Source organism: Gossypium arboreum, chromosome 3, assembly GCF_025698485.1.
Source record: "Gossypium arboreum isolate Shixiya-1 chromosome 3, ASM2569848v2, whole genome shotgun sequence".
Taxonomy (NCBI): domain Eukaryota; kingdom Viridiplantae; phylum Streptophyta; class Magnoliopsida; order Malvales; family Malvaceae; genus Gossypium; species Gossypium arboreum.
In genome coordinates, this window is record NC_069072.1 from 60,526,500 (window position 1) to 60,598,588 (window position 72,089).

The 72,089-nt window shown below is 38.0% G+C and overlaps 2 non-coding genes across 2 annotated transcripts; both read right to left on the minus strand.

Annotated features, from left to right (window-relative positions):
* Positions 1-11,270: 11,270 nt before the first annotated feature.
* On the minus strand, positions 11,271-11,377 carry LOC128290960 (small nucleolar RNA R71). Its single transcript, XR_008280739.1, has one exon. It is a non-coding gene; the product is annotated as a small nucleolar RNA R71 (small nucleolar RNA).
* A 28,054-nt stretch (positions 11,378-39,431) lies between these two features.
* On the minus strand, positions 39,432-39,537 carry LOC128291367 (small nucleolar RNA R71). The gene has a single exon (XR_008281142.1). It is a non-coding gene; the product is annotated as a small nucleolar RNA R71 (small nucleolar RNA).
* Positions 39,538-72,089: the final 32,552 nt, after the last annotated feature.

Genomic DNA, 72,089 nt, shown 5'->3' on the forward strand with positions numbered 1-72,089 from the left:
ATGATCATATGAACAGTATACCAAGAGATATTAAAGTTCTCGTGAGACAGGCCCAGAACAGTTTCTGGGTCCCCTGTCGCGACTTTGAAAATTTACCATAAATTATCTAGAATGAATTAGAAGTCATGCCTTATATGTGCAGATTCCTTTTTGAGTCTAGTTTCATTAGAAACAAACAGCATCAGTATTTAAACCCTGTACAGAGAGATATTCAAGTTGTAACACGCAAAGGTCAGTGTAGTCGACCCCTGTAACATGGGTGACTTTAACTAATAAACTGTACCAATTGGTCCGACCAAAAATTCTAGAAATAAATCCATGGATGGATATATGAGTCTAAATTCAGGGAAAATTTACGGAATCAGTTTCCGAGTTGTGAAACTCGAGATTTGCTTTTTAAGGTGACAGCGATGCAGTTTTCCAGCTTGCCTGGGAATGTCAAATTGGTCGGTGCCATAAGTGGTTTTGGCTTATTAACCCCTCGTGTCCGACACCGGCAACGGTCTCGAGTTCGGGGTGTTACAATTTTATTGGTATCAGAGCTACGGTTTAGTCGATCCTAGGACTACCGTGATATGTTTGGGGTCTAGCTATACATGCCATTAAGTGATAAATTGATAGTGTGGTGATTTCTGACAATCTGAATTTGTGTTTGTTTATAGTAATGGATCCCGATCCCAACCGAGCAATAGCTGATGATGTAGAGAGTGCGGCGCCTGCTCCCGCGCAAGGGACAGCGCCGGCGGACTCTCAACTTCTGGCTAGCAATCCGAATGATGAGGCTAGGCAAGCCTTTTATAGTGTGATGAATGATTGGTTCAACCAATACATTCGAACTAACACGACTGCTCCACAACCTCCATTCCGACTAATGCAACCCCGCACCTACAATACCTCGAGAATCGACCAAATAAGGTCAAGTAAGCCCCAATCGGCAGGATTCGAAAACATGGGGCCACTGAATTTAAAGCTACGGATAATGACGATGCCGAGCAAGCTGAATTTTGGTTGGACAACATTATCCGGGTGCTCGATGAGCTATCATGTACACCCGATGAATGGTTAAAGTGTACTATCTCCTTGCTACGCGATTCCGCCTACTATTGGTGGAGTACTCGACTTCTATGGTGTCTAGAGAGCAAGTAACTTGGGAGTTCTTCCAAACCTGAATTCAAAGAAGTATATCGAGATTTATGGACCAAAACGGAAGGAATTCCTTGATCTTAAGCAAGGTTCCATGTCGATTACCGACACTGAACGAAAATTTGTGAGGCTTAGCCAGACTGCTGCTGAATGCATTTCTTCGAAGTCGTGATGTGTAAATGCTTGAAGATGGACTGAACGATGATATAAGTCGTATGTTGGCATTTTGGAAATCAGAGTTTGTGGCTCTTGTTGAGCGGCGTGCAAAGCCGAGGAGCTCAAGATGGAGAAAAGAAAAGTGAAGTGGGAGCAAGGGAGTTTCAGAAGAGGTCTTGGGAAGCCCTTCCCACGATCATCAAAGAAATTTAGAGATGGCTTAGGCGGTCTAGAGACATTTCGGCCTTTTCTAGACGAGACCGCGATCGACCCCCCCTATGGGCACGCGAGTCACTTCGATCGCCAGTGTTGGCAATGATCGTCGAGACAGAACGGAGTGCCAATATTGTGGCAAGTGGCATTCTAGGAGTTGTAGATTCCGTGACCGCTCCTGTTACAAGTGCGGATCAGTCGATCATTTCATTAAGGATTGCCCGAGTTTATCTCGAACAAAACGTAAATCAAAGTGGGAACCGGGTGCTACCACAACTCGAGGTAGGCCACCTAGAAATATGGGCAATGCTAGTGGCGGTCGAGAGGATCTAGAGATGCTACCATCGATCCGAGGCTCGTGCTCTGCTAAGACTTATGCCATACGCAAGACGTGAGTATGCTTCCTCGCCGGATGTTATTCTGGTACTCTTACTCTCCTTTACACTAATGTGATTGCTTTGATTGACCCGGTCCTACTCATTCTTATATATACGAAACCTTAGCATCCAGTAAGACTTTGCCCATTGAGTCTACTGAGTTTGTAATTCGGGAGTTAAACCCCTTGGGTCATTACGTGCTTGTCAACACAGTGTGTAAGAAAAGTCCCCTAGTATTTCGAGGTTCTTGTTTTCCGGCGGACTTGATGCTTTTGCCATTTGACAAATTCGACGTTATTCTTGGTTTGGATTGGTTGACCATGCACGATGCGGTTGTAAATTGCAAAAGCAAGACTATTGATCTGAGGTGCGCAAATAACGAGATAATTTGGGATGAGTCTACGGACTTAAAGGGGTTGCCAGCTGTAATATCAGCAATTTTGGCCCAGAAATACGTAAGAAAGGGGTGCGAAGCATACCTTGCGTATGTTCTAGATGACAAGGAGTTAGAAAAGAAACCCGAATCGTGTCGGTGGTTTGTGAATACCGGATGTTTTCCACAAGAATTGCCGGGTTTACCACCTATTCGGGAAATAGAGTTTGGCATTGAATTGGTACCGGTACCACTCCAATTCGATAGCTCCGTATCGTATGGCACCAACGGAATTAAAGGAGTTGAAAGCTCAGTTGCAAGAATTGGTGAATAGAGGTTTTGCTCGCCTGAGTTTTTCACCTTGGGGTGCACCAGTGTTGTTTGTGAAAAAGAAGGGTGGAACCATAAGGCTATGCATCGACTATCGTCAGCTTAATAAAGCGACGATAAAGAACAAATATCCGTTATCAGCGAAGCGATGATTTGTTCGATCAAGCGAAGGAGCCTCGGTGTTCTCGAAAATGGATTTGATGAATCGGATCTTGGACCATATTTGGATTGGTTCGTAGTCGTGTTCATTGATGACATCGTGGTCTATTCAAGAAAGGAGGCCGAACATCTTTGAACACCGAGGTTAGTCTTGCGAATCTTATGGGATAAGCAATTATATGCTAAGTTCAGCAAGTGTGAGTTCGGTTAGAGAGGTTAGCTTCTTGGGACATGTGGTATCTCGACGGGTATTCGAGTCGACCGAACAAAATTTCGCCATACTTAATAGGAAGCCTCAGAAATATTTCGAGGTTCGAGCTTTTTGGGGCTTGCCGGTTATTACCGACGATTTGTAAAAGGTTTCTCAACGATAGCCACGCCAATGACGGCTACTCCAAAAGGATGTTAAGTTCGAATGGACGGAGAAATGTCGAAAAGTTTCGATCAATGAAAACTTATTTGGTGAAGCCCCAATTCTAGTGCAACCCGAATCGGCAAAGAGTTTGTCATCTATAGTGACGCCTCCCTACTTGGGTTAGGTTGCGTATTGATGCAAGAAGGTCGAGTTGTGGCCTATCGTCGAGGCAATTAAAGCCACATGAGAAAAATTATCGACCCATGGTCTCGAATTGGTCGCCATCGTATTCGCCTTAAAGATATGGCGACATTACTTATTTGGTGAGAAGTGCCATGTGTATTCGGATCATAAAAGTCTCAAATATTTGATGACTCAAAGAGACTTAAATCTGCGATAAAGACGTTGGCTCGAGTCATTAAAGGATTATGAGTGGTCTTTGACTATCACTCGGAAAAGCGAATGTGGTTGCGGATGCCTTGAGTCGTAAATCATTATTAGCTTTACGAGCGATGAACGTGAACTTGTCCGTTCGATCGACAATGTGTTAGTAGCTGAATTGAAAGCCAAACCATTATTGATCGTCAAATTTGTGAAGCTCGGAAAGTCGATGATGAGCTGGTTGCAAAAGCGGGTGAGTGTGTTCGAACAAGGAATCGGAGTTTCAAATCGATGATGACGATTGTTTGAGGTTGAGAAATCGTCATGTGTTCCAAAGAATTGAACATATTTCGATAATTCGAAAGAAGCCCATTGTAGCCGAATGGCAATCCACCCGGAAGTCTGAAATGTACAATGATTTGAAAGCGTCGGTTTTGGTGGCATGGTATGAAACGAGACATCTCCGACGTCGTTCGAGGTGTTTAATATGTCAACAAGTGAAAGCGGAACATCAAGTGCCTTGAGATTACTTGACCGATCACGATACCCAGTGGAAATGGGATCGAGTCACAATGGACTTTATATCCGAACTGCCATTGTCAGTGAGTAAGAAAGATGCGATCTGGGTCGTTGTAGATAGATTGACTAAGTCGGCTCACTTTGTCCCCTTACGTACGGATTTTTCAATGGACAAACTAGCCGAATTGTACATTTCTCGGATTGTGAGATTACACGGGGTGCCTATTTCCATCGTGTCGGATAGAGATCCGAGATTTACCTCGCGATTTTGGAAGAAGTTGCGAGAGGCTCTGGGTACGAAGTTGCATTTCAGCACCGCCTTTCACCCCCAAACCGATGGTCAATCCGAGCGGATGATTCAGATACTTGAGGATATGTTAAGATGTTGCATCCTCGAGTTCAGTGGTTCATGGGAGCGGTATTTGCCTTTGATTGAATTCGCCACAACAATAGTTTTCAATCAAGTATTAAGATGGCACCTTACGAGGCCTTGTGCGGGCGTAAATGCCGTACACCATTGTGTTGGACGGAGCTCGGTGAAAGCAAAATTTTCGGGTGGACTTGATTAAAGATCTGAAGTAGAAAGTGATAGTGATCCGTGAAAATCTGAAGATAGCCTCCGATCGTCGAAAGTCGACGCGGATCTGAGCGTAAAGACATCGAGCATCGGTGGGAGATAAAGTGTTTCTCAAGGTTTCGCCTTGGAAAAAGATACTCGATTCACCGTAAGGGCAAGTTGAGCTGAGGTTCATTGGGCCATATGAGATATCCGAAGCGAGTCGGGTCGCTTGCATATCGTTTGATTTTGCCCCGAACTTGAAAAGATTCACGATGTCTTTCATGTTTCGATGCTTGACGCTATAGATCTGATCCGTCAGACGTAATTAGTCCATCGAGCTTGAAATTCAATCCGATGTGAGTTAAGAAGAAGAACCGATTCAGTATCCTAGCTCGTGAAGTGAAGGAGTTGCGAAACAAAAGGGTTCCGTTAGTAAAAGTGTTATGGCTCAAACACGGGATGGAAGAAGCTACTTGGGAACCCAAGAGCCCTATGAAAGAGCGTTACCCAAACCTATTTACGGTAAGATTTTGGGACGAAAATTTCTTAAGTGGGGAGAGTTGTGACAGCCCAAAATTGACCCTAGTCGGGATGTGGTTTCGGGACCACAAAATCGAGGCATAAAATAATTTAAAATTTATTTTGATGCCTATGATATGTGTTAATTTGTGTGTGGCATTTTGATGATTCGATTTAGTGTTATAAAGGTGAATTTCACTAGAAAGGACCTAGTAGTAAACTTTGAAAGTATGATGGGGAAATGTGTGATGACTAGTTAATCATGCATGCAAAAATAAAGGATTTGCATGTCAAATTTCCCAAAAGAAAGCTTAGTGGCCGGCCATGACAAGGGTTATGGGCAAAGAAAACATGTTGAAACATGTTTTGTTAATGGATGATGAGGAAATGATTTAATAATTAAGTTGTGGGAAGAGAAGAGAAAAAAATGTGTGTGAGTGTGGCATTCCCCCCCCCCCATTGTTGTGTATGTGAAAGAAAAACAAGAAAAAAATTTGTTCATCCTTGTTCTTTCCTTCTTGGCTGAAAATACTAAGGGCGAAGATAGGAGTTTTGCTTCATGCTTGGCTTGGAAGAGAACTAGAAGGAGATTTGGTCATACTTGCATCAAGATTAAGGTATGTTTGAGGTTGTGTCATGAGATTCATGCTTGTTTTGGTTGCTAACTTGATGTGCATGTTAGCCATGGTTCAAATCCTTGTTATGCCATGAAAATGGTGTTTGGCCAAGGTTGATATTGTGTTAAAGCCATTGCATGCTAAATGTGAAGCTTGTTGATGATGCATGTAATGAAGGATTGACTACTCTTGAAATTTCTTTTAGTATTCTTGAGTAGGACATTGAGTTCTTTGTTTAACCATGACCGAAGTTGAAAGGGGTATGAATGTGATGTGTTCGGCCATGATGCATTCATGAGCATGATTTATGCTTGTTACTTGATTGGTAAAATTTGTGTTTTAGATGGTTGTGAACACCTTGAGAATTGACCTTGCACCTATATGTGTGTATATGTTTGCACATGATGTTTTGGTTATGAAGTAAGTGATAAATATGTTTGTTTAAAGAAGAAAATGTTGAAGAATGGTTGTGAAATTGCAAGTACATTCGGCCTAGTACTCATATGATGTGAAAATCTTGGAATTTATTGTTGATTGGTGCAAGTATGACTAAGTATAATCGGCCATATGAGTGCTTGATGCTATATTATAAGTATTGAGCTACAATATGTAAAGCATTAGCTAGTAAAATGTGTGCCATTCATGTGTGGTGTTAAACATGTAATTGGCCTCAACATCAACATGCATAATCGGCCATGAATGAGTGCCTAAGAGGTTGTGTTGTTCGGCCATGAGTAAGCATGTTGAAGGCTTTGTGTGTTGAGTCGATTCATGAATTCCGTACTTATGTGACTTTAATGTCTAGTGAATATATGTGGGCTAAGTGCCTTGAGTTCTTCTTTTCGATACTCAAATGATTGAATCAAATTATTTGTTAAATTAAGCTCAAGAGCAAAGGGGACCAAATCGATAAAGGGAAGGAAAAAGTAGTCGAATAGCCATCGGAATCGTTCGACAACATCCGAGGTAAGTTTTCGAGTATCGAAACTTAGATTTTGATTCGATTGAATGAAGTAATAAGCAATCGAAATTGTGCCCTTGTATATGGCCATTGAGCGAAATGATATTTTTGATTAAGTAAAATGTGCATAAAAGTTTGTTATGAAATTGAAACAAAGATGTGAATGAATGTCCGAATTGTGATATCCAAGGCTAAGCCAGAAGGCAATTGTGCGAATTGTGATATCGGGCTAAGCCAAGGCAATTGTGCGAGCTATGATATCGGGCTAAGCTCAAGGCAATTGTGCGAAGTTGTGATATCCGGGTTAAGTCCGAAGGCGTTTGTGCGGGTTACCATAACCGGCTATGTCCCAAGGTGTTTTGAACGAGTAGCTATATCCGGATAAACTCAGAAGGTATGTGATTTGAAATTTATAAGCTGCTGGAAAATTTTCAGTTAATGCACTTGTGAAATTCCCAACAACAAGGTATGTTTTGTGTGTGCTTTGCACACTATCGAAAAGTGCGTATGAATATTCGCTCTAATGATAAATGAGCTATCGGCATTAACTAGGCCGTTATTTGTGTATGAATATAAGAGTTGGGATTGTGAAGTAAGCATGTCTTTGAGAAATTGTGCATATGAATTATTGTTTAGCTACTTGAATGCTATGCTTTGGTTGTGTGTATATTATGGCTCGAAACTTACTAAGCATAAATTGCTTACTCCGTTTCTTTGTTTCTCTGTTTATAGATTTTGCTCGTTAGCGATCGGATTTGGGATCATAGAAGTTGAAGTCAACCACACTATCAAAGCCCTTTTTGGTACTCCTTTAGTTGAGTTTTGGATATGGCATGTATAGGACTACCCTCGGTTGTTTTTAAGTACTTGTGATGTATATGTGTACGGCCATGCGAAAATGGTTCGTAATAGTGGAGTATGGAATTAGACCATTTGTGGTTTGTAATTATATTTGGTTTCATGATGTGATTATGGCTTGGAATGAGAGAGTTGGTCACATGATCAGCCATTGGAATGGCTAAATATGATCATATGTGGACCTAAGTATGACTAGACTATAGTTGGTTCATGGGAACTACAATATAGGTAAAGCCTACCTTAAAAACAGATGCTGCCAGCTGCAGTGACGTGGATGTGGAAAATCACCAAAATTTGTAGGAACGGTGTTAAATAGTGAATAGATTATGTGATCGACCCTTGACGAGTCTATTTTCATATGAAAGTAACGAAACGATCATATGAACAGTATGCCGAGAGATATTATAGTTCTTGTGAGACACGGCCAGAACGGTTTCTGGGTCCCCTGTCGCGACTTTGAAAATTTACCATAAATTATCCAGAATGAATTAGAAGTAATGCCTTATATGTGAAGATTCTTTTTTGAGTCTAGTTTCATTAGAAATAAACGGCATCAGTATTGAAACCCTGTACAGAGAGATATTCAAGTTGTAACGCGGGAAGGTCAGTGTAGTCGACCCCTGTAACATGGGTGACTTCAACTAATAAACTGTACCAATTGGCCCGACTAAAAATTCTAGAAATAAATCCATGGATGGATATATGAGTCTAAATTCAGGAAAAATTTACGGAATCAGTTTCCGAGTTGTGAAACTCGAGATATGCTTTTTAAGGCTACAGCGATGCAGTTTTCCAGCTTGCCTGGGAATGTCAAATTGGTCGGTGCCATAAGTGGTTTTGGCTTGTTAACCCCTCGTGTCCGACACCGGCAACAGTCTCGGGTTCGGGGTGTTACAAGAAATTAACAATTCAATAAACAAAAATGTTTAGTTGACTACCATGTTGCTGAACAGTCTTTGGGTTGGAGATCTAAAAAGTCTAAACTTCTAATAGGTGCAATTTTACCGATCGATCTTCATTTTACCAAATTAGATAATTTAGTACAGTTTATCTCTCGACCTTATCAAACTAACTTGGGACAACAAATTGGTACGCAATAGGATCTCCTCTCAGTCTCACCTATCTATGTTTTCCCCAAAAGGAGTTAATTCTAAGTTTTGAATTTTATTCAATTTAGTATAGTTTTTACAATTTAGTCACTTTACCAAAAACAAATCAAACAACATTTCCATCAACCAACCCCATAGATTTAGCTACTTGTAAACTACAAAATATATAGGATTTTTCCTATGCAATTTATTACCTTTTACTTAAATTCATTGTTAAAACTAAGTAATTGTTTAATAAATTAATGGAATATGTGAAAATATGAAATTAGGATATAGAAATTATTAAAATGTGATTTTATACTTTATTATATAGTTTTCATACATAAAATGGCTTATTTTATATTTATTTGAATATATTATATTTTTAAGACATAAATGGCCATGCATGATTAAATTAAATAATAAAATATAAGATTATATTTAATAATTCATTTTAAAATATTTCATTAATAATTTTGTTTGCAATTAATTATTTATTTTATTCTTTGATCTTTTAATTTATTGATTTATTCGGACAAGTGTGATAGCTTTGTTGGATTACAAAAACCGTCCAATTTGAAGACCAAGTCAACTCAAATTCGGCTACACATGGTTGTCCACATAAACCACTTTTTGGTTTAATTACACAAGGTCCTTGCAATGTTGAAGAAATTAGAGATTTGCTCGAAGATTTACATTTGACCGAGTCTCAGTCCTGAGTTGTTCTAGCATTTAAATTGCTTAAAAATCAAGCAAAATTCAACTCAAATCCACTAAGCATGACAGACCACTCATTGGAAAAGCTTGAAGAGACCAAACCTCTCTATTTTTAGGAAACTACTCTCATCTCTTCACTTATAAATAAGACATCATTTCAGCATTCCTAATCATCCCTCATCCCTCGTCATTCTCTCTTCTCTCTCAATTCTCTTAGCGTTTTCCATTCCCCATGTCTAGCATCATCACTTCATAGAGATTTTAGCAATTAAGCCTCTAAAAGAACCCTTAGTCTGCCACCTAGGAAAGCCATCAACAAAGCAGCAAAGAGAAGGAGCGAAGGAGCCTCGTCAGTCAGAGTCTTGGGTGACAGGCACTCTGATTTTGGTTTAATCTTTCTTTTATTTAATTTAATCTAAAAATGTTTGCTATGTGTTCTTTGTTCTTGTTTACAACAATGTTAGCTTAATTTTATTTAAGTTAGGATGATTGCTTTGATTAAATAATATTTGTTTGATTCATGCTTATGATGTTTGTACCTCAATCGATCATGTTTTCAATTAAAATCAAGTCTGCATTTCGTTCATACATGATTGAAATGCACCTGAATTAGCTGAGCGATCCTAACCAAACAACGGCTAGTGGATGCATAATTGAAATCTACATGCTCAATTTAGATCCTAACCCGATTAAATTGCAGGTTGCATAACAACTCTAACCAAGCTCTGTTATCTGCATAGTTTTTAGATTTGTTTGATTAAACTATTTCAAACCTAGCACGTCCCTGTTACCTCACATGAATGCTAAGAAACCCTTAGTAAATAAGGATCAGTAAAATGCGTATTTACTAAGTAAAGGATTCTGAAAGGACCTAATGTGGTTTCCAAACTCATGAAAGATCAAGTTGCCATGGAATATTTTTCCGAATGTTATTAAGCATGTTCATAATAAAGTGAGTTTAATTAAAGTAATTGTCCTAGTTTATTTATGTTATAATTGTTGCAAATTGTGTTTAATTTTGCTAAAATCTATTTCATTCATATAGTTTGCATAATTAGGACAATTTGCATTTAGTTTAATATATTTAATTTTAATCGTCACTTTTCAACCATATTGTGTTTTTATTTACCAAGTTGTTAGTATAATTTTACAATTAAGTGATTTAACACAAATACAATCCCTGTGAAGACGATAACTCGATACTTACTTATTACTTGATAATGACTGTGTACACTTGTATAAACCTACGCGTTACAAGTTTTTGGCAACGTTGTCGAGGATTGTTAACTGTTACCATAGTAATTTTTTTGTGAAATTTTTTACTTCCAAGTTGGTTTATTTCTAACATTACTAGCTTATTAATTTTAATTTTGTGATTTTCTTTTGAGGTGTTTATGAGCATAGATCGGCTTATCAATTTACTCCCTGTAGACCCTAAAATTGAGCGAACTTTTAGACAAAGAAGACGTGAACGAACAGCTCAAAGACAAGTCAAGATAGATCTTGGAAATCAGAATCAAGACCAAGGGAATGAAGCCGATAATGTATGAAATCCCATCCTCATTGCTGATGATAGGGATCAATGCATTAGAAAATATGCTGTGCCACTTTTCATGAGTTAAATCCAAGAATTAGAAGGCTAGATATTGAGACAACCCAATTTGAATTGAAAGCAATGATGTTTCAAATGCTTCAAACGGTGGGCCAATTCAGTGGTATGCCCACGGAAGATCCATATCTCTACCTTCAATTGATTATGGAGGTGAGTGATTCATTCAAGATAGCCAGTGTGACTGAAAATGCAGTAAGTTTGAAGTTGTTTCCGTACTCGTTGCGAGATCGAGCACGACCATAGCTCAATTCATTGCCACTAAGTTCCATATCTACATGGCAAGAATTAGCAGAGAGATTTTTGGTTAAGTATTTCCTGCCTACCAAAAATGCTAAGTTGAGGAACGAGATCACAACTTTCCAACAATTGGATGACGAGTATTTGTATAAGGCTTGGGAGTGATTCAAGGAGTTACTTTGTAAGTGTCCTCATCATGAGATTCCTCATTGTATCTAGTTGGAGACATTCTATAATGGTCTCAATGCACATACAAGATTGATGGTAGATGCTTCTGCAAATGGTGCAATTTTTTCTAAGTCTTATAATGAGGCTTATGAGATCATTGAGAGGATCACGAGTAATAACTATCAATGGCCAACAAATCGAACAAGTTCAAGAAGATGTGTAACCAGAGTTCATAAAGTTGACGCACTTACTTCATTATCAGCTTAGGTATCGTCTATTTCCTCTATGTTAAAATAGCTTAGTGCTAATAGTGCTAATAATTTTGTAGCTTAGCCACCAAGTCCATTTAAAGTATTTTCCTATGTGTACTGTGACCTTATTTTGAGAATTGTCCATCAAATCCCGAGTCAGTATACTATGTGGGGAACCAACATCAAAATAGGAGGGGAAAAGGACCCCGGACCAACTTCTACAGTCTTTCATGGCATAATCATCCTAACTTTTCTTAGAGCAACCAAGAAAATGGACCGAGCAAAAATTTCTTGCAGCATAGACCCAACCAATCTCAAGGGTTTAATCAGGAAGCTCTAAAACCACCTTAAGCTGAGGCATCAAACAATTTGGAGAAATTTTTGAAAGCATACATGGCAAAGAATAATGCTTTGATCCAAAGTGAAGCAGCAACATTGAAAAATTTGGAAAACCAAATGGGTCAATTAGCTACGGAGCTTTGTAATATACCACAAGGAACCTTGCCGAGCGATACTGAGAACCCAAGAAATTTGGGTAAAGAAGATATTAAGGCAATGGCAATTCAAGAAGTTTTTAGATGTTCTAAAGCAATTACCCAGGAAGCTTTACTATACTTTGTAACATTAGTGAATCTTACTATGGTAAAGCTTTGTGTGATTTATGAGCGAGTATCAACTTGATGCCTAAGTCTATTTTCAAGATGCTAGGGATAGGTGAAGTAAGACCTACAACTGTGACACTTCAACTAGCGGATCGATCTTTAGCATATCCTGAAAGAAATATCGAGTATGTTTTGGTAAGAGTCGATAAATTTATTTTTCCTGCTAATTTTATTGTCTTAGATTTTGAAGCAGATAAGGAAGTGTCGATCATCCTTGGGAGACCTTTAGCCATCAGAAGAACGTTAATTGATGTGCAGAAAGGTGAACTCACCATGTGAGTTCAAGATGATCAGGTAACCTTTAACATTTTTAAAGCGATGGAATTTCCTGATATGACAGGAGAGTGTTCAATTATGGAAGAGATAGAAACCTTGGTTTCTATGGAAAGCAATTTTGAAGAAGATCCATTGGAGAAAGCCTTAGATTTTGACACTTTGAAAGATGAAGAAGGTAAAGAAAACATGGCTTTGATGGAAGCCAATCCAAGAAATTTATTCAATCCACACAGTTTGAACCATTGGAGGTAGAATCTAGAGAATTTGTGCAACCGAAGTTGTCAATTGAAGAACCACCAAAACTCGAACTAATGGTACTTCCTGTCCATTTGAAATATGTTTATTTAGGTTATTGTTCTACTTTTCCTGTTATTAGTTTAGCAAAATTGACGAAAGATCAAGAGGAGCAATTAATTGATGTTCTAAAGGAATTTAAGAAAGCAATTGGTTGGACTATAGCTGATATTCAAGGTATAAGCCCTTCTTTTTGCATGCATAAACTTATTTTAGAAGAAGGTGAAATAGCTCGAATTGATGGGAAAAGGAGGCTCAATCCTATTATGAATGAAGTTGTGAGAAAGGAAGTGATAAAATGGTTAGATGCAGGAATCATCTATCCTATTTCAAATAGTTCATGGGTAAGTTCGGTGCAGTGTGTGCTAAGAAAGGTGGAATCACGATTGTTGAAAATGAGCGTAACGAGTTGATTCCAACGAGAACTGTTACTGGTTGGAGAATTTTTATTGATTATAGAAAATTGAATAAAACCACTCAGAAGGACCATTTTCTATTGTCTTTTATGGATCAGATGTTAGTTCGACTAGCAGGTAATGATATCAATTATTTTTTAGATGGCTATTCAAGATATAGCCAAATAGTTGTAGCTCTGGAAGACCAACATAAAACAACCTTCACTTTTCCATGTGGTACGTTTGGTTTTAGGCGAATGCCTTTTGGTTCATGCAATGCACCTGCAACATTTCAACAATGCATGATATCAATATTCACTGATATGGTTGAAAATTTTGTTGAGGTTTTCATGGATGATTTTTTTGTTTCTGGTAACACTTATGAAATTTGTTTGAGTAATTTGGCTAAGGTATCGAAGAGATGTGAAGAGACGAATCTTGTCCTTAACTGGGAAAAATGCCATTTTTTGGTTAACGAAGGGAATGTCTTAGGGCATAAAATCTCAAAGAGATGAATTGAAGTCGATAAAGTAAAGGTAGACATAAGTGAAAGATTACTGGCCCCAATTAATGTGAAAGGAGACAGAAGTTTCTTAGGCCATGCCAGTTTTTACCGAAGCTTTATCAAAGATTTCTCAAAAATTTCTAAATCATTGTGTTTGTTGTTACAGAAAGATACAGTGTTTGATTTCAGCAAAGCATGTTTGGAAGCTTTTGAAGATCTGAAAAGAAGGTTAATCTCAACCCCAATAATCATTACACTTGATTGGAGCTCACCTTTTGAGTTGATGTACGATGCAAGTTATTATGTTGTTGGAGCTGTGATGGGTCAAAGAATAAACAAAATTTTTCACCCTATTTACTATGCAAGTAGAACTTTGACGGCAGACCAGCTCAATTATACAGTAACTGAAAAGGAACTCTTTTCTATAGTTTTTCCTTTTGACAAATTCCGCTCATATCTTATAGGTACCAAAGTTACAGTATTTACTGACCATGTGGCCATTAAATACTTGCTCTTAAAGAAAGATGCAAAACCGAGGCTAATTCGTTAGATACTTTTACTCCAAGAATTTGACCTTGAGATCTAAGACAGAAAAGGTGTCGAAAATCAAATAGTTAATCATTTGTCGAGGTTGGAACAAGATAAGGTAGAATTTCCTAAAAGGACACTTATTTGAGGTAAGTAGAACTCATGAAACACCTTGATTTGATGATTTTACCTATTATCTTGCATGTGAAATAATGCCTCGAGAAATAACATACCAACAAAGGAAGAAATTCCTTCATGATAGTAGGTATTATTTTTAGGAGGATCAATTTTTGTTTAAACAGTGTGTAGATAATATAATCTAAAAGTGTGTAGCTGAAAGTGAGATTGCTGAGATCTTGTATCATTTCCATTCATCTCCAAGTGGGGGACACTTTGGTGGTTCACAAGCTACAACAAAGATTTTGCAAGCAGGTTTCTTTTGGCTTACACTATTTATAGATGCTTATGCTTATGTGAAGAAATGTGATAAATGCCAAGGATCGAAAGTTTATCAAGGAGGAATGAGATATTTGCTGTGGACTATTTATCCAAGTGGGCTGAAGCTAAAGCATACCCTACAAATGATGCTTCAACATAAGCATGTGTTTACATGATTTGGGACACTAAGAGCTATTATTAGTGATGAAGGTTCGCTCTTTGTGAACAAATGGCTTAAGTGGTTGCTTGAAAAATATGATGTGAAACACAAGATTGCTACTGTCTATCGTTGTCAGTCTAATGGGCAAGTTGAAAGAGTGAATCGTGAAATCAAAGGTATCCTTGAAAGGGTAGTATGCTGATAAATCGTAAATTATACATATTTTTACCGCATGTTTAATGTATTTTATAGATGATTTCTCATTAGAATTGGTGAATTCAATGCTCCTAATGCTTTAATTTCATGATTTGTACTCAGGAGAGCACCAAGAATCAAAAGGAGGCAAAAACGAGCCAAAAAGGGACAAAACGGACCAAATCAAGAAGATGACACGACTTAAGCCTTGCTACACGGGCAGCTCACATGCTCGTGTCTTTCGAAGGTGTCGACCAAGGCTTTCACGATTCACACGGCCTGGCCATTGACCCACACGGCCGTGTGCAATTTAACGGATCGAAGACGGCCTGGCAATCATGTCACACGGCCGTGTCACACGGGCGTGTCCCTGCTGAGCCCAAGTTAAGTCCAATTCAGAAAAGGCCACTTTGGAGGGTTACTAGGCATTCCAAAGCCTATAAATACACACTAGAGGAGGAGAAAAGGGGAGACAGAGAAGAGGGGTAAGGAATTACCCTAAAGATGTGACAGCCCAAAATTGACCCTAGTCGGAAGGTGGTCTCGGGACCACAAAACCGAGGCATAAAAATAATTTAAAATTTATTTCGATACCTATAATATGTGTGTATTCATGTATGACATTTTTTTGATGATTGGTTTAGTGTTATAAAGGTGAATTTCACTAGAAAGGACCTAGTAGTGAACTTTGAAAGTATGATGGGGAAATGTGTGATGACTAATTAAAGCATGCATGCAAAATAAAGGACTTGCATGTCAAATTCCCCTTTTATAGGTGGTGGCGGCCATGACAAGGAGGATGGGCTAAACATGTCATGAAACATGTTTTGTTGGTGCATTAGGGAGAAATAATAAACAAAGGTGTATGGGTGATAAAAAAAAATGAAAAAAAAATGTGTGTGAGTGAGGTATTCCCCACCCCCCCATTGCCGTGAGTTGTAGAGAAGGAAAGAAAAAAATTTTGTTCATCCTTTCTTTGAGCCAAACCTAAGGAAGAAGGAGGATTTTTGCTTCATGCTTGGTTTAGAAGAGATCTAGAAGGTGATTTGGCTAAATTGGCATCAAGATTAAGGTATGTATGAGGTTGTGTTAGGAGTTTCATGCATGTTTTGGTTGCTAACTTGATGTGCATGTTAGCCATGGCTCAAATCTTTGTTATGCCATGGAAATGGTATTTGGCCAAAGTTGTTATGGTGATAAAGCCATTGCATGCTAAGTGTGAAGCTTGATGATGATGCATGCAATGATGGATTGTCTACTCTTGAGTAAGATTTTGAGTTTTCTTTTTGTGTTTAACCATGATTGAAGTTGAATGGAGCATGATTTTCATATTCGGCCATGATGCATCCTTGAACATGGTTCATGCCTCTTGCATGTTAGTTAAAATTTGTATTTTTGGATGGCTATGGACATCTTGAAATTCGACCATGCTCATATTGTATATATATGTTTACACATGATGTTTTGGTTATGAACTAAGTGATGAATATATTGGTTTAAAGAAGAAGATGTGGAAGAATGCTTGTGAAATTGCAAGCACAATTCGGCCTAGCACACATATAAGTGCTTGATGCTATATTATAAGTTTTGGGCCACAATGTGCAAAGCATTAACTAGTAAAATGCATGCTGTTTTTGTGAGGTATTAAGTGCAAAATTGACCTCAACATGTACATGAATATTCGGCCTTGGGTAGCCTATTGAAGGCCTTAGCATTTCCTTGATGCTCGAATAAATTGTATTGAATTGCTTGATGTAGTATAAAATGTGCATGACCATTGTGTATTCAAGCTAAAGGGTGGCCATATGACCATTTAAACTCCTTGTCATATTCGGCCATAAGCTAGCACAATGAGGTTTTAATAAATTGAATTTGTTTGAATTAGCTCAAGAGCTTAGAGGGCCACAATTGGACAAGGGAAGGAGAAAGTGATCGAATAGCGAAAAAGGCGTTCGACAACATCCGAGGTAAGTCCTCAAGAAGTGACCGTACTTGAATTATGTGAAATAAAGTATGGATGTGTATTGATTATTGATTATGTATGTATGAGCATTTGAATTCTACCGGGCTAAGTCCCGGCGAATATGCTTGTGATTATATTTGCGTTTGAGCCTTAGTAACGAAAATGAAATATGTATGTCCAATGATTATTGATGTATGTGTACATGAGAAATTGAATGATATCGGGCCAAGCCTCAAGACAATTATGCTGGAAATTATATCCGGGTTAAGACCAAGGCAATTGTGCTAGTGGCTATATCCGGGCTAAGACCGGAGGCATTCGTATGAAGTTATTCTATCCGGGCTAAGACCGAAGGCATTTGTGCACGTGATTATATCCGGTTATATTCAAGAATCTTGGGCTGGAGGTGAGTGTTGGTTGCTGTAATGAATTCAATTAGTACACTCGAAAAGCCCAAAGGATAAGGTACGTTATATGTGCATTGGAAAGTCGACATGTTTGAGCAACATTCGCTCAATCGACTAATGAATTTCAGTTATTGAATTGATTGATATTTTGTGAAATTATATAATGATGAAGTGTGAAGTAAGAATGTGTATTAATGAAATGATGCATTCGGCTATGTGAATGTATTGCTGTAATTAGAGTTGATTATATTCCTTGAGACTTACTAAGCATAAAAAAATGCTTACCCGTTGCTTTGGCTCTCAGTTTTCTAGATTTCGCTCGAAGCAATCGGATTTGGGATCGTTGAAGTCGAAGTCATCCACACTATCAAGCCTCCATTTTGGTATAAATTTTTGGTTGAACTTGAGATGGCATGTATAGGACTACCCCTTGTTGGTTAAATATGTTGTGATGTATATATATACGGCCATGCGAAAATGGCTCGAAAAAGGAAGCATGAACTTAGACTATTTGTGGTTTGTATGTATATATTTGGTGTCATGATGTGGCTATGGATTGGAAATGGGAATGTTGGTCACATGATCAGCCATTGGCATGGTTAAAATGATCATATATGAACCTATGTATGGCAAGACTAGTTGGTTCATGGAGACTACCAAATAGGTAAGACCTACCTTAAAAACAGATGCTTCCAACTGCAGTGACGTGAATGTGAAAAATCACCAAAATTTGTAGGAATGGTATTAAATAGTGAATAAGCTATGTAAATGAACCTTGAGGAGTCTATTTTCATATGGAAGAAACGAAATGGTCATAGGAGTTACATGTTAAGAGATATTAAGGCTATTGTGAGACAGGGCCAGAACGGTTTCTGGGTCCCCTGTTGCAACTTTAAAAATTTACTATAAATTATCCAGAAAGAATTAGGATTCATGACTTATATGTACAGATTCCATTTTGAGTCTAGTTTCATTAGGAACAAACGACACCAGTGTTAAAGCCCTGTACAGAGAGATATTCAAGTTATAACGCGCGAAGGTCAGAGCAGTCGATCCCTGTAACATGGGTGACTTTAACTAATAAACTGTACCAATTGGCCCGACCAAAAATTCTAGAAATAAATCCATGGATGGATATATGAGTCTAAATTCAGGGAAAATTTACGAAACCAGTTTCCGAGTTTTGAAACTCGAGATATGATTTTAAGGCGACAGTGATGCAGTTTGCCAGCCTGACTGGAAATGTCAAATTGGTGGGCAAAACATGTGAACTTGGCTTGTTAACCTCGTGTCCGACACGGCGATGGTCTCGGGTTCGGGTGTTACAATTTTATTGGTATCAGAGCCACGGTTTAGTCGATTCTAGGACTACCGTGATGTGTTTGGGGTCTAGCTATACATGCCATTAAATGATGAATCGATAGTGTGGTGATTTCGACAATTTGACTTTGTGTTTGTTTATAGCTATGGATCCCGATCCCAACCGAGCGATAGCTGATGATGTGGAGAGTGTGGCGCTGCTCCCGCAAGCAAGGGACAGCGCCGGTGGACTCTCAACCTATGGCCAACAATCCGAATGACGAGGCTAGGCAAGCCTTTTATAGTGTGATGAGCGAATGGTTTAATCAATACATTCGAACTAACACACTGTTCCACAACCTCCATTCCCGACAAATGCAACCCCGCACCTACAATACCTCCGTGACTGACCAAATAAGGTCAAGTAAGCCCCAATCGATAGGATTCGAAAACATGGGGCCACTGAATTTAAGGCTACGGATGATGATGATGCCGAAGCGAGCTGAATTTTGGTTGGATAACACTATCCGGTGCTCGATGAGCTATCTGTACACCGATGAGTGCTTAAAGTGTACCATCTCCTTGCTACATGAGTCCGCCTACTATTGGTGGAGTACTCTGACTTCTGTGGTGCCTAGAGAGCAAGTGACTTGGGAATTCTTTCAAACCGAGTTCCGAAAAAAGTATATCAGTCAGAGATTCATCGACCAAAAGCAGAGGGAATTTCTTGATCTTAAGCAAGGTTCTATGTCCGTTACCGACTACGAGCGAAAGTTTGTGAGGCTTAGCCAGATGCTGCGAGAATGCATTTCGTCCGAAGCTATTATGTATAAACGCCGAGGATGGGCTGAATGATGATATAAGGATGTTTGTTGGCATTCTCGAGATCGAGAGTTCAGTAGTACTTGTTGAGCGAGCTTGTAAAGCGAAGAGCTTAGAAAGGAGAAACAAAAAGCTGATGTGGGAACTGGAGAATTCCGAAAGAGGTCCTCGGGAAAGTCTCTTCAACAAGCATCGAAGAGATTTCGAGATGATGCGAGCCGGTCTAGAGGCGTTTCGGGCTTTTCTAGACGAGGACGCGATCGACCCCCTGTGACCACACGAGTCACTTCGATCGCCAGTGGTGGAAGTGATCGCCGAGAGAGGGCGGAGTGTCCATATTGTGGCAAATGGCATTCGGGGAGCTGTTGGTTTCGTGATCGCTCCTGCTATAAGTGTGGATCCGCCGACCACTTTATGAAGGATTGCCCGAGGATGCATGAGCAGAATGTAAGTCGAGTGCAAACCGGGTGCTACCATCGCTCGAGGTAGGCCACCTAGAAATATGGGCAATGTCGTTGGCGGTCGAGAGGATCTAGAGATGCTACCATCGATCCGAGGCTCGTGCTCTGCTAGGACTTATGCCATACTGGCACGCGAGGATCTGCCTCTCCGGATGTTATTACCGGTACTTTCACTCTTTTCAATACAAATGTGATTGCTTTGATTGACCTGGTTCTACTCATTCATATATATGTGAAACCTTAGCATCCGAAGACTTTGCCTATTGAGTCTCTCGAGTTTTTAATTCGGTGTCAAACCCTTGGGTCATTACGTGCTTGTCAACAAAGTGTGCAAGAAAAGTCCCTAGTGTTCGAGGTTCTTGTTTTCCGCAGACTTGATGCTTTTGTCGTTCGATGAGTTCGACGTTATTCTTGGTTTGGATTGGTTGACCATGCACGATGCGGTTGTAAATTGCAAGAGCAAGACTATCGATTTGAGGTGCGCGAATAATGAAATAATTCGGGTTGAGTCTACGGACTTAAAGGGTTGCCATTGTAATATCGCCGATGTTGGCCCGAAATATGTAAGAAAAGGGTGCGAAGCATACCTTGCGTCGTGCTTTCGATGACAAGGAATCGAAAAGAAACCCGAATCTGTGCCCGTGGTTTGTGAATACCGGATGTTTTCCCGAAGAATTGCCGGGTTTACCACTGTTCGGAAATAGAATTTGGCATCGAATTGGTACCGGTACCACTCCAATTCGATAGCTCCGTATCGTATGGCACCAACGGAATTAAAGGAGTTGAAAGCTCGGTTGCAAGAATTGGTGGATAGAGTTTTGCTCGCTCGAGTTTTTCGCCTTGGGGTGCGCCAGTATTGTTCGTGAAGAAGAAGGATGGAACCATGCGGTTGTGATCGACTATCGTCGACTTAATAAGCGGCGATAAAGAACAAATATCCATTGCCACGTATTGATGACTTGTTCGATCAAGCTGAAGGGAGCCTCGGTGTTCTCGAAAATAGATTTGAGATCGGGCTATTATCAATTGCGAATCCGAGATTGGACGTACCCAAGGCGCCTTGAGCGAGATATGGTCACTATGAGTTCCTAGTGATGCCGTTTGGGCTCACTAATGCCCTGCAGATTTATGGATTTGATGAATCGGATCTTTAGACCATATTTGGATCGATTCGTAGTCGTGTTCATTGATGACATCTTGGTCTATTCAAGAAATGAGACCGAACATGCTTGAACACTGCGGTTAGTCTTTGCAAACTTTACGGGATAAGCAATTATATGCTAAGTTGACAAGTGTGAGTTCGGTTAAGAGAGGTTAGCTTCTTGGGTCATGTGGTATCTGATCGGTAATCGAGTCGATTCGAATAAAATTTCAGCCATACTTAATTGGAAGCCTCAGAAATATTCGAGGTTCGGAGTTTTTGGGGCTTGCGGTTATTACCGACGATTTGTAAAAGGATTCTCAACGATAGCCACACCGATGACGAAGCTACTCCAAAAGGATGTTAAGTTCGAATGGACGGAGAAATGTCAAAAAGTTTCGATCAATCGAAAACTTATCTCGATTGAAGCCCCAATTCTAGTGCAACCCGAGTCCAAGCAAAGAGTTTGTCATCTATAGCGACGCCTCCCTACTTGGATTAGGTTGTGTATTGATGCAAGAGGGTCGAGTTGTGGCCTATCGTCGAGGCAATTAAAGCCACATGAGAAAAATTATCCGACTCATGATCTCGAATTGGCGCCATCGTGTTCGCCTTTAAAGATATGGCGACATTACTTATTTGGTGAAAGGTGCCATGTGTACTCGGATCACAAGAGTCTCAAATATCGATGACCCAAAGAGACTTAAATCTGCGACAAAGACGTTGGCTCGAGCTGTTAAAGGATTATGAGCTGATTATTGACTATCACCGGGAAAGGCGAATGTGGTTGCGGATGCCTTGAGTCGTAAATCATTATTCGCTTCTGACGATGAACGTGCACTTGTCCGTCCAATCCGATAGTGTGTTAGTAGCTGAATTGAAAGCCAAATCACTATTGATACATCAAATTCGAGAAGCTCGTAAAGTCGACGACGAGTTGGCTGCAAAAGCGGGCCGAGTGTGTTCGAACAAGGACTCGGAATTTCAAATCGGCGATGACGATTGTTTGAGGTTCAAAAGTCGTCTGTGTTCCAAAGAATTGAACTCATTTCGATAATTCGAATGAAGCCCATTGTAGCCGAATGGCAATCCACCCGGGAGTACGAAGATGTACAATGATTTGAAACGTCGGTTTTGGTGGCATGGTATGAAGCGAGACATCTCCGACTTTGTTTGAGATGTTTAATATGTCAACAAGTGAAAGCGGAACATCAAGTGCCTTCGTGGATTACTTCACTAATCACGATACCCGAGTGGAAATGGGATCGAGTCACAATGGACTTTGTATCCGGACCGCCATTGTCAGCAAGTAAGAAGGATGCGGTTTGGGTCGTGGTTGATAGATTGACTAAGTCGGCTCACTTTGTCCCCGACGCACGGATTTTTCAATGGACAAATTAGCGAATTGTATGTTTCTCAGTTGTGAGATTACACGGGTGCCTATTTCCATCGTGTCGGATAGAGATCCGAGATTTACCTCACGATTTTGGAAAAAGTTGCAAGAAGCTTTGGGTACCAAGTTGCATTTCAGACCGCCTTTCACCCCCAAACCGATGGTCAATCCGGCGGATAATTCGAGATACTTGAGGATATGTTAAGATGTTGCGTCCTCGAGTTTAGTGGTTCATGGGAGCGGTATTTGCCGTTGATTGAATTCGCTTATAACAACAAACTTTCAATCAAGTATTAAGATGGCACCCTACGAGGCTTTGTACGGTCGTAATTGCCGTACACCATTGTTTTGGATGAGCTTGGTGAAAACAAGATTTTCGGGTGGATTTGATTAGAGATCTGAGCAGAAAGTGAAAGTAATCCGTGAAAGTCCGAAGATAGCCTCCGATCGTCGGAAGTCGACGCGAATCTGAAGCGTAAGGATATCGAGTATCGTGGGTGATAAAGTGTTTCTCAAGGTATCGCCTTGGAAAAAGATACTCGAGTTGGCCGTAAGGGCAAGTTGAGCCCGAGGTTCATTGGGCCATATGAGATATCGAGGCGAGTCGGTCTAGTGGCATATCGTTTGATTTTGCCCCGAACTCAAAAGGTTCACGATGTCTTTCACGTTTCGATGCTTCGATGCTATAGATCCGATCCATCGCACGTGATTAGTCCATCGAAATTGAAATTCAAGCTAATATGAGTTATGAGGAAGAACCGATTCGTATCCTATCACGAGAAGTGAAAGAGTTATTGAAACAAGCGGGTTCCGCTAGTGAAAGTGTTATGGCTCAAGCACGGGATAGAAGAAGCTACTTGGGAGACCGAGAACTCTATGAAAGAGCGATATCCAAGCCTATTTACCGGTAAGATTTTCGGGGACGAAAATTTCTTAAGTGGGGGAGAGTTGTGACAACCCAAAATTGACCCTAGTCAGAAGGTGGTCTCGGGACCACAAAACCAAGGCATAAAAATAATTTAAAATTTATTTCGATGCCTATAATATGTGTGTATTCATGTATGACATTTTTTTGATGATTGGTTTAGTGTTATAAAGGTGAATTTCACTAGAAAGGACCTAGTAGTGAACTTTGAAAGTATGATGGGGAAATGTGTGATGACTAATTAAAGCATGCATGCAAAATAAAGGACTTGCATGTCAAATTCCCCCTTTTATAGGTGGTGGCCGGCCATGACAAGGGAGGATGGGCTAAACATGTCATGAAACATGTTTTGTTGGTGCATTAGGGAGAAATTATAAACAAAGGTGTATGGGTGATAAAAAAAAATGAAAAAAAAAATGTGTGTGAGTGAGGTATTCCCCCCCCCCCATTGCCGTGAGTTGTAGAGAAGGAAAGAAAAAAATTTTGTTCATCCTTTCTTTGAGCCAAAACTAAGGAAGAAGGAGGATTTTTGCTTCATGCTTGGTTTAGAAGAGATCTAGAAGGTGATTTGGCTAAATTGGCATCAAGATTAAGGTATGTATGAGGTTGTGTTAGGAGTTTCATGCATGTTTTGGTTGCTAACTTGATGTGCATGTTAGCCATGGCTCAAATCTTTGTTATGCCATGGAAATGGTATTTGGCCAAAGTTGTTATGGTGATAAAGCCATTGCATGCTAAGTGTGAAGCTTGATGATGATGCATGCAATGATGGATTGTCTACTCTTGAGTAAGATTTTGAGTTTTCTTTTTGTGTTTAACCATGATTGAAGTTGAATGGAGCATGATTTTCATATTCGGCCATGATGCATCCTTGAACATGGTTCATGCCTCTTGCATGTTAGTTAAAATTTGTATTTTTGGATGGCTATGGACATCTTGAAATTCGGCCATGCTCATATTGTATATATATGGTTACACATGATGTTTTGGTTATGAACTAAGTGATGAATATATTGGTTTAAAGAAGAAGATGTGGAAGAATGCTTGTGAAATTGCAAGCACAATTCGGCCTAGCACACATATAAGTGTTTGATGCTATATTATAAGTTTTGGGCCACAATGTGCAAAGCATTAACTAGTAAAATGCATGCTGTTTTTGTGAGGTATTAAGTGCAAAATTGACCTCAACATGTACATGAATATTCGGCCTTGGGTAGCCTATTGAAGGCCTTAGCATTTCCTTGATGCTCGAATAAATTGTATTGAATTGCTTGATGTAGTATAAAATGTGCATGACCATTGTGTATTCAAGCTAAAGGGTGGCCATATGACCATTTAAACTCCTTGTCATATTCGCCATAAGCTAGCACAATGAGGTTTTAATAAATTGAATTTGTTTGAATTAGCTCAAGAGCTTAGAGGGCCACAATTGGACAAGGGAAGGAGAAAGTGATCGAATAGCGAAAAAGGCGTTCGACAACATCCGAGGTAAGTCCTCAAGAAGTGACCCTACTTGAATTATGTGAAATAAAGTATGGATGTGTATTGATTATTGATTATGTATGTATGAGCATTTGAATTCTACCGGGCTAAGTCCCCGGCGAATATGCTTGTGATTATATTTGCGTTTGAGCCTTAGTAACTGAAAATGAAATATGTATGTCCAATGATTATTGATGTATGTGTACATGAGAAATTGAATGATATCCGGGCTAAGCCCCAAGACAATTATGCTGGAAATTATATCGGGTTAAGACCCAAGGCAATTGTGCTAGTGGCTATATCCGGGCTAAGACCAAGGCATTCGTATGAAGTTATTCTATCCGGGCTAAGACCAAGGCATTTGTGCACGTGATTATATCCGGTTATATTCAAGAATCTTGGGCTGGAGGTGAGTGTTGGTTGCTGTAATGAATTCAATTAGTACACTCGAAAAGCCCAAAGGATAAGGTACGTTATATGTGCATTGGAAAGTCGACATGTTTGAGCAACATTCGCTCAATCGACTAATGAATTTCAGTTATTGAATTGATTGATATTTTGTGAAATTATATAATGATGAAGTGTGAAGTAAGAATGTGTATTAATGAAATGATGCATTCGGCTATGTGAATGTATTGCTGTAATTAGAGTTGATTATATTCCTTGAGACTTACTAAGCATAAAAAAATGCTTACCCGTTGCTTTGGCTCTCGGTTTTCTAGATTTCGCTCAAGCAATCGGATTTGGGATCGTTGAAGTCAAGTCATCCACACTATCAAGCCTCCATTTTGGTATAAATTTTGGTTGAACTTGAGATGGCATGTATAGGACTACCCTTGTTTGTTAAATATGTTGTAATGTAAGTATGTACGGCCATGCGAAAATGGCTCTAAAAGGGAAGCATGAACTTAGACTAATTGTGGGTTGTATGTATATATTTGGTGTCATGATGTGGCTATGGCTTGGAAATGGGAATGTTGGTCATATGATCAGCCATTGGCATGGTTAAAATGATCATATATGAACCTATGTATGGCAAGACTAGTTGAATCATGGGGACTACCAAATAGGTAAATCCTACCTTAAAAACAGATGCTGCCAGCTGCAGTGGCGTGAATGTGAAAAATCACCAAAATTCATAGGAATGGAATTAAATAGTGAATAAGCTATGTAAATGAACCTTGATGAGTCTATTTTCATATGGAAGAAACGAAATGGTCATAGGAGTTATAGGTTAAGAGATATTAAAGCTATTGTGAGACAGGGCCAGAATGGTTTCTGGGTTCCCTGTCGCAACTTTAAAAATTCACTATAAATTATCCAAAAAGTATTAGGAGACATACCATATATTTACAGATTCCATTTATAGTCTAGTTTCATTAGAAACAAACGACACCAGCATTAAAGCCCTGTACAGAGAGATATTCAAGTTATAACGTGCGAAGGTCAGAGCAGTCGATCCCTGTAACATGGGTGACTTTAACTAATAAACTGTACCAATTGGCCCGACCAAAAATTCTAGAAATAAATCCATGGATGGATATATGAGTCTAAATTCAGGGAAAATTTACGAAACCAGTTTCTGGGTTTTGAAACTCGAGATATGATTTTTAAGGCGACAGTGATGCAGTTTTCCAGTCTGACTGGAAATGTCAAATTGGTGGGCAAAACATGTGAACTTGGCTTGTTAACCCCTCGTGTCCGACACCGGCGATGGTCTCGGGTTCGGGGTGTTACAAAAGAAGCCTGTTGATCCATCTCAAAAGCTGGATTCATCATCAAGACTGAAGATCTCTCCTCAATTCCCCTTCAGGAGTGTTGGGTTTTCTTTATGTTTTGTATTCTTTATTCTTCTGAGATGTTTTCTTATTTAGTTATGAACTAAATCCCCTAAATACCTAAGGGAATGAAACCTAAGATGAATCTTGTTATTATTTTTTGAATCGTATGATAAATATTTAACTTGTTCTTAATTATGTGTTCTTAATTCTTGTTTTGATATCCAAGGATACTGATTCAAGACACGCTCTTATTCAGAGGAGGAATAGACCCTGTCTAAGAGTACATTTGCCATAATTAAGTGGAGTTGATTGCGCGCCTAGAAATAGGGTGACAAGATTTTGCCGGATTAGGGTGAAACCTAATATGGGGATCCATAGGTTGAGTTAATGCAACCCTAGAGTGTTAATTATAGAAAAGTCTCAGTTATTCAATCTAGAGATTAGACGTTATTAGTCTTGAATAGGGATAATAACATAACTTAGGGATCTCTACGGAACAAGTTGAATGAATAAATCGTCTGATTCTGTGACAGCCCAAAATTGACCCTAGTCGGAATGTGGTTTCGGGACCACAAAACCGAGGCATAAAAATAATTAAAAATTTATTTTGATGCCTATAATATGTGTGTGCTCATGTATGACATTTTATGATGATTGATTTAGTGTTATAAAGGTGAATTTCACTAGAAAGGACTTAGTAGTGAACTTTGAAAGTACGATAGGGAAATGTGTGATGACTAAGTAGAGCATGCATGCAAAATAATGGACTTGCATGTCAAATTCCCCTTTTTACAAGTGATGGCCGGCCATGACAAAGAGATATGGGCTAAACATGTCATGAAACATGTTTTGTTGGGCATTAGGGAGAAATAATAAACAAATAAGCATGGGTAAGAAAAGAATGAAAAAAAATGTGTGTGAGAGAGTAGCATTCCCCCCATTGCCGTGCAACCAAGAAGAGAAAACAAAAAAAATTGTTCATCCTTGTTCTCTCCTTTTTGGCCAAAAATACTAAGAGGAAGAGGGGATTTTTGCTTCATTTCCTTTGTTTAGAAGAGATCTAGAAGGTGATTTGGCTAAATTTGCATCAAGAGTAAGGTATGTATGAGGTTGTGTTGGGAGTTTCATGCATGTTTTGGTTGCTAATTTGATGTGCATGTTAGCCATGGCTCAAATCTTTGTTATGCCATGGAAATGGCATTTGGCCAAAGTTGTTATGGTGATAAAGCCATTGCATGCTAAGTGTGAAACTTGATGATGATGCATGCAATGATGGATTGTCTACTCATGAGTAAGATTTTGAGCTTTCTTTTTTGTTTTATCATGATTGAAGTTGAAAAGAAGCATGATTGTCATATTCGGCCATGATGCATTCTTGAGCATGATTCATGCTTCTTGCATGTTAGTTAAAATTTGTGTTTTGGATGGCTATGGACACCTTGAAATTCGGCCATGCTCATATATGCATATATATGATTGCACATTATGTTTTGGTTATGAACTAAGTGATGAATATATTGGTTTAAAGAAGAAGATGTGGAAGAATGCTTGTGAAATTGCAAGCACAATTCGGCCTAGCACACATGTAGGTGCTTGATGCTATATTATAAGTTTTGGGCCACAATGTGCAAAGCATTAATTAGTAAATTGCATGCTGTTTTTGTGAGGTATTAAGTGCAAAATTGACCTCAACATGTACATGAATATTCGGCCTTGGGTAGCCTATTGAAGGCCTTAGCATTTCCTTGATGCTCGAATAAATTGTATTGAATTGCTTGATGTAGTATAAAATGTGCATGACCATTGTGTATTCAAGCTAAAGGGTGGCCATATGACCATTTAAACTCCTTGTCATATTCAGCCAAAAACTAGCACAATGAGGTTTTAATAAATTGAATTTGTTTGAATTAGCTCAAGAGCTTAGAAGACCACAATTGGACAAGGGGAAGGAAAAGGTGATCGAATAGCCGAAAAAGCCGTTCGACAACATCCGAGGTAAGTCCTCAAGAAGTGACCGTACTTGAATTGTGTGAAATAAAGTATGGATGTGTATTGATTATTGATTGTGTATGCATGAGTATTTGAATTCTACCGGGCCAAGTCCGAAGGCGAATATGCTTGTGACTATAATTGCGTTTGAGCCTTAGTAACGAAAATGAATTATGTATGTCCAATGATAATTGATGTATGTGTTCATGGGAAATTGAATGATATCCGGGCTAAATCTCAAGACAATTATGCTGGAAATTATATCCGGTTAAGACCAAGGCAATTGCGCTTAGTGGCTACATCCGGGCTAAGACCAAGGCATTAAATGCGAGACATTTTATCCGGGCTAAGACCGAAGGCATTTGTGCACGTGATTATATCCGGTTATATTCGAAGAATCTTGGGCTGGAGGTGAGTGTTGGTTGCTGTAATGAATTCAATTAGCACACTCGAAAAGCCCAAAGGATAAGGTACGTTATATGTGCATTGGAAAGTCGACATGTTTGAGCAACATTCGCTCAATCGACTAATGAATTTCAGTTATTGAATTGATTGATACTTTGTGAAATTATATAATGATGAAGTGTGAAGTAGGAATGTGTACAAATGAAATGATGCATTTGGCTATGTGAATGTATTGCTGTAATTAGAGTTGATTATATTCCTTGAGACTTACTAAGCATAAAAATGCTTACCCGTTGCTTTGGCTCTCGGTTTTCTAGATTTTGCTCGAGGCAATCGGATTTGGGATCGTTGAAGTCAAGTCATCCACACTATCAAGCCTCCATTTTGGTATAAATTTTGGTTGAACTTGAGATGGCATGTATAGGACTACCCCTTGTTTGTTAAATATGTTGTAATGTAAGTATGTACGGCCATGCGAAAATGGCTCTCAAAAGGAAGCATGAACTTAGACTAATTGTGGGTTGTATGTATATATTTGGTGTCATGATGTGGCTATGGCTTGGAAATGGGAATGTTGGTCATATGATCAGCCATTGGCATGGTTAAAATGATCATATATGAACCTATGTATGGCAAGACTAGTTGAATCATGGAGACTACCAAATAGGTAAGTCCTACCTTAAAACAGATGCTGCCAGCTGCAGTGGCGTGAATGTGAAAAATCACCAAAATTCATAGGAATGGAATTAAATAGTGAATAAGCTATGTAAATGAACCTTGATGAGTCTATTTTCATATGGAAGAAACGAAATGGTCATAGGAGTTACAGGTTAAGAGATATTAAAGCTATTGTGAGACAGGGCCAGAATGGTTTCTGGGTTCCCTGTCGCAACTTTAAAAATTCACTATAAATTATCCAAAAGAATTAGGAGACATACCTTATATGTACAGATTCAATTTTGAGTCTAGTTTCATTAGAAACAAACGACACCAGCATTAAAGCCGTGTACAGAGAGATATTCAAGTTATACCGCGCGAAGGTCAGAGCAGTCGATCCCTGTAACATGGGTAACTTTAACTAATAAACTGTACCAATTGGCCCGACCAAAATCCTAGAAATAAAACCATGGATGTATATATGAGTATAAATTCAGGAAAATTTACGAAACCAGTTTCGAGTTTTAAACTCGAGATATGATTTTAAGGCGACAGTGATGCAGTTTTCCAGCCTGACTGGAAATGTCAAATTGGTGGGCAAAAACATGTGAACTTGGCTTGTTAACCCTCGGGTCCGACACGGCGATGGTCTCGGGTTTGGGGTGTTACAATTTTATTGGTATCGAGCCACGGTTTAGTCGATTCTAGGACTACCGTGATGTGTTTGGGGTCTAGCTATACATGCCATTAAATGATGAATCGATAGTGTGATGATTCTGACAATTCGACTTTGTGTTTGTTGTAGCAATGGATCCCGATCCCAACCGAGCGATAGCTGATGATGTGGAGAGTGTGGCGCCTGCCTCGCAAGAAAGGACAGCGCCGGCGGACTCTCAACCTATGGCCAGCAATCCTAATGACGAGGCTAGGCAAGCCTTTTATAGTGTGATGAACGAATGGTTTAATCAATACATTCGAACCAACACGGTTGTTCCACAACCTCCATTCCCGACAAATGCAACCCCCGCACCTACAATACCTCCGGTGACTGACCAAGTAAGGTCAAGTAAGCCCCCAATCGATAGGATTGAAAACATGGGGCCACTGAATTTAAGGCTACGGATGATGATGATGCCGAGTAGCTGAATTTTGGTTAGATAACACTATCCGGGTGCTTGATGAGCTATCCTGTACACGATGAGTGCTTAAAGTGTACCATCTCCTTGCTACGCGAGTCCGCCTACTATTGGTGGAGTACTCTGACTTCTGTGGTGCCTAGAGAGCAAGTGACTTGGGAATTCTTTCAAACCGAGTTCCGAAAAAAGTATATCAGTCAGAGATTCATCGACCAAAAGCGGAGGGAATTTCTTGATCTTAAGCAAGGTTCTATGTCCGTTACCGACTACGAACGAAAGTTTGTGAGGCTTAGCCAGTACGCGTGAGAATGCATTTCGTCCGAAGCTATTATGTGTAAACGCTTCGAGGATGGGCTGAATGATGATATAAGGATGTTTGTTGGCATTCTCGAGATACGAGAGTTCGTAGTACTTGTTGAGCGAGCTTGTAAAGCCGAAGAGCTTAGAAAGGAGAAACAAAAGCTGATGTGGGGATTGGAGAATTCGAAGAGGTCCTCGGAAAGTCTCTTCAACAAGCATCAAGAGATTTCGAGATGATGCGAGCCGGTCTAGAGGCGTTTGAGCTTTTCTAGACGAGGACGCGATCGACCCCTGTGACCACACGAGTCACTTTGATCGCCATGGTGGAAATGATCGCCGAGAGAGGGCGAGTGTCCACATTGTGGCAAATGGCATTCGGGAGCTGTTGGTTTCGTGATCGCTCTGCTATAAGTGTGGATCGGCCGACCACTTTATGAAGGATTGCCTAAGGATGCATGAACAAAATGTAAGTCAGAGTGCAAACCCGGGTGCTACCATCGCCGAGGTAGGCCACCTAGAAATATGGGCAATGTCGATTGGCGGTCGAGAGGATCTAGAGATGCTACCATCGATCTCGAGGCTCGTGCTCTGCTAGGACTTATGCCATACGCGCACGCGAGGATGCTGCCTCTCCAGATGTTATTACCGGTACTTTCACTCTTTTCAATACAAATGTGATTGCTTTGATTGACCCTGGTTCTACTCATTCATATATATGTGAAACCTTAGCATCCAGTAAGACTTTGCCTATTGAGTCTACTGAGTTTGTAATTCGGTGTCAAACCCTTGGGTCATTACGTGCTTGTTAACAAAGTGTGCAAGAAAAGTCCCTAGTGTTCCGAGGTTCTTGTTTTCCGCGGACTTAATGCTTTTGCCGTTCGATGAGTTCGATGTTATTCTTGGTTTGGATTGGTTGACCATGCACGATGCGGTTGTAAATTGCAAGAGCAAGACTATCGATTTGAGGTGCGCGAATAATGAAATAATTCGGGTTGAGTCCACGGACTTAAAGGGTTGCCACTGTAATATCGGTGATGTTGGCCCGAAATATGTAAGAAAAGGGTGCGAAGCGTACCTTGCGTCACGTACTCGATGACAAGGAATCGAGAAGAAACCCGAATCTGCGTCCGTGGTTTATGAATACCGGATGTTTTCCAAGAATTGCGGGTTTACCACTGTTCGGGAAATAGAATTTGGCATCGAATTGGTACCTGGTACCACTCCAATTTCGATAGCTCCGTATCGTATGGCACCAACGGAATTAAAGGAGTTGAAAGCTCAGTTGCAAGAATTGGTGGATAGAGGTTTTGCTCGCCCGAGTTTTTCGCCTTGGGTGCGCGGTGTTGTTCGTGAAGAAGAAGGATGGAACCATGCGATTTGTAGACGCCTATCGTCGACTTAATAAAGCGACGATAAAGAACAAATATCTGTTGCCACGTATTGATGACTTGTTCGATCAATCGAAGGAGCCTCGGTGTTCTCGAAAATAGATTTGAGATCGGGCTACTATCAATTGCGAATCCGAGATTCAGACGTGCCCAAGACTGCCTTCAGAACGAGATATGGTCACTATGAGTTCCTAGTGATGCCGTTTGGGCTCACTAATGCCCCTGCGGTATTTATGGATTTAATGAATCGGATCTTTAGACCATATTTGGATCGATTAAGTAGTCGTGTTCATTGATGACATCTTGGTCTATTCAAGAAATGAGACCGAACATCTTGAACACTGCGGTTAGTCTTTGCAAATTTTACGGGACAAGCAATTATATGCTAAGTTCAAAGCAAGTGTTGAGTTCGTTAAGAGAGGTTAGCTTCTTGGGTCATGTGGTATTCGACGGGTATTCGAGTCGACCGAATAAAATTTCAGCCATACTAAATTGAAAGCCTCCAGAAATATTACTTGAGGTTCAAGCTTTTGGGGCTTGCGGTTATTACCGACGATTTGTAAAGGCTTCTCAACGATAGCCACGCCGATGACGGCTACTCCAAAAGGACGTTAAGTTCGAATGGACGGAGAAATGCCAAAAAGTTTTGATCAATGAAAACTTATTTGGTGAAGCCCCAATTCTAGTGCAACCCGAGTCCCAAGAAAGAGTTTGTCATCTATAGCGACGCCTCTACTTGGGTTAGGTTGCGATTAATGCAAGAAGGTCGAGTTGTAGCCTATGCGTCGAGGCAATTAAAGCCACATGAGAAAAATTATCCGACTCATGATCTCGAATTGGCCGCCATCGTATTCACCTTAAAGATTTGGCGACATTACTTATTTGGTGAAAGGTGCCATGTATACTCGGATCACAAAAGTCTCAAGTATTTGATGACCCAAAGAGACTTAAATCTGCGACAAAGACGTTGGCTCGAGCTGTTAAAGGATTATGAGTGATCATTGACTATCACCGGGAAAGGCGAATGTGGTTGCGGATGCCTTGAGTCGTAAATCGTTATTCACATTACGAGCGATGAATGTGCACTTGTCTATCCGATCCGACAGTGTGTTAGTGGCTGAATTGAAAGCCAAACCATTATTGACACACCAAATTCGAGAAGCTCGGAAAGTCGATGACGAGTTGGTTGCAAAACGGCTGCGTGTGTTCGAACAAGGACTCAAGTTTCAAATCGACGATGACGATTGTTTGAGGTTCAAAAGTCGTCTGTGTGTCCCAAAGAATTGAACTCATTTCGATAATTCGAATGAAGCCCATTGTAGCCAAATGGCAATCCACCCGGAGAATGAAGATGTACAATGATTTGAAACGTCGGTTTTGGTGGCATGGTATGAAGCGAGACATCTCCGACTTTGTTTGAGATGTTTAATATGTCAACAAGTGAAAGCGGAACATCGGTGCCTTGAGATTACTTCACCAATCACGATACCCGAGTGGAAATGGGATCGAGTCACAATGGACTTTGTATCCGGACTGCCATTGTCAGCGAGTAAGAAGGATGCGGTTTGGGTCGTGGTAGATCAATTGACTAAGTCGGCCCACTTTGTCCCCGTCCGTACGGATTTTTCAATGGACAAATTAGCGGAATTGTACGTTTCTCAGATTGTGAAATTACACGGGGTGCCTATTTCTATCGTGTCGGATAGAGATCCGAGAATTACCTCGCGATTTTGGAAAAAGTTGCAAGAAGCTTTGGGTACCAAGTTGCATTTCAGCACCGCCTTTCACCCCCAAACCGATGGTCAATCCGAGCGGGTAATTCAGATACTTGAGGATATGTTAAGATGTTGCGTCCTCGAGTTTAGTGGTTCATGGGAACGGTATTTGCCGTTAATTGAATTCGCTTACAACAACAGCTTTCAATCAAGTATTAAGATGGCACCCTACGAGGCCTTGTACGGTCGTAAATGCCGTACGCCATTGTTTTGGACTGAGCTCGGTGAAAGCAAGATTTACGGGGTGGATTTGATTAGGGATGCTGAACAGAAAGTGAAAGTAATCCGTGAAAGTCTGAAGATAGCCTCCGATCGTCAGAAGTCGTACGCGGATCTGAAGCGTAAGGATGTCGAGTATCAGGTGGGTGATAAAGTGTTTCTCAAGGTATCGCCTTGGAAAAAGATACTCGAGTTCTACCGTAAGGGCAAGTTGAGCCCGAGGTTCATTGGACCATATGAGATATCGAGCGAGTCGGTCCGGTGGCATATCGCTTGATTTTGCCCCGAACTCAAAAGGTTCACGATGTCTTTCATGTTTCGATGCTTCGACGCTATAGATCCGATCCATCGCACGTGATTAGTCCATCAGAAATTGAAATTCAAGCCAATATGAGTTATGAGGAAGAACCGATTCGTATCCTATCACGGGAAGTGAAAGAGTTGCGAAACAAGCGGGTTCCACTAGTGAAAGTGTTATGGCTCAAGCACGGGATAGAAGAAGCTACTTGGGAGACCGAGAACTCTATGAAAGAGCGATATCCAAACCTATTTACGGTAAGATTTTCGGGACGAAAATTTCTTAAGTGGGGAGAGTTGTGACAGCCCAAAATTGACCCTAGTCGGAATGTGGTTTCGGGACCACAAAACCGAGGCATAAAAATAATTAAAAATTTATTTTGATGCCTATAATATGTGTGTGCTCATGTATGATATTTTATGATGATTGATTTAGTGTTATAAAGGTGAATTCCACTAGAAAGGACTTAGTAGTGAACTTTGAAAGTATGATAGGGAAATGTGTGATGACTAAGTAGAGTATGCATGCAAAATAATGGACTTACATGTCAAATTCCCCTTTTTACAAGTGATGGCCGGCCATGACAAAGAGATATAGGCTAAACATGTCATGAAACATGTTTTGTTGGGCATTAGGGAGAAATAATAAACAAATAAGCATGGGTAAGAAAAGAATGAAAAAAAAATGTGTGTGAGAGAGTAGCATTCCCCCCCCCCATTGCCGTGCAACCAAGAAGAGAAAACAAAAAAATTGTTCATCCTTGTTCTCTCCTTTTTGGCCAAAATACTAAGAGGAAGAGGGATTTTGCTTCATTTCCTTTGTTTAGAAGAGATCTAGAAGGTGATTTGGCTAAATTTGCATCAAGAGTAAGGTATGTATGAGGTTGTGTTGGGAGTTTCATGCATGTTTTGGTTGCTAATTTGATGTGCATGTTAGCCATGGCTCAAATCTTTGTTATGCCATGGAAATGGCATTTGGCCAAAGTTGTTATGGTGATAAAGCCATTGCATGCTAAGTGTGAAACTTGATGATGATGCATGCAATGATGGATTGTCTACTCATGAGTAAGATTTTGAGCTTTCTTTTGTTTTATCATGATTGAAGTTGAAAAGAAGCATGATTGTCATATTCGCCATGATGCATTCTTGAGCATGATTCATGCTTCTTGCATGTTAGTTAAAATTTGTGTTTTGGATGGCTATGGACACCTTGAAATTGCCATGCTCATATATGCATATATATGATTGCACATTATGTTTTGGTTATGAACTAAGTGATGAATATATTGGTTTAAAGAAGAAGATGTGGAAGAATGCTTGTGAAATTGCAAGCACAATTCGCCTAGCACACATGTAGGTGCTTGATGCTATATTATAAGTTTTGGGCCACAATGTGCAAAGCATTAATTAGTAAATTGCATGCTGTTTTTGTGAGGTATTAAGTGCAAAATTGACCTCAACATGTACATGAATATTCGCCTTGGGTAGCCTATTGAAGGCCTTAGCATTTCCTTGATGCTCGAATAAATTGTATTGAATTGCTTGATGTAGTATAAAATGTGCATGACCATTGTGTATTCAAGCTAAAGGGTGGCCATATGACCATTTAAACTCCTTGTCATATTCGCCAAAACTAGCACAATGAGGTTTTAATAAATTGAATTTGTTTGAATTAGCTCAAGAGCTTAGAAGACCACAATTGGACAAGGGAAGGAAAAGGTGATCGAATAGCGAAAAAGCCGTTCGACAACATCCGAGGTAAGTCCTCAAGAAGTGACCGTACTTGAATTGTGTGAAATAAAGTATGGATGTGTATTGATTATTGATTGTGTATGCATGAGTATTTGAATTCTACCGGGCCAAGTCCCAAGGCGAATATGCTTGTGACTATAATTGCGTTTGAGCCTTAGTAACGAAAATGAATTATGTATGTCCAATGATAATTGATGTATGTGTTCATGGAAATTGAATGATATCCGGGCTAAATCCCGAAGACAATTATGCTGGAAATTATATCCGGGTTAAGACCCGAAGGCAATTGCGCTAGTGGCTACATCCGGGCTAAGACCCGAAGGCATTCGTGCGAGACATTTTATCCGGGCTAAGACCCGAAGGCATTTGTGCACGTGATTATATCCGGTTATATTCCGAAGAATCTTGGGCTGGAGGTGAGTGTTGGTTGCTGTAATGAATTCAATTAGCACACTCGAAAAGCCCAAAGGATAAGGTACGTTATATGTGCATTGGAAAGTCGACATGTTTGAGCAACATTCGCTCAATCGACTAATGAATTTCAGTTATTGAATTGATTGATACTTTGTGAAATTATATAATGATGAAGTGTGAAGTAGGAATGTGTACAAATGAAATGATGCATTTGGCTATGTGAATGTATTGCTGTAATTAGAGTTGATTATATTCCTTGAGACTTACTAAGCATAAAAATGCTTACCCCGTTGCTTTGGCTCTCAGTTTTCTAGATTTCGCTCGAGGCAATCGGATTTGGGATCGTTGAAGTCGAAGTCATCCACACTATCAAGCCTCCATTTTGGTATAAATTTTTGGCTGAACTTGAGATGGCATGTATAGGACTACCCTTGTTTGTTAAATATGTTGTAATGTAAGTATGTACGGCCATGCGAAAATGGCTCAAAAGGGAAGCATGAACTTAGACTAATTGTGGGTTGTATGTATATATTTGGTGTCATGATGTGGCTATGGCTTGGAAATGGGAATGTTGGTCATATGATCAGCCATTGGCATGGTTAAAATGATCATATATGAACCTATGTATGGCAAGACTAGTTGAATCATGGAGACTACCAAATAGGTAAGTCCTACCTTAAAAACAGATGCTGCCAGCTGCAGTGGCGTGAATGTGAAAAATCACCAAAATTCATAGGAATGGAATTAAATAGTGAATAAGCTATGTAAATGAACCTTGATGAGTCTATTTTCATATGGAAGAAACGAAATGGTCATAGGAGTTACAGGTTAAGAGATATTAAAGCTATTGTGAGACAGGGCCAGAATGGTTTCTGGGTTCCCTGTCGCAACTTTAAAAATTCACTATAAATTATCCAAAAGAATTAGGAGACATACCTTATATTTACAGATTCCATTTTGAGTCTAGTTTCATTAGAAACAAACGACACCAGCATTAAAGCCCTGTACAGAGAGATATTCAAGTTATACCGCGCGAAGGTCAGAGCAGTCGATCCCTGTAACATGGGTAACTTTAACTAATAAACTGTACCAATTGGCCCGACCAAAAATCCTAGAAATAAAACCATGGATGTATATATGAGTCTAAATTCAGGGAAAATTTACGAAACCAGTTTCCGAGTTTTGAAACTCGAGATATGATTTTTAAGGCAACAGTGACGCAGTTTTCCAGCCTGACTGGAAATGTCAAATTGGTGGGCAAAAACATGTGAACTTGGCTTGTTAACCCCTCGGGTCCGACACCGGCGATGGTCTCGGGTTTGGGGTGTTACAGATTCGGAGCCAGAATAACAAGTAAAGTCTAGGTGGATTTTTCCTTAGGTATTGTCTCAAGTCAATCGATTTTCCCAAAAGCAATTCCCCAATTCTTTTCTCTGTGCGTTCTTAGTTTAAATAATTAGTTAATTAAAACAAACCCTTTTATTCTTAGGCTAGATAATAAAAAGATAGTTATTACTAGTACTTTTGGTTCCCTTGGGTATGATATCCTGGTCTTGCTATTATTATACTATTGTTCGATAGGTGCGCTTACCTTTTCGTCGTGATAATAGTTAGTCTAGGTTTGATCTTCATTAGAAATATTTATTACTTGTTATGAATCACGCGATCAAGTTTTTGGTGCCGTTGCTGGGGAACTGAAATATTAGGAACACTAAATTTTTATTACTTTAGCCACTTATTTTTCTTGGAATTTTATTTTATTATTTATTAATTTACTTTTTCTCTCTCTTGGCAGGATTTTATAGTTTATGACTAGAAGAAATCCATCAGGACTATTACTTTTTGACGAATAAATCGATCGCATAGTTCGTAGAAATCAAAGAGAAATAAGGCGTAGTTACGATACACGGAGAACAAGGGAGAAGATGATACTCAAACCCCAACCGAAGAGATGGCCGAAAACCCAGGCGATCAGCTGCCTCCTGCAATTGCAGCTAATCGAAATCCTGCTCCACGTACTATGTATGACTATGCTAAACCTTCTTCAATAGGAACTGAGTCTAGTATGCTAAACCTTCTTCAATAGGAACTGAGTCTAGTATAGTTAGACCTGCTATTGCTGCGAATAATTTCAAACTGAAACCTAACACAATTCAGATGATATAGCAGTTTGTTCAGTTTGATGGTTTGCAGGATGCGGATCCCAACACACACTTGGCAAATTTTCTTGAATTTTGCGATACATTCAAAATCAATGACGTTTCACTGAGAAACAAAGCCAAGCAGTGGTTGAACTCGTTACCACAAGGGTCTATCACTACTTGGGAGCAAATGACCTAGAAATTTTTACTAAAATATTTTTCGCAAGCTAAAACGGCTAAATTACGTAATGATATCTCTTCTTTTGTGCAGATGGATTTAGAAACACTTTACGATGCATGAGAGAGATACAAGGACTTATGAGAAGGTGCCCTCACCATGGGTTACCACTTTGGCTGCAAGTTCAAACGTTCTACAATGGTGTGAATCCCTCGACAAGAAAAATGATTGACGTAGCTGCTGGCGGAACCATCAACAATAAAACACTGGAAGATGCCTATGAATTCATAGAGGAGATGTCACTGAACAACTATCAGTGGAAAGTTATGAGGACAAAGCCAACGAAAATAGCCCGCGTTTATAACATCGATTCAGTCACCATGCTCTCTAATCAGGTAGAACTTCTTAATAGAAAGATTAATAGTTTTCTTGGTTCTACAGAGGTACATCTAGTAATGAGGTGTGACTCAAGCGGAGGAGGTGTGCATACAAAATACCAACCCTTTAGTCCTACAACTAAAGAAGAACAAGTCAACTATATAGGTAACAATAACTTTAGATCTCAAAATAACCCATACAGTAATACCTATAATGCAGGTTGGATGAACCACCCAAATTTCTCCTGGGGTGGTCAAGGGAATCAAAAGCCACAAAATCCTCAGGGTTTTCAACAGCCACCTTATCAACAAGAGAAGAAACCAAACCTTGAAGAGATGTTTTTTAAATTCATCTCGGTGTTAGAAACCCGTTTCCAAAATACCGAGACAGCACTTAAGAAACAACAAGCATCGATCCAAGGACTCGAAACTCGGATAGGCAAACTATCCAAACTAATCTCCAAACGACCACAAGGTAGCTTACCAAGTAATACTGAACCTAATCCGAGGGAAGACCTTAATGCAATTAGCACTCAAAATAAGGACGGACTCATTTCACCGGAGCCAGAAATACAGCAAAACAACGCAATGAAAAAAGGACGAGAAGAGGTAAACAATAATGATCCCAAATAGGTAAGTACGAATCATGAACCTCGTGTGCCATATCCTAAAGCAATGACGAAAGACAGAACAGAAGAAAAATTTGGTAAGTTTGTCAAACTCTTAAAGAAATTACATATTAACTTACCCTTTATTGAAGTTCTTTCACAGATGCCCAACTCAGCAAAATTCTTAAAGGAACTTCTGAGCAATAAAAGGAAATTAGACGCTACATCGTATGTGGAACTCAATGCAGTCTGCTCAGCTATTCTAAAGAATAAGCTACCTAACAAATTGAAAGATCCAGGGAGTTTTACAATTCCTTGCTTAATTGGTAGTTTATCTGTGAATAATGCTTTAGCTGATCTAGGGGAAAGCATAAATGTTATGCCCTATAAAATGTTTAAACGACTCAGTCTCGGTAAACCCAAACAGACTAGGATGAGCATACAATTGGCTGACAAAATAGTTAGATTTCCTAAGGGTATTATTGAAGATGTTCTCATTAAAATTGATAAGTTTATTTACCCAGTAGACTTTGTCGTCTTAGATATGGATGAGGATAATGAGGTACCTTTAATTTTAGGACGGCCTATTTTAGCAACTGCCAGAACCATTATTAATGTAGGAACATGAGAGCTAACACTTCGTGCAGGTGACGATACAGTAACACTTCAAGCACGCGACTCAGTCAAAACCTTTAAAACTCAAGATAACGCTATAAAACCTGTCGATGATAAAACTAATACTCAATCATCCTTGCAGGAACCCCCTCGAACCAAGACAACAGAGACAGTGCACTATTATTATGTAGAGAACAAAGACACCCATGAGGAACGAAGGCTTCAAATAGAAGAGCTAGATGAATGGCGAGCACACAAACCGAGAACATGTGATAAACTGAAACTACGCCAAAACAAGCCCGATACCTCTCCTAATCAACTTCAGGTTGGTGATAAAGTCTTACTAAATGCCGTAGATCCCCACATTTTCACTACCACACCAAATGAGGAAATCCCTCTTACTGTACTCAGTATTTTCCCATTTGGTAAGGTTGAGGTAAGTCATCCCAAGTTCGGCACTTTTAAGGTAAATAACACCCGATTAAAACCTTATTTTAAGATTGACAGCAGGAACGAGGAGTATGAACTCGTCAAACCACCATGATAAATCAACAGAGAGGTAAGTCGAGCTTAGACTATAAATAAGCGCTTTTCGGGAGGCAACCCGAGCACTAACATTGTAACATCCCGATTTAGGGCCAAAACGGAACAGTGGTTTTGAAACCACGAATCTGAGGTCGAAAAAAATTATTTTAATTAAGTTTTAGTGTTTATATTATGATTACATAATTGTGTGAAAATTTCGTTGCAAAATTTCATCGATTGGGTGTTTAATTTGACGTTTAGGACTAAATTGAAATAGGTGAAAAATGTGTGTGTTCTAGTTCATAAAGTACTTGATTGAAATGGGGGTTTTAAGTAGAGGTCCTTAAATGGGAATTAGACCATTATACTTTATATGGACAAAAATTTGGACATGGATGGAATTTTTAGAAAGTTTAGTAGTAAGGGCATTTTGGTCATTTGTATATTAAATGAAATAAAATGGGAAAAATAACACAAAAATGTGTTCATCTTCATTTAGCTTGGTCGAAACTTGCATGCTCTCCATAGCTAGGGTTTGTTTCAAGCTTTCAATCTCAATAGTAAGTGCATTCAATCCCCATTTTTAATGTTCTTTACATTTTTGAAATCCTCGTAGCTCGGTTTACCTATTTCTACCATTATTTCGAGTTAGGGTTTATGTTTAAAAATTTACCCATGAATGATATGCATGTATTTTGATGTTTGATGGTAGAATATGAATGTTTGAGGTTAGGAGAACGATCTTTTCTAAGCAATTTTTAGCGAAAACAAGCAAAATAGTATAATTGGTAAAAATACCTAATGCTCATAAGTGCATGTTAGAGTGAGAATTTGATGTTGTCATAGAAGAGAAAAATGTTCAGCATGTCATAAAACATAAGAATAAGGGCTGAAATTAAATTTTCGAGCCCAGGGGAAAAATCATAATTTTGTAAAAGTTAGGGGGCAAAAATGTAATTTTTCCATAATGTGATTTTTGGATTGAAATAAATAGTATGGGTGTTAAATGAGCTAAATGTGTTGTTATAGATCAAGAAAGGCATGGAATCGACCTCGAATGGGGGAAGGAAAAGGTTTTGGACTAAATTGCAAAATTTTCATATTTTGCACCGAGGTAAGTTTTGTATGTAAATAATACATTAACTTCATTTACAATTTTATATTTCAGCCTATTTTATATATTTTAGTTGATTTTGAATCATAAATCGACTATTGGAAGAATGAAAATAAGTAATAGCGAGAGAAATCCCGGTTGAACTTTCAGAAAGATTGAATAATATAGATGAAACGTAGCTACGTCACATGTATGGTGCTGAGTGCACATCATGTGTACAAGAGAGCTACGAGACACTATGTAGTGCACATCATGTGTACAAGAGAGCTACGAGATACTATGTTGTAGCTAGGTCGCATGTGTGATACGGGATGTATCCCATGTAGACAAGAGAGCTACGGGAGAGGATAAATGTAGCTAGGTCGCATGTGTGATTCCAAGTGAAGGAAACCATGTAGACAAGAGAGCTACGAGATAAACTGGCTAGGTCACATGGGTGGTACTAAGTGTTCACCATGTGTGCTGAAACCATCAAGTATCGAGGATTGATCTGAATTGTTCAATGGGATGGTTTTATGGTGACATTGTAATCATGGACCTATACTTGTGATGTATGAAATGTGGTGAAAATGAATTGTGATATGCATGTTAAAATGAGGTTAATACAAGGAAACTGTGAAAGAGTGAATTAGCAATAATACTGTTTTGGATAGTCGCAGTGATGTGAATTTGAAAAATCACCAAAAATAGTAACAATTTAATTAGAGGCTGAATGAGATATTAAATTAAAGCTCAATGAGTCTATTTCCATGTAAAAGAAACATAGCAAGTAAAGGAACTCTATATTTTGAGATATTTATATTTGAGTGTGACTCGCTCAGAATGACTATGTGATCCCCTGTTCTAAATTTGAAAACTCATTACAAATTGTACAAAATAAATTAAGAAATATAGTTTATATGTATAGATTCCTTATTGAGTCTAGTTTTGAATGAAAGAATTTCATTGCTATTTGAGTTGTGTATTGGGAGAAATTCAATTCGTAGTGAACAGAGGTCAGATCAGTCGAGCTATATAACAGGGGAAATTTTAACTAATAAACTGTACTAATTGGCTGGACCAAAAATTCTATAAAACTTTAGTAAGAAGAAATATGAGTCTAGTTTCAGGGAAATTTTACGGATTTTAATTTCGAGTTTTGTAACTCGAGTTATGATTTATTTAGTGAATATGATGCAGGAGAGACAACTTGACCAAAGTGGAGTAAATTTTGAAATTAAAAGTAGATACACTTGAGTTATTGTGTAAACATATTAAATTCTTTATTCATTATTTATATACTTGCTTACTAAGCTATAAGCTTACTTTCTTTTCTCTCTTTTGTCTTATAGTGTCGTCCAGCTTGCACAGGAGTTAAGGATCGTTGAAGATCTGCCTACACTATCAATACCTTTGGGTATTTGAACTGAACATTTTGAATTATGGCATGTATAGTAGACTTAGTTATTTTGTTACGTGTCATAATTTCCTAGGTTTAAAATATTAATTATAGTATTTGACCGATTATTTTTTACGAAGCCTTTGAAATTGGCTAGTATTGTTAAAGGCATATGTTATAATGATTCATGATCTAATTGCACGCCATATTTTTGTCTCAGTTTTATTTAATAGTATGTACTATGATTTGTTAATACCTCATACCCTATTCCGGCGACGGATACGGGTAAGGGGTGTTACAAACATATTATGATTTCTTTATTTTTAACTTCTCACACCTCGAATCAATTAACTTAGTCTTTTAATTGCAAAGTTTTTCTGCACACACGGCCAAGCACACGGGCGTGCCTAAAGCCGTGGTCAAACAGGGGAAGAGACACGACTATACGATACGGCCGTGTTGAAGCAGGACATGATTTCCCCAGAACACGGGGTGCGATAAATCCCCACTGTCGTGCAATATGGTCGTGGGTGAACTTGATAGGAAAAACACGAGCGTCGGGATAGAAAACCACGAGTGTGTCAGGGACAAGGTTTGATTCTGTTTCTTCGACACGGGCGTGAGACACGCCCGTGCCGTTAAGCTGTGGATAACAATACATTGGCGTGGTACCTTAACATGGGAAGGAGAGAAGCGAACAATGCTAGGCATGGCCGTGCGATATGGCCGTGTGCCACTCACGCCCAAGACAGACGGGCGTGGGAGAATAGCCAATCACGACCTAAAATTGCAAAATTCAAAACACACAGGCTCACCCTCATAAGTACACGGGCGTGGCCCTAGGCCATGTGGCCCTCCCCTATATAAGCAAATCACTTTTCATTTTCTTCTTCCTTTCAAAATTCTTAGCCGAAATCTCCCCTTCTCCACTCCCTGATCCCTATTCTCATCAACCACTACCCTCTCGTCCAGTTCATGTGGCAGCTTCATATGCTAACATCTTTGAGCACCTCATCCGATTCGAGCTTCAGTGTTTTCAACAATTTGACAACATTGATGCTACTCTACAGCAGAGTTGTCAGCACCTTCCCATCTTATTGCCAGTCCTGACTCGCGAACATTTCAGCGATGAAGATGTTTAGAAATATTTATTTATTATTTTTTGTTTTTACTTATTATTGAAACTATTTCTATTATTTTTATTAGATTTTAGAATTTTATTTTTATTCTTTATTTCGGTTATTTCTTTTCGAATCCTTATACTTCCTAATATCTCCTAAAAATTTCCTAATTTTATCACAGTTATATAGAACTCCTAAGCTCATCATCACATAGGAACTACAACTCCACCGAGGAAGGTTCTCCACGACTGCCATGTCCTGCTCGACCATGACCATAGCTACCACTAGATGTAATATTCCTTTGGCACAAGACTTATGGCCTAATGAACCTCTACGACTGCCAGAGTATCCTCCTCCACTCTCAAACCGATCACTCTCCAAAACTCTAAGTTCGAGGAATTCATTATATAGGAAGTTTCACTTCTCTCCCTATCTTATTTTTATTCTCTAACACCTATCATTGTACATTAAGGGCAATGTACATCTTAAGTGTGGGGGGGTATTTATTTCACTATCAGAAAAAGATCCTTGAATAATCACCTTGTTTCATGAAAAACTCGCATATAATATTTAGGATAAATTTTAATTGATTTATGATTTTGATTGATATATTTTGAATTAAAACATAGGGATTTATGCATTGATTATTTAAACTTTAAGACATTAGAGAATTAAGCATGATAAGTTGATTTTTAAGATATTAAATTATAGGTTGTTTCCCCAAGTCTAGGTATCACTTTGAATTAGAATTCACGAGTCTAAACATCAAAAAGCCATAATTTTTGTGAGATTTTTTAGCCTTTTGAGCATCTATTCATCCTTTCCTGCTCACTTTTATTATTGCTTTGAGTGCGTCAGTATTGAACTGTTATTCTAGAACTTGCTTGATTATGCATGTCGAGACCACACCATTTGATTTGATATATCAAAATGATTAAGGCACTTAGGATTAACCCAGTCATGCCATGAAAAGCCTACCTCTAAGATTAACCCCTAGTAAACCCCCTTGAGCCCAACAAACCAATTCTTGTATTACCCTTAATATTAACCTTTAACCCATTATTATTGAAATCCCCTAAATTAATCCCTATTTTTGTCGAGATTTGAGTTGAATGGATTGCCTAGCTATGTTTTGTTCTTGATATTTAGTCTATATTATTTAACTTGTTCTTTAAAAAAAAACACAACTATGTATGCATATCTGTAATTTCATATTCTGAGAGAAGCTTTGTTATACGCAAGTGAAGATTAACTCTTTTTCTAGGTAGGCAACTTTTCAATTCAATCTCGATTCTAACCCTTTCTTTCAACTTGTGACCACACCTCTAACCAAGCCTCATTACAACCCTCTAAAGACCTTTTGATTGATGTATCATCTTAAAATTAAAGTGGTGGAGATTTGATTTTCATGCAAGCCTATGATAATGACTTTCCATTATTGACTATTGAGTGATTCCTTTATTGTCCTTAAAATACCTTGAGTGATTTGAGTGAATCTTTAGTGAGGATGTAAAACTCTATGATATTCTGAATTAAAGGTAATTACTTAGATGAGGGAAGACACTTATATTTTCGGGATAAAATGCTCAACTTGGAATGATTGAAACTTTTATGTTCTTTTAGTTAAATTCTCAATGTATGATTACCTATGGATTAATTTGAGATATTATTGATAGAAATTATAAGTTGAGAAGGATTTATTCTGATTATGAGTTGAGAATTTTGCTTGAGGACAAGCAAATGCTTAAGCGTGGGGGTATTTGAGAAACTGTAAATTATACATATTTTTACCTTATGTTTAATGCATTTTATAGATGATTTCTCATTAGAATTGGTGAATTCGATGCTCCTAATGCTTTAATTTCATGTTTTGTACTCAGGAGAGCACCAAGAGTCAAAAGGAACTAAAAATGAGCCAAAAGGGACAAAACGGACCAAATCGAGAAGATGACACGGCTTAAGCCTTGCCACATGGGCAGTTCACACACCCGTGTCTTTCGAGGGTGTCGACCAAGGCTTTCATGATTCACACGGCCTTGCCATTGACCCACACAGCCATGTGTAATTTAAGGGATCGAACACGGCCTGGTAATCACGTCACACGGTCATGTCACACGGGCATGTCCCTACTGAGCCCAAGTTAAGTCCAATTCGAAAAAGGCCAATTTGGAGGGTTTCTAGGCATTCCAAAGCCTATAAATACGCACTAGAGGAGGAGAAAAGGGGAGACAGAGAAGAGGGGAAAGCCGATTGATTTATCTCAGAAGCCAGATTCATCATCAAGACTAATGATCTCTCCTCAATTCCCCTTCAGGAGTTTTGGGTTTTCTTTATGTTTTGCATTCTTTATTCTTCTGAGATGTTTTCTTATTTAGTTATGAACTAAATCCCCTAAATACCTAAGGGGAATGAAACCTAAGACGAATCTTGTTATTATTTTCTGAATCGTATGATAAATATTTAACTTGTTCTTAATTATGTATTCTTAATTCTTGTTTTGATATCCCAGGATACTGATTCAAGACACGCTCTTATTCAGAGGAGGAATAGACCCTGTCTAAGAGTACATTTTCCATAATTAAGCGGAGTTGATTGCGCGCCTAGAAATAGGGTGACAAGATTTTGTCGGATTAGGGTGAAACCTAATAAGGGGATCCATAGATTGAGTTAATGAAACCCTAGAGTGTTAATTAGAGAAAAGTCTCGGTTATTCAATCTAGGGATTAGACGTTATTAGTCTTGAATAGGGATAATAATATAACTTAGGGATCTCTACAGAACAACTTGAATGAATAAATTGTCCGATTCAGAGGCAGAATAACAAGTAAAGACTATGTGGATTTTTCCTTAGGTATTGTCTCAAGTCAATCGATTTTCCCAAAAGCAATTCTCCTATTCTTTTCTCTGTGCGTTCTCAGTTTAAATAATTAGTTAATTAAAATAAACCCTTTTATTCTTAGGCTAGATAATAAAAAGATAGTTATTACTAGTACTTTTGGCTCCCTTGGGTACGATATCCTGCTCTTGCCATTACTGTACTATTGTTCAATAGGTGCGCTTGCCTTTTCGTCGTGATAATAGTTAGTCTAGGTTTGATCTTCATTACAAATATTTATTACTTGTTACGAATCATGCGATCATATACCCTAGCAGAAAAGATTGGTCTCAAGGGCTCGATGATGCATTATGGGCCTATCGAACAACATTTAAGACACCGTTAGGAATAACTCCTTATCAGTTAGTCTTTGGAAAGGCATGTCATTTGCCATTAGAGTTGGAGAATAGAGCTCACTAGACTTTGAAGCAGTTAAATTTTGATCTTAAGCAAGCCGGTGAAAGAAGGATGTTGCAACTTGATAAGTTACAAGAGCGGAGGTTGTTTTCCTATGAGAATGCCAACATGTAAAGAAAGATCAAAGAGATGGCATGATAGTCATATACAACCTCGCGAGTTTAAAGAAGGTCAAGATTTTGTTGTTTAATTCAAGGTTGAAGTTATTTCTAGGAAGCTTAAATCCCGATGGAAAGGACCCTATACCATCTATGAGTTTATCCTTATGGAGCTATTGAATTATATGACAATTATGGAGGTATGTTTAAAGGTAATGGTCAGCGTTTCAAACACCACTGGGATGGTGAAGTTGAGCGAGTTGAATCCTCGTTCAAATTAACAGACCCTTAATTTTTCATGAACTTGTATTATAAATAAATAATTAATTAAGACTTAATTTCTTAACTTATTACATTTAATTAATTCTATCTAAGGAGATTGGAACTTAAACGAGACCACTGTGACCCCTCCAACCTTTACTTGGAATTAGTTTAATGTAATTTGTTAAGAAGAAATTTTCTAATTAAGATTTAAATTTTTTAATTTTCATTTGTTCTATTTAAATTTTAAATTTTTATGTTAATAAAGGGGGTCAAATTTGCCCCAAGTACTAATCAATTTTTTTTAGTAAGTTTGTAGATACAGTCTGAGTTTGAGGCCTAAGATAACAAAAAGAAGAAAAAAATCCACACTTTGCCACCACCCTAATTACTTGCCCCCCAAGTAACCCTAATTTAGCTAAATTGTCGCTACATGTTGCCCTAATTCTTCTCTATATAAACCTCTCTCCATTCTACTAATTTTCATATCCCTCAAAGTAATTTGCTTAAGCCTAAAAATCTCTAAAAATCTTTTTTTTTTGTCAACCTCAAATCTCAAAAGAAACCCTAGTTCTCTTCCCTTTTTGCTGAAACCATCTACTTCCACCGTAAGAAAATTACCAAAGCGTCATCATTGCTACCGTAGATCACTGTTATTGCCATCGCACACAGCCATTGTCTGTTATTACGCCATCGTTGTCACCGCACTATTCTTGCCATCGCAAGATTTTTGTCGTAGCAAGTCGTTACCACTTTGCCTATTTCTTTTTTTCCCTTGTCCAGAAACTTTTCCAATTTTCAAGAAAAGATACCATGTCTCATAAAAGAACTAGATCTTCAAAAACTACTCTTGAAAACCCAATTTTGATCGATGAAGAAGTGAAAGAGAGATTTGATTCAATTTTCAAGCATCAACCCATGATGTCGGAAAAAGGTTTTGACTTGAAGAGTAATGATTTGATGGTTGTTCCTATACTGATTAGAAACAAAATTAATGCTCTCATGTGGGAACGATTTTGTGATGCTCGTTCACTTCCCAACGATGAACTAGTTCGAGAAATCTATGCTAGTTTGACTATGCAAGATGCTACTGAGGTCATCGTTCGAAAGAAAAAGGTACCTCTTACTTTTAAGTCTATCAATTATTTGTTCAAGTTACCTGATGTTGAAGAAGATGAGTACTACCCTGTGATGAACAATATCAATTGGGATTTTCTTCAACAAGTGCTTGATGTTGTGACAAATCCGGGATCCCAATGGATTATAAGAAAGTATGGAAGTCATTCTTGCCCAAGGGAATATCTAAAACCAGTAGCAAAGGTATGGTTTTTCGTTCGCTACAGTTTTATACCTATCTCACATAGTTCCACCATCTCGATGGAGCAGATGCTCTTGTTATATGCAATTTTGACAGAAAAGTCCATTAATGTTGGGAAAATTATTCTCAAGGAGATTCATGATGCTAAAAAAAAGACAGGAAGTGCTTATTTCCCATCATTAATCACTTCACTTTGCTTAAGGACCCATGTTAAAACACAAGAAAATCTGAAGGGGCAATTCAAGGCTGCATTACAAATCATGATCTTGGAAGGTTAGTAGAGAAGGTGCCTGAGCTGAATCAAGGCGAGCAAGAAGAGCCAACTGAGCAAGATACAGGGGAGTCAACAAAGGAAACTAAAACTGAAGCTAATTCAGTTATAGATACTGAAGAAGAAGAATCTGACAAGGAACCGAACAGTTCTAAACAAGTTGAAGGATCTACAACCCCTGAACCAAGGGTTGAGCTAGAAGAAGAACCAGTCAAGATAAGTGTTGAACCTAAATCTACAACTTATATGCCTACTTTTGCAAGTGCTTAAAAGAAGTTAGAGTTGTCAATTTTGATGGTTATGTGCAAGTTCATGCACAATCAACAACAAACTTACTGGAAATATGCAATAATTAGAGATGACTCAATTTGAAATACTTTTAAGAATATATCTAGTAATTTTGTTCCTGAGTTCCCAGATGCTATCTTTGAGACGTGGACGAATGATACTGACTATGCAAGTGGAGATGTAGTTGAAAAAGAAAAGGGGAATGAGTCAGAAAAATAAAAGTGGGTATTCTTGTCTTGTTATTTATTTAATTATTTTTAGGCCTTTAGGAGTTTATTTCTTTCATAATTAAGATTTAATTTCTGCAAAATAAAACATAGCAAGCATGAATAAACTTAACACTTTTTTAGAAACAAAAAGACTAAGTGATGTTGTAATGGGAATAAACATGTCTAGGATTGGGTTATTAGGAAATACTTGGTATTTAAGCAGTCTGAATGACTCACCTCTCTTTCTTTACAACCCTACCTGGTGTTTAGTTTTCATTCATTACTTTGTTCTTGCAATAAGGACATTGCTTCTTTTTAAAAGGGGGGGTAAGGCAAATAAATTGCTCAAATTTTTAAATTTTTTAAGTAATCATTTCTTTTATAAGTATGTTTTAATAAATGAATGTTTAGAGACATTTTTTGTTAATGAGATAGTTTTTATGCAAGTATGAATGATGATTTTATCTGAGTGAAAGTATGTTATCATGAAGAATAGAATGCTTGTATAATCTTAGCCTTAGTAATATTTTCCATGAAAACTTAGTTTCTCTTGAGATTAGACATGCATGAAGGTTTATATCTTTAGAATTGACTAAGTAACTTTCTTGAGGTGAAATCCTAGGGGACATAAAAATCTAAAATGATATAGGCACTATTTCTTTAGATCGTTTGAGCCTTTTCCAGCCAACCCTATGATATTAGACCCTTGAAACTATAATTTTGAGCTTAAAGGCCTGTTTATTGCAATGAACCTACATTATAAGCCACATTACCATCTTTTAAAGTATCCTAATTTTGTGCACCGATCTTAACTAAATTTTTCTTGGTAATCAACATTTGAGGAAAATTTCAAAAAGATGAATGTGCTTATGCGAATAAAAAAATGAAGGAAGAGTGAAGAAAGGTTTGCTCAGTCTTCAAAAAGGAAGAATGTAATAGCTTGAGTTCAAAATAAGTTTGGGGCTGTTCCAAAGGTTTACTTAAAGGAAAAGGCTGTATTTCGAGAAATCCAAGACAAAGTTAAAGGTTAAGATTTTGAAACTGAAATGTCTCATCGCTTAAAATCCCTACCTTTAACCGAGGCCCATTACAACCTTATAAAAGAACGATTGATATGATGATTATGTCACCTACATTAGTGGAGAGGAAGTACTAAGTTCAACATATGAAGATCATAAACAAGCCTTATGATTGTTTACTTGATTGATAAGAAATTATGTTGAATGAAGAATGTTATATGTGGCTGTGACATACATACAAACTATGATTCATGTTGACATATTTTGAAACTTAGTATAAAACTCTATAAATGTTTGCATATTAATTACTTGTTAATAAAAAAAAGATCAATGAACATGAAGTTATTAATGCATGATTATGGGACAATGATTGATGCTGCTTGCACAGTTAACAATTTTGCCTTAGTAAGACTTTTTGCTGTGAATAAACATTACTCGGGACGAGCAATGATTTAAGTTTGGGGGTGTGTAAATTGAAAAATATATAGAATTTTTCTTATGCAATTTATCACCTTTTTACTTAAATTCATTGTTAAAACTAAGTAATTGTTTAATAAATTAATGAAATATGTGAAAATATGAAATTAGGACATAGAAATTATTAAAATGTGATTTTATGCTTTATTATATAGTTTTCATGCATAAAATGGCTTATTTTATATTTATTTGAACATATTATATTTTTCAGACATAAAATGGGCCATGCATGATTAAATTAAATAATAAAATATAAAATTATATTTAATAGTTCATTTTAAAATATTTAATTAATAATTTGGGTTGTAATTAATTAATTATTTTATTCTTTGGTCCTTTAATTTATTAATTTATTTTGGACAGGTTTGATAGCTTTGTTGGATTACAAAAACCGTCCAATTTGAAGACCAAGTCAACCCAAATTCAGCTACACATGGCTGTCTACATAAACCACTTTTTGGTTTAATTACACAAGGTCCTTGCAATGTTAAAGAAATTAGAGATTTGCCCTAAGATTTACATTTGACCGAGTCTCAGTCCTAAGTTGTTATGGCATTTAAATTGCTTAAAATCAAGCAAAATTCAACTCAAATTGTAACACCCCAAACCCGGCCTAGACGTTATGGCCATATTTGTGATGTCACATTGGAGTGATTTTTGAAAAACATAGTTTTACTAAAACAGTCCTTTTTGTGTTAAAACCTCATTTGAGTTCTTTAAGAGAAGTTAACTTATTTGTTCATTTGTTAATTTACAGGTTTAATTAGCACAACATGGCCCATACTAAATCGTTATTACGTTTTAAAAACATTGTTCATTGTGGAAGCTTTTAAAACGAGTTGTGTAGCTAGGTAGCTGAAAATCATTTACTTTTTGAAAAACCCATGTCCTACTGGTAATTGATATAAGTCAATTTAAATAAATCCCCAAATAAAAGCAAAACTTAAAACGACCTTATTACATAAAATTTACCCAAATAAAACTACTCCTACCAAAAATGCAAACGAAACATAAACAGTGGTGTGGCCATCTCCGAGCTCCTCGCAGCACCGACTTGCCTAAGGATTACCTGTACAGATAGGCAGAAAAGGTAAGTTTATGAAAACTCAGTGTGTAATCCATATTTATCAAACAGTCAACAAATAGTGTGGAACGGTCTGGGCCTAAGGCCATATTAGTCATAATATCAGTGCGGGCCTTAGCCCAATATAGAGACTGTATCAGTTTGGGCCTTAGCCCATTTCAATATAGTATCTAAAATGCATACAAGATCCTACCCATCCATCCTCTACACTCCACTCTATCCAACCCTACACTCCATGTAGGGATAAAATCGACCCACCCATCCCTACACTTTAGAAAGTAGTATCAGTTACGAAACTAACAGTATTTACAGCAGAGCTGCCAGTGATAGGCTTATAGCGTTTCAGTACACTTCCTCCAATATCATATGTCCCACCCCATGCAATGTAACATAATATAAATGTACATATATAAATAAGATGGCATGCTCAAACATTCATATATCTCATAAGGGTATTTTCGTCATTTACCTCATAGGGGTATAACAGTTATAACAAAAATTAGGGCTCAGGTGTATTTACCAACCCAGCGGTAGGTCCGCAGTCGTCTCGTGCAACCCATGCAACCTTAACATTTAAATTATAAAAATGGGCCCAGGCCCATAATACGGGCCATGTGGGCCAACACACTCGTGTGGTCCAATAAGCCCAAATGATAGTCTTGGCCGTGTAGACAACACAGCCGGCCCAATAATCTCCACGCCTCTGAGCAGTTTACCTGTGTGGAGCGCACGAGCCCGTGGGGCCCACACGGCCCATTTCGACACAACGTGGCCAAATTCGGCCCAAGCCCATGAAGCCATACATGGGGCCTCTACAGTCGAACGCCTATGTTTGTGCATTCGACTCTCTACACGAGCGAGCGCACGCTTGTGTAGTGTCATCAGTCATACATTTTTGGCTTTTGCCGATTTACACTAGAAGTAGTGTGATTACACATTTTAGACAAAAATGTATGAGTAGCCCACGAGCCTAAACCTACATTCAATCCAAAAACACTCCATTAACCAATGATCATAAAGTTAACAACTCCTTGCACTTAACTCTAAACTTTCACCCATACTCTCCTTTGTCGAACTCATGGAGATTCCACCTTTAAATTGATTCACAAAACTGCATAAGAACTCCTTTAGAGATTTCCTGCATCCCAACCAAACTTTAATCACAAACACAATATACGCACATAAATAGAATCAAGCGAACTACCACTTACCGAAACAGTAAAGCCGACTAAGGGTGGGAAGTAATTGGTCCACTATCCCAAGAGATTACCGCTACACAAAGGCAAAACTAGCGTAATCACCCTGCTAGCAACAATCAACTGGAACAGAAGATATTAGATAAGGACTATAGACACGACAAGAAAAGGAGAGGATGCACATGAAAATCTAAATAGCAGCACTTACACCAATATCAACAGAGAAGAAGCAAAAAGGGAAAGTAGGCACAAAGAGGGTAAGTGAAAGAATAGTATTCGACTAAGCAAGAGAGGAAGAAGAGGAAAGAACAGAATCGGTCACACTAGGCTAAACTGAAAAAGCTTGAGAGATATGAAGGCAATGGTAACCGGCAAAGAAAAGATAAATTGCAATCCAAGAGGTACCCGAGAACCTCCACTCTGCTTTCGAACAAGAGAACAAAATCACACTTTGTGGAAACCTCTACCAAAAACAAAAAGAGAAGAGAATACCCCAAACAAAATTAACAAAACCGAAAGCTCTAGAGAGAGAAGAAAGAAACAAAAAAAAACCAATTCAATCAAAAATTGTAAGCAATGAAAGTCCCCACTCGGCACACCTCTATCCCTTTCTTCACACTCCTAATTTTTCTCCCTTTAATGCTCCTAAGAACACTCAACTATCTTCCACCTAACCATATCTCCAACCAGCCGAAATTCTCTCAACACCCACATTGAATTCAGCCTCAACTTCCCCCACTACACAACCATTCAATTTCAGTCAAACAACAACACCTCCCCAACGTTAACAACAAAATAAAATGTTCCTCTTGCGTTACCAAGCCTCGAACCCCATCCCTCCAAGCACTCTCCACACATCTTTAACCCCTAGAGCAGTAGGTATTTTACGACATACTTTAGTCATATTTATTTAAGAGGCTTATAGCCTAGAGCCAAGGTTCAACCACGTAAAACAAAATTTTTGTTCAAGCCACAGTTTGAACTCAGGACTTATCCAACACTCCTCGAGACACCCAATCACTGAAGCACACATGAAATTATACACAACAATGCACAAATATAGATATTTAAAATTTTGGGACATTACAACTCAACCCTCCTCAAAGAAAATTTTGGCCTCGAAATTTACCTAATCAGAAGAGATGAGGGTATTGTTGTTGTATCGCCTCCTTGGGTTTCCACATGGCTTATTCAGAACTGTGATTATGCCATAATAACTTAACCAATGGAACCGAATTTCTTCTCAGAACCTTTACATCACGATCTATGATTTGCATTGGTTCTTCCTCAAATGTCAGATCTAGCCTAACCTCAACCTCCTCAGTCGAGAAAATGTGAGCAGGATTAGAGCGATATCGCCTCAGCATGGAGACGTGAAATACATCATGAATTCAGTGTAACTCTGAAGGTAACTCAAGTTGATAGGAGATCGGTCCCACACATTTTAGTATACGGTATGGCCCAATGAACCTAGGGCTTAACTTACCCTTCTGGCGAAATCTCAGTACCTTCTTCCATAGTGAGACCTTGAGAAAGACTAAGTCCCCCATAGAATATTCAATCTCTTTACGCTTCAGATCTGCATATGACTTTTGTCTATCTGATGCTACCTTTAGTCGATCCCAAATTAGCTTAACATTTTGCTCAGAATCGAAAATCAATTCAGGGCCTAAAACACGCCGCTCACCCAATTCAGTCCAACATGATGGAGTACGACACCTACGACCATATAGTGCCTCGTAGTGTAACATCCCAAAATAGGGCCTAAGGGGAACAGTGGTTGAAACCACGAATCTGAGATAGAAAAGTTTATTCCAATTAATTTTTATAATTTATTGAGTGATTAGATGCATGTGTTAGAGTATCGATGGAAAATTTTATAGATAGCATGCTTAACTTGCCTACTAGGGCTTAATTGTAAAAGTTGATAAATATGAGTTTTACAAGGCATGGAATTGGTAAGTTTTACAAGGAAAGGAAATCATGTAAGACCATGTCAAGACATGGCATTGATAAACTACTATAAGGAAAAGATCCCATTTAAGACCATGCCTGAGTTCATAAGGCAAGGATACCACGTAAGACCATGTCAAGACATGGAAATTTTAAGTTTAAAAAGGAAAGGTAGTCGTGTATCCTTAGTATACCAAATGGTTCAACGGAAAATTCAAAGAGTGTACCAAAGGGAAGGTAAGATAAGTCCATGTTCGAAAGGTTCATGTTATCTTGATAATTCATTTAGAATGTTGTTAATTATTTACATACAAACTTACTAAGATTTATGCTTACTCCCTTTCTTTTCTCTCTTTTTTTATAGTATCACAAAGCCAACTCAGAAAATCGTAAGGACGTCAGAGATTGCCTCACACTATCAACGAGTTATCTCGGTATTTTATGACTAGAAATACTTTAAGTTATGACATGTATAGGGACTTGGCTATTTTGTGTGTATGTCGTTATGATATGATTAAAGAATGGCATGTGAATACTTGGTAATCATTAGCTTATGATATAGCTAAATAAGAACATGTTTTGGTATTATGTATACCTAAATGTTGTTTGATGCAAAGAAACTAAGAAAGAGTAAGAGTTGGCCATGGAACAGTTAGGAAACAGCAGCAGTGATGTGGTTTTGAAAAATCACTAAAAATTGTATAAATGGAATTAAATGGTGAACAAGGTATAGAATTAAATCTTATTGAGTCTATTTTTATAGGAAATAAATAGAGCAAGTAAAGGAAGTCTATATTCTGGGATATTTAAATTTCTATAAGACTGGTTAGAGTGACGTCGTGATCCCCTGTTCCAAATTTTGGAAATCACTAGAAATTGTACAAAACGAATTATAAGTCAAAGTTTATATGTGTAGATTGCTTTTTGAGTATTTTTTTCATTAGAAACAAACAAAAACATTATCCAATTTCTGTATAATGAGATAATCAATTTTTAGTGAAGAGAGGTCAAGTCCGCTAAACTGAGAAACAGGAACATTTAATGAATAAACTGTACAAATTGGCCAAACCAAAAATTTTGGAATAATTATGGTAAGAATACATATGATTCTAATTTCAGGGAAAATTTACAGATGTAAATTTTGATTTCGTAACTCAAGTTATAATTAATTTAGTGACTGTTACGCAGATGAACAATTTTATTATGAATAGTGAAATAAATTGTTTTGATTTGTGTAAGTAATCGAAAAACTTTTAATGTTCCCAGTTTGGTCCCGAACCGTTCCAATTGCATGTTTTAGGGCCTCGAAGGCCCTTTTTATAGATTTATTGGATGAATGTGAGCAAATTAATTTTTTTTAAAGTAATTTTTTTTATGCCCCGAACAAGTAAGATAAGTCTGGTAACGCCTCGTACTCGACTTCGGCAACGATCATGGGTAAGGGGTGTTACATTTATTGGTATCAGAACAAGATTTTAGTCTATTCTCGAAATATTCAGTATGAGTAAGAGTCTAGTTATACATTCCATACTTATATTTTGATAGTGTGACAACTCCTGACAATTTTAAAATGTTTTTCTTTTATAGTTATGGATCCCGAACGAGTTGGTGCAGATGTTGTAGAAAGTAAAGCGCCCTCTCCCGTAGAAGGGACGATGCCACCTGATAGTAGTGAAAGGCCCGTTATAGTTAGTCAGGGAGGAGGGGCTCGAGAAACCTTCTTCCAAGCTATGAATGAATGGTTTGCCGAGTTAAGTCCAATTCGAAAAAGGCCAATTTGGAGGGTTTCTAGGCATTCCAAAGCCTATAAATACGCACTAGAGGAGGAGAAAAGGGGAGACAGAGAAGAGGGGAAAGCCGATTGATTTATCTCAGAAGCCAGATTCATCATCAAGACTAATGATCTCTCCTCAATTCCCCTTCAGGAGTTTTGGGTTTTCTTTATGTTTTGTATTCTTTATTCTTCTGAGATGTTTTCTTATTTAGTTATGAACTAAATCCCCTAAATACCTAAGGGGAATGAAACCTAAGACGAATCTTGTTATTATTTTCTGAATCGTATGATAAATATTTAACTTGTTCTTAATTATGTATTCTTAATTCTTGTTTTGATATCCCAGATCTTGATTCAAGACACGCTCTTATTCAGAGGAGGAATAGACCCTGTCTAAGAGTACATTTTCCATAATTAAGCGGAGTTGATTGCGCGCCTAGAAATAGGGTGACAAGATTTTGTCGGATTAGGGTGAAACCTAATAAGGGGATCCATAGATTGAGTTAATGAAACCCTAGAGTGTTAATTAGAGAAAAGTCTCGGTTATTCAATCTAGGATTAGACGTTATTAGTCTTGAATAGGGATAATAATATAACTTAGGATCTCTACGAACAACTTGAATGAATAAATTGTCCGATTCAGAGGCAGAATAACAAGTAAAGACTATGTGGATTTTTCCTTAGGTATTGTCTCAAGTCAATCGATTTTCCCAAAAGCAATTCTCCTATTCTTTTCTCTGTGCGTTCTCAGTTTAAATAATTAGTTAATTAAAATAAACCCTTTTATTCTTAGGCTAGATAATAAAAAGATAGTTATTACTAGTACTTTTGGCTCCCTTGGGTACGATATCCTGGTCTTGCCATTACTATACTATTGTTCAATAGGTGCGCTTGCCTTTTCGTCGTGATAATAGTTAGTCTAGGTTTGATCTTCATTACAAATATTTATTACTTGTTACGAATCATGCGATCATATGCCCTAGCAGAAAAGATTGGTCTCAAGGGCTCGATGATGCATTATGGGCCTATCGAACAACATTTAAGACACCGTTAGGAATAACTCCTTATCAGTTAGTCTTTGGAAAGGCATGTCATTTGCCATTAGAGTTGGAGAATAGAGCTCACTAGACTTTGAAGCAGTTAAATTTTGATCTTAAGCAAGCCGGTGAAAGAAGGATGTTGCAACTTGATAAGTTACAAGAGCGGAGGTTGTTTTCCTATGAGAATGCCAACATGTAAAGAAAGATCAAAGAGATGGCATGATAGTCATATACAACCTCGCGAGTTTAAAGAAGGTTAGAAGATTTTGTTGTTTAATTCAAGGTTGAAGTTATTTCCCGGGAAGCTTAAATCCCGATGGAAAGGACCCTATACCATCTACTGAGTTTATCCTTATGGAGCTATTGAATTATATGACAATTATGGAGGTATGTTTAAAGGTAATGGTCAGCGTTTCAAACACCACTGGGATGGTGAAGTTGAGCGAGTTGAATCCTCGTTCAAATTAACAGACCCTTAATTTTTCATGAACTTGTATTATAAATAAATAATTAATTGAGACTTAATTTCTTAACTTATTACATTTAATTAATTCTATCTAAGGAGATTGGAACTTAAACGAGACCACTGTGACCCCTCCAACCTTTACTTGGAATTAGTTTAATGTAATTTGTTAAGAAGAAATTTTCTAATTAAGATTTAAATTTTTTAATTTTCATTTGTTCTATTTAAATTTTAAATTTTATGTTAATAAAGGGGTCAAATTTGCCCCAAGTACTAATCAATTTTTTTTAGTAAGTTTGTAGATACAGTCTGAGTTTGAGGCCTAAGATAACAAAAAGAAGAAAAAAATCCACACTTTGCCACCACCCTAATTACTTGCCACCCAAGTAACCCTAATTTAGCTAAATTGTCACTACATGTTGCCCTAATTCTTCTCTATATAAACCTCTCTCCATTCTACTAATTTTCATATCCCTCAAAGTAATTTGCTTAAGCCTAAAAATCTCTAAAAATCTTTTTTTTTTGTCAACCTCAAATCTCAAAAGAAACCCTAGTTCTCTTCCCTTTTTGCGGAAACCATCTACTTCCACCGTAAGAAAATTACCAAAGCGTCATCATTGCTACCGCAGATCACTGTTATTGCCACTGCACACAACCATTGCTGTTACACGCCATCGTTGTCACCGCACTATTCTTGCCATCGCAAGATTTTTGTCGTAGCAAGTCGTTACCACTTTGCCTATTTCTTTTTTTCCCTTGTCCAGAAACTTTTCCAATTTTCAAGAAAAGATACCATGTCTCATAAAAGAACTAGATCTTCAAAAACTACTCTTGAAAACCCAATTTTGATCGATGAAGAAGTGAAAGAGAGATTTGATTCAATTTTCAAGCATCAACCCATGATGTCGGAAAAAGGTTTTGACTTGAAATTATACACAACAATGCACAAATATAGATATTTAAAATTTTGGGACATTACAACTCAACCCTCCTCAAAGAAAATTTTGGCCTCGAAATTTACCTAATCAGAAGAGATGAGGGTATTGTTGTTGTATCGCCTCCTTGGGTTTCCACATGGCTTATTCAGAACTGTGATTATGCCATAATAACTTAACCAATGGAACCGACTTTCTTCTCAGAACCTTTACATCACGATCTATGATTTGCATTGGTTCTTCCTCAAATGTCAGATCTAGCCTAACCTCAACCTCCTCAGTCGAGTAAATGTGAGCAGGATTAGAGCGATATCGCCTCAGCATGGAGACGTGAAATACATCATGAATTCAGTGTAACTCTGAAGGTAACTCAAGTTGATAGGAGATCGGTCCCACACATTTTAGTATACGGTATGGCCCAATGAACCTAGGGCTTAACTTACCCTTCTGGCGAAATCTCAGTACCTTCTTCCATAGTGAGACCTTGAGAAAGACTAAGTCCCCCATAGAATATTCAATCTCTTTATGCTTCAGATCTGCATATGACTTTTGTCTATCTGATGCTACCTTTAGTCGATCCCAAATTAGCTTAACATTTTGCTCAGAATCGAAAATCAATTCAGGGCCTAAAACACGCCGCTCACCCAATTCAGGTCCAACATGATGGAGTACGACACCCACGACCATATAGTGCCTCGTAGTGTAACATCCCAAAATAGGGCCTAGGGGAACAAAGTGGTTGAAACCACGAATCGAGATAGAAAAGTTTATTCAAATTAATTTTTATAATTTATTGAGTGATTAGATGCATGTGTTAGAGTATCGATGGAAAATTTTATAGATAGCATGCTTAACTTGCCTACTAGGGCTTAATTGTAAAAGTTGATAAATATGAGTTTTACAAGGCATGGAATTGGTAAGTTTTACAAGGAAAGGAAATCATGTAAGACCATGTCAAGACATGGCATTGATAAACTACTATAAGGAAAAGATCCCATTTAAGACCATGCACGAGTTCATAAGGCAAGGATACCACGTAAGACCATGTCAAGACATGGAAATTTTAAGTTTAAAAGGAAAGGTAGTCGTGTATCCTTAGTATACCAAATGGTTCAACGGAAAATTCAAAGAGTGTACCAAAGGGAAGGTAAGATAAGTCCATGTTCGAAAGGTTCATGTTATCTTGATAATTCATTTAGAATGTTGTTAATTATTTACATACAAACTTACTAAGATTTATGCTTACTCCCTTTCTTTTCTCTCTTTTTATAGTATCACAAAGCCAACTCGAGAAAATCGTAAGGCGCCGAGATTGCCTCACACTATCAACGAGTTATCTCGGTATTTTGTGACTAGAAATACTTTAAGTTATGACATGTATAGGGACTTGGCTATTTTGTGTGTATGTCGTTATGATATGATTAAAGAATGGCATGTGAATACTTGGTAATCATTAGCTTATGATATAGCTAAATAAGAACATGTTTTGGTATTATGTATACCTAAATGTTGTTTGATGCAAAGAAACTAAGAAAGAGTAAGAGTTGGCCATGGAACAGTTAGGAAACAGAAGCAGTGATGTGGTTTTGAAAAATCACTAAAAATTGTATAAATGGAATTAAATGGTGAACAAGGTATAGAATTAAATCTTATTGAGTCTATTTTTATAGGAAATAAATAGAGCAAGTAAAGGAAGTCTATATTCTGGGATATTTAAATTTCTATAAGACTGGTTAGAGTGACGTCGTGATCCCCTGCTCCAAATTTTGGAAATCACTAGAAATTGTACAAAACAATTATAAGTCAAAGTTTATATGTGTAGATTGCTTTTTGAGTATTTTTTCATTAGAAACAAACAAAAACATTATCCAATTTCTGTATAATGAGATAATCAATTTTAGTGAAGAGAGGTCAAGTCCGCTAAACCGAGAAGCAGGGACATTTAATGAATAAAGCTGTACAAATTGGCCAAACCAAAAATTTTGGAATAATTATGGTAAGAATATATATGATTCTAATTTCAAGGAAAATTTACAGATGTAAATTTTGATTTCGTAACTCAAGTTATAATTAATTTAGTGACTGTTACGCAGATGAACAATTTTATTATGAATAGTGAAATAAATTGTTTTGATTTGTGTAAGTAATCGAAAAAATTTTAATGTTCCCAGTTTGGTCCCGAACCGTTCCAATTGCATATTTTAGGGCCTCGAAGGCCCTTTTTATAGATTTATTGGATGAATGTGAGCAAATTAATTTTTTTTAAAGTAATTTTTTTTATGCCCCGAACAAGTAAGATAAGTCTGGTAACGCCTCGTACTCGACTTCAGCAACGATCATGGGTAAGGGGTGTTACATTTATTGGTATCAGAACAAGATTTTAGTCTATTCTCGAAATATTCAGTATGAGTAAGAGTCTAGTTATACATTCCATACTTATATTTTGATAGTGTGACAACTCCTGACAATTTTAAAATGTTTTTCTTTTATAGTTATGGATCCCGAACGAGTTGGTGCAGATGTTGTAGAAAGTAAAGCGCCCTCTCCCGTAGAAGGGACGATGCCACCTGATAGTAGTGAAAGGCCCGTTATAGTTAGTTAGGGAGGAGGAGCTCGAGAAACCTTCTTCCAAGCTATGAATGAATGGTTTGCCGAGTTCGTTCGTACGAATTTGGCTATTAGACCTCCACCCTCTCATGATCCTTAGACTACCCATGTAGCTTCCCCAGTCACAGATACAGTCAGAAGAGAGAAGCCACCAGTTGATTAAATTAGAAAACAAGGGGCCGAAGAGTTTCGGGCTACTAAAGATGACGATGCAGTGAAGGCTAAATTTTGGCTCAAGAATACTATCAGGGTCTTTAATGAGTTATCCTGCAAACCTGAAGAGTGCATGAAGTGTTTTGTATCACTTTTACGAGACTCGGCCTACCATTGGTGGAAGACACTTGTGTCAGCAATACCGAAAGAGAGGGTTACTTGGGATTTCTTTCAGGAAGAGTTCCGTAAGAAATACATTAGTCAAAGGTTCATCGACCAAAAAAGAAAAGAATTCCTTGAACTAAAGCAGGTAAGATGACAGTGACTGAATATGAATGTGAATTTGTCAGACTCAGTAATTATGCTCGAGAGTGTGTGTCTACTGAAGCTATCATGTGCAAGAGATTTGAAGATGGAATCAATGATGATATTCAACTGTCAATCGGTGTTTTAGAAATAAAAGAGTTCATCATTTTAGTTGAAAGAGCTTGTAAGGTAGAGGAGTTGTGAAAGGAAAGGGTAAAGCTGAAATTGAGATGCAAGGCATGAAGAAAAGACATATGAGCAAGTTGTTTCAGTCTACATCAAGAGGCCTAGAGAGTTCTCTACGAGATCTAATTTTTCAGCAAGGTATTCTAGCTGAAACAGAGGTAGAAGATTTATGGGTAAGAAAGCTCAGACCACTTCAATTGCGAGTGTTAGCAGTATTCAGCCTGTAGACCCAAGTGTCCTCCATGTGGTCGACATCATCCAGGTCAATGTCGAGCAATTGAGACTAGTTTTTTTCGATGTGGTGCATCGAATCATTCCATTCGAGAGTGTCCTTAGATGGTTAAGAGAGAAGTAATACTGAGTGTAAGATCATGCAATGCCCTCGTTAGAAGCAGACCTCAGAGAAGTTCGGGAATATGGGTAGGTAGAGGTGCATCTAGAGATTTAGTAGCAAGACCATATGTTAGAGCACCTGCAAGGACCTATGCTATCCGTGCTCATGAAGAGGCATCCTCCCCCGATGTAATTACGGGTACATTTTCTCTTCATGATGTTAATGTTATTGCTTTAATTGATCCGGGTTCGACCCATTCCTATGTTTGCATGAAATTGGTACCTAGTATGAACATGTCCATAGAGTCTATGGAGTTTGTGATTAAAGTATCGAATCCATTGGGTCAGTATGTATTAGTAGACAAAGTATGTAAAAATTTCCCTTTGATGATTAGAGGTTACTGTTTTCCAGCCGATCTCATGCTATTTCTATTTGATGAGTTTGATGTGATTCTTGGTATGGATTGGTTGACTGCGCATGACATGATAGTGAATTGTGGAAAGAAATTTATTGAGTTGAAATACGAAAATGGTGAAATTCTTCGGGTTAATTTAGATGAGTCAAATAGTTCAATTGCCATGATTTCTGTTATGTCTACTAAAAAATGCTTGAGAAAAGGATATGAAGCTTATCTTGCTTTTGTGTTGAAAATTAAATATCCAGACTTGAAAATTGAATCAGTGCTTATGGTATGTGAGTTTCTTGATGTGTTTCCAGAAGAACTACTAGGTTTGCCTCCTATCGGAGAAGTTGAGTTTGGTATTGAATTGGTTCCGGGTAAAACACTCATTTCTATTGCTCCTTATAGAATGGCTCCAATGGAATTGAGAGAATTGAAAGTTCAGTTGTAGGAACTAACAGAGAAAGGCTTTGTAAGACCTAGTTGTTCACCATGGGGTGCACCAGTGCTCTTTGTGGAAAAGAAAGATGGTTCGATGAGATTGTGCATAGATTATCGACAACTTAACAAGGTGACTATTAAGAATAAGTATCCACTGCCTAGAATTGATTATTTGTTTGATCAATTAAATGGAGCTACTGTGTTCTCCAAGATAGATTTGAGTTCCAAATATTATCAGTTGTGAGTTTAAGAGTCAGATGTTCTAAAGATTGCTTTCGGAATAGGTATGGCCATTATGAGTTCCTTGTGATGCCATTTGGCATGACTAATGCTCCTTCCATTTTCATGGACTTAATGAATCGAATTTTCAGACCTTACTTGGATAAAATTGTAGTTCTGTTCATTGATGGTATCTTGATTTATTCTCATGATAAGACTGAGCATTTAAAGCATTTGAGAACAGTTTTACAGACTTTGTGTGATAGCCCTAAAGTGACCCTAGTAGGAAAGCGGTTTCGGGACTGCTAAATCGAGTCACTAAATTATTTGAAAATGATATTTATTGTTTAAAATAAATGTGTGAAAATTTTAAGCTTCGATTTAGTAAATTGCATGTGAATTTAGTCAATAGGACTTATGTGTGACACTTTTGAAATGTGATAGATCAAAACATAAGGACCTATTAGTGCATGTTGAAAAAGGGGGGGACTTGCATGTCAATTTTCCCCCCCATCTAGTAGTGGCCGGCCATGACATTAGGGTGGACAAAGGATGATGGGCAAAACATGTCATAGACATGTTGTGTTGGTGCATCATGGGAGGAAACAATAAAATAAAGTTAGTAATAAAGAAATGGGAAAAAAAAAGAAAGGAGAAAGAAAATGATGAAAACAAAAGAAAAAAAAAGTGTCCATCCTTTTTCATTCTTCTTGACCGAAAATTCAAAAGAAAGAAGGGAGGAAATGTTGAAGAGATTCGCCATGCTTGTAGCTAGGTGAAGGTAAGTTTGATGTTGTGCCATGAGATTCATGCATGTTTTTTTGTTAGCTTGAGTTCTAACTAGCCCATGGTTCAAATCTTTACTATGTCATGGAGATGATATTCGGCTAAGGTGGATTTGTGTTGATGTTATTTGCATGCTAAAAGTGAAGCTTGTAATGATGCATGTGATGGTGGATTGATGACTCTTGAATCTCCTTTTAGCATCCTTGAGTGAGACATTAAGTTCCTTGTTCAACCATGACCAAAATTGAAATGGTATCGTGTTGTAATGCATTCCGCCATGGTAGGAAGTAGAAGAGAAATATGTTGTTGTTCACGTTATTGGAAGAGAAATGGTAGTAAGGTGAAGTGCAAATGCTAGTGTTTGATTTACTTGTGTATATGTGTGTATTAGCCAAGTTTTGAACTTGAAACAAAATGGTGTTTAGTCAATACAAGTGACCATACTTGTAGAATGTATTAAGTGTTGCAATCAGCCCCAACATAGACATGTATGTTCGGCCACATGAATGAGTACATGAGTTGATGTGTATGTTCGGCCATAGGTAGCCTATTGATGGCTTTAGCTTGACTTAGAAAATTCGGCTAAGGGGGAAATATTAGCTAGTATGTTGAATTCGATTCGTGATTTCATACATATGTGACTCTAATGTCTAATGTATATATCGGCTAAGTACCTTGAGCTTCTCTTTTGATGTTCGAATGAATTGTATTAAATTGCTTGATGTGATTAAAAATGCGTATGATCATTGTGTATTTGAGCTAAAAGGTGGCCATATGACCTATCAAACTCCTTGTCATATTCGGCCATAAGCTAGCAAAATGAGACTTTAATAAGTTAAATTTGTTTGAATTAGCTCAAGAGCTTAGAGGACCACAGTTGGATAAGGGAAAGGAAAAAGTGTTCGAATAGCCGTTGAAGCCGTTCGACAACATCCGAGGTAAGTTTTCGAGTAACGGAACTTAGATTATGATTTGATTAGACAATGTTTTAAGCAAATCAAAATCATGCTCTTTGTGTGTGTGGCTATTGAGGCGAAATTGCAAGTGTGATAAGTGCCTTGTGTTAGAGTTTTGCTAACAAAAATGAAATACGAATGTGTCATGATTTATTGATAAATGTGCATGGTTATTCGAATGATGTCCGGGCTAAGTACCGAAGGCTTTGTGCTAAGTGACTAAATCCGGACTAAGATCCGAAGGCATTTGTACGAGTTACTAATTCCGTGCTAAGCCCGAAGGCATTGTGCGAGTTACTAAATCCGGGTTAAGTCCCGAAGGCATTTGTGCGAGTTACTATAACCGAGCTATGTCTCGAAGGCATTTGAACGAGTAGCTATATCCAGTTAAATTCCGAAGGTACGTGATTCGGGAATGATTGATCTTGCTGTAAAAATTTCAGCTAATACGCTTGTAGAATCCCAACAATGAGGTATGTTTCGTATGTGCTTTGAATTAGTTGAGCCCTTACAAATAAGTATTCGCTCAGTTGATAAATGAGCTACCGGCCTTTGGCTAAGTTGATCTTTGTGTATGAATATAAGGGTTGGTAATGTGAAGTAAGTATGATATTGAGAATTTGTGCATATAAAATTATCTGTTTAGCTACATGAATGCTATACTTTGGTTGTGTCTAAATTCATAACTCAACTTACTAAGCATTAAATGCTTACTCCATTTCTTTGATCCTCTGTTTTATAGATTTTGGTTCGTCAGCTATCAGACTCGGGATTTTGAAGTTGAAGTCGCCCACACTATCAAAGCTCCTTTTGGTATACTTTTGGTTGAATTTTGAAATGGCATGTATAGGACTACCCTTCTTGTTATTGGTCACATACCCCTTTGGTTTTGTATAAATTTGGATAGCCATGCGAAAATGGCTTATATACACTTTGGGCATGGTATTATAATCATTTGTATGCTGATCATTAAGAGGTATGGAAATGTTTGGAAACGATTAGCCATTGGGATGGTTAATCATGATCATATTTTGTGCTATATATGTAAAAGGGCTAGTTGAATCATGGAAACTATGAAATAGGTAAAGCCTACCTTAAAGACAGATGCTGACAGCTGCAGTGACGTGGATGTGAAAAATCACTAAAAATAGTACGAATGGAATTAAATAGTGAATAAATTATGTAAACGAACCTTGACGAGTCTATTTTCATAGGAAAGTAACGAAACAATCATATGAACAGTATGTTAAGAGATATTTAAGTTTTTGTAAGACAGGGCCAGAACGGCTTCTGGAGTCCCTATTCCGAATTTGGAAATTCATTATAAATATACCAGAGATAATTAGAAGTCATTTCATATATGTACAGATTCCTTTTCGAGTCTAGTTTCTGTAGAAACAAACGGCATCAGTATTGAAGCCCTGTACAGGGAGATATCCAAGTCGTAATGCGTAAAGGTCAGTGTAGTCGATCCCTGTAACATGGGGGACTTTAACTAATAAACTATACTAATTGGGCCGATCAAAAAATTCTAGAAAACAATTTGTAGATGCATATATGAGTATAGTTTCAGGAAAAAATCACGAAACTGATTTTCGAGTTGTGGAGCTCAAGATATGATTTTTAAGGTGTCAGTGAAACAGTTAGCCGGCTGTCTGGAAATTTTTAAAATGAACTGTGCAAGTAAGTGGATTAAGCCCGTTAACCCCTCGTGTCCGACTCCGGCAACAGTCTCGGGTACGGGGTGTTACACTTTGAGAGATAATCAGCTTTATGCCAAGTTTAGCAACAGTGAGTTCTGGTTACAGGAAGTTGGTTTTCTTGGAAATATAGTCTCAGGTGGACGATTTGTAGAGGTATTTTCCATGATAGCTACTCCATTAACAAGATTGCTACAGAAAGATGTCAAGTTTGAATGGACTGAAAAGTGTCAGCAGAGTTTTGAAAAGTTAAAGGCATTGTGGACTGAAGCTTCTATCTTAGTAACCAGAACCGGGTAAAGAGTTTGTGATTTATAGTGATGCGTCCTTGAATGGACTAGGCTATGTACTTATGCATGAAGGAAAGGTAATTGCTTATGCCTCTAGACAGCTAAAGCCACATGAGAAAAATCATCCTATACATGATTTAGAACTAGCTGCCATTGTATTTGCATTGAAAATCTAGAGACATCACTTGTGTGGTGAGAAGTGCTAAATATTTACTGATCATAAAAGTTTGAAATACTTGATGACTCAGCAAGATTTGAACTTGAGGCAAAGAAGATGGCTAGAGCTGATTAAATATTATGAACTAGTGATCGATTATCACCCGGGTAAGGCAAACGTAGTTGTTGATGCTTTGAGTAAAAAATCTTTATTTGCATTAAGAGCTTTGAACACTAGTTTAACCTTATCAGATGATGGTTTTATCTTAGCTGAATTAAGAGCTAAGCCAATGTTTCTTGAAGAAATTTGTGAAGTTCAGAAAGATGACAGTGAGTTGTAAGCCAAAAGAGCTCAGTGTGAGTCGGGTATAGAGTCAGATTTTTAGATCAGTTCTGATGATTGTTTAATGTTCAAAAATTGGATATGTGTACCAAAGATTGATGATCTTATTCGAAAGATTATAGAGGAAGCACATAGCAGTTCTTTGTCTATTCTTTCAGGTAGTACAAAGATGTATAATGATTTGAAGAAAATGTATTGGTGGGTAGGAATGGGGAGAGATATCTCCGTGTTTGTTTCTAGATGCTTGATCTGTCAGCAGGTAAAAGCCGAACATTAGGTACCTTCAAGTTTATTGCAGCCTGTGTTAGTTCCTGAGTGGAAATGGGACCGAGTTGCCATGGATTTTGTGACAGGATTGTTGTTGACACTGAGAAAGAAAGATACAATATGGGTTGTGATTGATAAGCTAACGAAGTCGGCTTATTTTATTCTAGTTTGTATGGATTATTCACTTGACAAGTTGGCTGACTTGTATATTTCAGAGATAGTCAGACTACATGGAGTACCGTTAGCGATTATTTCAGATAGAGACCTGAGATTCACTTCACGGTTTTGGAAGAAGTTACAAGAAGCTTTGGGTACAAAGTTGAGTTTTAGTATAGGTTTCCATCCTCAGACCGATGGTCAGTCAGAGAGAGTTATTCACACACTCGAGGATATGCTCAGAAGTTGTGTCTTAAAAGTTCAAGGTAGTTGGGAGAAATATTTGCCGTTGGTAGAGTTTGCTTATAATAATAGTTACCAGTCGAGTTTGAAAATGGCACCTTATGAAGCTTTGTATGGACGTAAATGTCGCACACCTTTGTATTGGACAGTGCTTAAAGAAAATCAGATTTACGGGGTTGATTTAGTTAAAGAAATCGAAGAGAAAGTGAAAGTTATCAGAGATTGCTTGGAAGCAGCTTCAGATAGACAGAAGTCTTATGCAGACTTGAAAAGAAAATAGATTGAGTATCAAGTTGGTGACAAAGTGTTCTTGAAAGTATCCCCGTGGAAGAAAGTCTTTAGATTTGGCAAGAAAGGCAAACTAAGTCCACGTTTTATTGGACCGTTTGAGGTGACTAAAAACGTTGGACCATTAGCATATCGGTTAGCTTTTCCGCCAGAGTTAGAGAAGATTCATGATGTGTTCCATGTGTCTATATTACGTCGTTACTGTTCTGATCCTTCACATGTGATTTCACAAATAGAGGTTGAGATGCAGCAATATATGACTTATGGTGAAAAACTGGGAAAGAATTTAGCTCGAGAGGTCAAGCAAATAAGGAACAAAAGTATTGGACTTGTTAAAGTATTATGGAATAGGCATGGGGTAGACGAGGCTACATAGGAGCTTAAAGAGGTTATGTGAAAACAATATCCAAATCTTTTCACAGGTAAGATTTTCGATGATGAAAACCCCTAAAGGGGGAAGAAATGTAACATCCCCAAATAGGGCCTAACCGGAACAGTGGTTACGAAACTATGAATCTGAGATAGAAAAGTTTATTCTGATTAATTTTTATAATTTACTGAGTGATTAGATGCATGCGTTGGAGTACTGATAGAAAATTTTATAGATAGCATGCTTAATTTGCCTACTAGGGCTTAATTGTAAAAGTTGATAAATATGAGTTTTAGATGCAAAAAGATTAAATTGAAGAGTATAATTGAAGTAGAGGTCCTTAAATGGTAATTAGACCATTAGGTTTTCATGGACAAAAATTGACATACATAGATAAAAATAACTAAAGTTTTAATGAAGCGTATTTTAGTCATTTGGTAATTAAAAGATTAAAAAACGAAAAAAGATGGCAAAATTTTCCCATCTTCTTCATTAGGCCAAAATTTCAAGGGTTCTTCATAGCCAGGGTTTTTTCAAGCTTCCAAGCTTCATAGTAAGTGATTCTAAGCCCCGTTTTTAATGTTTTTTACGTTTTTGAAGTTCCGGTAACTTGATTTAGCTTATACTAGCAATAATTTAACCTAGGGTTCATATTTGGAAAAATAACCGTAGGTGAAATGTGTTTATTTTGATGTTTTATGGTAGAATATGAAGCTTCAAATTATGTTAAACAACTTGAGCTAAGCGATTTTAAGCGAAAACGAGTAAAACGTCATAATCGGTAAAAATACATAATGGTCATAAGTACATGTTAGAGTGGGAATTTGATGTTGCTGTAGGTAAATAAATGACCAGCATGTCATAAAACATAAGAATTAGGGATAAAGTTTCATTTCCGAGCCTTGGGGCAAAAGTGTAAATATGCAAAAGTTTAGGGGTAAAATCGTAGTTTTGCCAAAGTTAGAGTTAAGGACTTTTTGATAAATGTGAATATTAAATAAGTTAAATTTGCTATTACAGATCAAGAAGAACGAAATTCGGGGTTAGACCGAGGAAAGAAAAAGATTGAGGAGTAAATCAAAACATTTGATCGTATTTTGT